General features: G+C 35.7%; 3 protein-coding genes across 6 annotated transcripts; 2 read left to right on the top strand and 1 right to left on the bottom strand.

The window, feature by feature from the left end:
* The first annotated feature begins 4,831 nt into the window (after positions 1 to 4,831).
* LOC121414812 (synaptotagmin-11-like) lies at positions 4,832 to 12,598 on the top strand. Its single transcript, XM_041607869.1, has 7 exons — positions 4,832 to 5,197; positions 5,893 to 6,092; positions 7,752 to 7,904; positions 8,808 to 8,954; positions 10,834 to 10,960; positions 11,341 to 11,495; positions 11,913 to 12,598. The coding sequence occupies exons 1-7, from the start codon at positions 4,894 to 4,896 to the stop codon at positions 12,063 to 12,065; spliced, it is 1,239 nt and encodes a 412-aa protein (XP_041463803.1). The 5' UTR covers positions 4,832 to 4,893; the 3' UTR covers positions 12,066 to 12,598.
* Positions 12,599 to 25,028: 12,430 nt separating this feature from the next.
* LOC121415706 lies at positions 25,029 to 45,222 on the top strand. 2 transcript variants are annotated; one of them, XM_041609016.1, is made up of 16 exons: positions 25,029 to 25,782; positions 32,614 to 32,848; positions 34,178 to 34,239; positions 34,599 to 34,706; positions 35,263 to 35,463; positions 36,723 to 36,842; positions 37,451 to 37,564; positions 38,216 to 38,332; positions 38,853 to 39,056; positions 39,504 to 39,602; positions 39,878 to 40,153; positions 40,497 to 40,745; positions 40,973 to 41,164; positions 42,181 to 42,678; positions 43,307 to 43,459; positions 43,893 to 45,222. In XM_041609016.1, the coding sequence occupies exons 1-16, from the start codon at positions 25,563 to 25,565 to the stop codon at positions 44,816 to 44,818; spliced, it is 3,774 nt and encodes a 1,257-aa protein (XP_041464950.1). In that variant the 5' UTR covers positions 25,029 to 25,562; the 3' UTR covers positions 44,819 to 45,222. The 2 variants fall into 2 exon arrangements, with proteins under 2 accessions (XP_041464950.1, XP_041464951.1); XM_041609017.1 differs by lacking the exon at positions 36,723 to 36,842 and having other exon boundaries at positions 25,032 to 25,782.
* Positions 45,223 to 48,769: 3,547 nt separating this feature from the next.
* LOC121415705 (golgin subfamily A member 2-like) lies at positions 48,770 to 58,876 on the bottom strand. Of its 3 annotated transcripts, none has more exons than XM_041609012.1 (10): positions 58,765 to 58,876; positions 58,569 to 58,675; positions 57,040 to 57,220; positions 55,419 to 55,434; positions 54,406 to 54,519; positions 53,741 to 53,822; positions 52,699 to 52,826; positions 50,531 to 50,670; positions 49,742 to 49,798; positions 48,770 to 48,928 (listed from the first exon to the last, which is right to left on the bottom strand). In XM_041609012.1, exons 3-10 carry the CDS (start codon positions 57,199 to 57,201, stop codon positions 48,782 to 48,784), a joined length of 846 nt encoding a protein of 281 aa, XP_041464946.1. In that variant the 5' UTR covers positions 57,202 to 57,220; positions 58,569 to 58,675; positions 58,765 to 58,876; the 3' UTR covers positions 48,770 to 48,781. The 3 variants fall into 3 exon arrangements, with proteins under 3 accessions (XP_041464946.1, XP_041464949.1, XP_041464947.1); XM_041609015.1 differs by having other exon boundaries at positions 58,569 to 58,669; XM_041609013.1 differs by lacking the exon at positions 58,569 to 58,675.
* Between the last annotated feature and the right edge of the window lie 13,213 nt (positions 58,877 to 72,089).

Genomic DNA, 72,089 nt, shown 5'->3' with positions numbered 1-72,089 from the left:
CCTTTTTTTACAATTCTCTACGCCTTTTCTGAGCCGATCGATTTCAAAGGAAACTCGAAGAGAACAAATACATCTATTCTCAATCCGATCTCATTGATTTCTCCCTTTCTTTTAGGTCCTTTGTTTCTGGGGTACCGTATTGCATCCGATGTTTTAATGCCCTCTTTAGAGATGGCACATTCTATATTTCTCGCGCATCCTTTTTTTTTAATATCGTTCTTTCAATTTATGTATTTTTATTTTCAACAGAAGAACAAAGTAATGTGATCAAAATAGTTAAAATGAACTTATACAGATAAAATAAGTACAGGCATATACAGTATAATTTATCTATAAGAAGAAGTAAAAAAGAAAAATATTATATATAAGCAAATATCATAACCATTATAAAATCAAATTCTGAGAAAATGGAGGGATCCACTAAAAAGCAGTGCTTGTATTGTGTGGACCCCTCTAAATAATTATTTTAAAATTGCCTACGAAGACAGACAAGGGGTAGTCTATAGGAATCGTGATGATGATGATGATAATAAGAAAACAATAATAATTTGATTTGATGTAACGCTTAATACATTGACACGACTTGACGTCTCTTTCTATTTAGCGCATTACATACACATGTAAATGATTGTAACTTAATTTTAATTTAATTTGAGTAAATGAAATAATATTTGACAACCAAAATTTTATTCAATCCGAAGCAGAACATAGTCACATAAATATTATTTACAGTGATACATGTATATTATTTTACACATTCCATGAGGCAAGAAACTATAACAACTTGGATCAGATAAGGTAAATATTAGTAATATTTCTTATGGATCAGTACAACGGAAGGGGTGGGATTGATAACATCACTCGTTCGGCCAATGCCTTGTTCATTCAATATGCAGGTCATTATATTGCATTTATAATCTAACAAGCCAGTTGGGTGTCATCAATACAGAGTCATTGATCACGATTTAATGGTGTCTTTTGATTAGGAGGGCGTGATGATATGAATGAGAGATAAGGTGAACTCACGCTACAGTCAGTAGCGGCAAGGGGCAATTGCCCCCAGTGATTATTTTTGAGCCCCAGTGAGCCCCCCGGAAAAAAATATAGAAGGGGAAAATTAAGAAAAGACTAAAGAGAGAAAAAAATAAAGCACTGAAAATAAATTTCTGGGGTTTTCACTAAATTTTACCGATAATATAACGTCGTATTTATATTGTCTTTGTGTTGTCTTGCCTTCCCAAACAAACCCGAAGAACTGAAATGGGGGAAAAGTACCACACAAAAAAAATCAAAAGCAACAAAATTTATTCACGGGAAACTGTATAGAATTTCTGTGTATGAATTGAGAGAAAAAAGGATGGCACGATGAGGTAGGATTCTGGTATTAAAAGAGTCAGAGAAGAAAAGGTAGAAAAGGAGACAGAGAAAAAGACGAGGAAAGCAAAGACAAAAACTAGGAGACGATGAAGGGAGATGAGAAAATGAACCATTTTCGCTTGCTGCCGGGCGAGTGGAAGTGGTGAACATTTTTTTTTTTGGGGGGGGGGGGGGAATCGAATCATCATATTATTGAGATGATGTTAATCATACAAACCTGTCGGTATTATGATAATTGCAGAAATCCACGATTCGGTTTCTTCCAGATAACAGAACAAAAACATGAAAATGATCATATTAAAAAAACATTATTTTAATCTTTCATTCAAGAATTAAAAAAAAAAAACGTTGTTGACGCAATAGTCGGTATATTACGAAATGATTGTTGACTCGTTTTATGAATTTTCTTCGTTCACGGACATTAATCTGGCCCAAGTTCGGTGCATGATAAAATCATCCTTGTTTAATTATGACTTGATTCAGTCGAATAGGTCAATTCTAATAACTCGACAGACAATGACAATGGTAGATTATTAAACGATGCTTAATCAGGGAAGATTTCTTTTGAGCCTATAGGTTTGTAACAGAATAGTGCAAGGTTGCGATGAAGAGCGTATAATTACACACTTCTGACGATCATGGAACTTATATATTGAATAATGAAATTTCTGGAGGGGCTTGGTAAGTAACATTGTCAGGTTATATTGAACACTTCATGATAATTTCATGAAAAAGAAACATGCTGCCTTTTTCATCTCCATCAACAGTAAAAAAAGGGTGGAATATTATTTATACAAACAAGTAATAGACTGTAGACTCTCTGCTCCACGCAAAATGCAGCCTACTTCCCCATGACCAATGGTATACGAATCCTTTTTGCTTTGATCTATGTTTTCATATCTGTACGTACTTGCCTGATTGTAGGTAAGTTTGTTTGAATATAGGTTCAAAGAAGAAATTATTGTGTTTTCGAGACGTTCACCTATTTCCTAATGGTACTCGTAAAACGAAAGAGTTTAGAAATGCTATTTAAGTAAATTGATAAATTATTCACGAAAAAAATTCAAAGATGTAGTGGGATAGCATGAACGTGAAGAGGATAAATCTTGATAACGACTCCCTCGCATCCTACAGCCTATTCTCCATTCGAGGGCAAACACGGTAAATTGAGACATCAAATTAAGAGATTGTGCTTCCATATGCTACCTAAACTACCTAAAGATCTTTCCGTTTCCCCTTCTTTATTATTTTCCTTCTCGACCCCTAAGAGATTCTATTCTAAGAAACATCCGTTAGCATATATTTGACCATGGGGAAGGAGGCACCGGGAGAAGAAATTCAAAAGTATATAAGAAAGATGCGGTCGCCGTGGCAACCGTTCTGAGGGGATGATGCAGACAGCATCTCTGTGCTGACGTCATGGTTACGCAAGTTGGTTGCCGAGAAGAATGAAATTTACGCGGGATTTGAGTCATTCCGCATCACAGCACCCAGCCCTCCGAATCAGGCACATTTTGGAACATGATTACCCTCCATTATCCCTCGCCTACCCTCTTCAATAAAATCTAATGTAACATCTCACATCACTTTTTATTTTGTTCCATTCTTTTTATTCCTTTAAAGTGCGGAAAGAAAGGAGACTTAAACTTAACTGCGAAAAGATTCGAAAGATTTAGTGTCCATATGTTTGGAATGGCGGCTGTTGTTATGATCGAAAGGTGCACAATAATATTGGTAATGTCTTCCGAATTCACGCCGTGGTCGGGCATCACACACACAGCGGTGAATTTGTTCATTCGGAATTTGTGCACATTCTCTGCATATATTTGATTATTGCATGCACTTTGCATCTTCATTGCCATACAGTATCTTCTTATATCTGGGGTGGGGTGTCTAGCACACTTGATGAAATGATAGCAATTGTCATCTGCCCTTTAGAAGACTGCCAATGATTAATGAAATAAATTGAGGACTTTCACAGCTCTAACATGTCTAAGATAGTATGACAGTATAGAAGCGGCGAAATGTGTGTAGAAGGTGACTAATTAATTAAAAGAAAGAGAGATAGAAAAAAGGGGGATGGAGAAAAAGAACAAAGCAAACTGTGTCATGTAATTATGAATATCTTGGTTTTTTTTTTATATCTGAGAAATATTTCAGTCACCTTGCTATTACTACCATATAGCACTGTCCATGTTAGGCCATTACCAAACCTTTTCAGGATAGGGAAAATTATTTTGAGGTATGAAGATCGGGGGAGGGGGTGATTCATAATTCTCAAGCTCATGTTATCACATCATAAATTGGTGCATTTTAAGAGGGCCAAATGAACTTAAAGACTGAATTGAAAGTTATGTTTCATTATATTAAAATATCAACCATAGAACTGAATTGGGTATATTTGCTATACTTATTTTCCATAGAAAGACAAGAATATAAAATGTCGAAGAAAATCAAGTACGACATCGCAGTAAACGACATTTAATTCCAATTTCAATTTGAGATAACATGGATAATGGAAGAATGGGGAATGGGTTACAGTGGAAATTGAGTTAATTGCAAAAAAAAGGAAAATGGACAAGTGTAAAAATTGTGTGTGTGTGTGTGTGTGTGTGTGTGTGTGTGTGTGGAGGGGGGGGGCAAATGATAGATTATAACCTGTAAAATCAAACTAATGACCCAAATAGATTCTGTGGTTCATCGAAAATCCATCTATATCATCCTTTGTTTCATAAAGACAGCTCGGGCGGATCCAGGAATAAAAAAAATGGGTTCATAAAATTCGATCGATTTTATTTAAAAGAATATATGGCAGGCAAAAAGGAAGGACGCTTATAATTATGGACTTAAATCGCGTCATCATGAGGCCACTTCTTAAAACAGGGAAGAATTAATTTGTGATGTTCCCCCCCCCCCGGGGGGAACGTCCCTGTGCTCCCTCCCCTTAAGCTGATGAAGATGATGAATGACATGATTAGCTTAGCGTTGATACTTAGTATTTCTCATTTGTCAAAGAATGTCTGAGCAGAGTGATCAGTCATACATTAATGAGAATTCCATAGGTACTTGATCTATCTTGATGGAAAACTATAGCGGAATGAAGATGAATTAGATATGTGCAATAACAACCAAATATTATTCACCATGCGTCTGATCACTATGATAAAAAAATCTTCAGTCTTCCTTTTTATTGACGGTTTTCCCGGACATATAGCAGCCATTATGTTGAGTTCGTGTTAAACATTAGTATTATCATGTTTATGATTTTTTATTCAGCCTGTTTCTTCTTTTTATGAAACATTAATCAGTGCAGTGAATCACAATTTCATTTTTTTTCTTCAAATTTGCTCATTTCATATTAAATAAGATGAATCACTTATAGAAGGTCAAGAATATAACACGTAACCCCCTCATATTTGAATTTGCATTTCGAATTAATATGCTCATCATATTTTTCCTCTCATTGCCATTTCTACAGTCTCGAAGTCAGCTATCGTGGGTGTATGTGCGGCCATCATGACCACCCTGGCCATCGTCGTCCTCACAGCGTGTCGGTGTATGCGTAGAAAGCCAGGTCGACCCTCCTTCCTGCTAACTCGAGACGTCGAGAAGGCACAACGTACTTTCTACACCCGTCCTACCGCAAAACCCATCAGTAGTCCCGAGTTATCGTCTCCCGAGACCGGCCCATCCCGGCACCTCCCACCCACCGGGAAGGGTTCGCCTCATCTCACTCCGACCAAGTGGGGATCGTCGGGATTCCCGTCCCCGACCCAGGGGGAGAAACGCCCTCCCATTAGCACATTCTTGGGGTCGACAGGTAAAGTCCATTCATATAATAGTGCCGTTTACTAGAACTTCCTATTTTTAATTGAGATTGGGCATTGTCACATGCCGATTTTGAAAAGTTACAAAATGAAGTTTTTCAGACAGATGGGGTCAGGAAAGTAGTGTAAATTCGTTTGTCTGAAACAGATAAGAATCACTCAATAAGCAAACATCTTTATGGGGAAAAAGAGAAATAAAAAGTAACAGGATAACCATGGTAAGTTCTATAGTACGATCCATGGTATAACACGATAGCAAACCCACGAAATGTACTAGATTTGGGAATTGTTAAATCAACTTTTCTTTAACGTAGAAAGCATGTCGACGCACTTCCTGTCTTTTTCACTTTCCTCTCTTAATTTTTCTTTCTTTTTTCTTTTCTTTCTTTCTTTCTTTATTTCTTCTTTCTTTCCCCTTTCCTTCTTTCCCCCTATTACACTTCTCGATATCGATATCGTTTACAAAAAAAGAGTCGGTCATGTTCACAGTCACAAATAAGTGGAGGAAACATTGATCAAATTTATGAAGAACGAAGAAACTCCTACGTAATCCGTCCTCATCTCTCTATCCGAGTTTCCTTAATTCCCTTTCATAAAGCAATTATAATTTCCCTTAAAATGTGATGATATTCTCCCACTTCATTAATACCTCTTGATACTTTAATCCCATCCCACATCTCGTCCTCAGGTAAACTCGACCCACAGACGTTACACAAAGACTCGTACTCGGATGGGAGCGACGAGAAGTGCGAGGCGGTTGATAATAAGACCCTGGAGAGTATGGAAGACCGTCCAAATGTCGGGGTGCTCAACTTCACGGTCGAATATAGAGTGGACAAGGCAGTGTTCATGGTCACTATACACCGAGCCAGCTATCTTCCTGCCAAGGTAGGCATATGCAAGTGACCGTCCCCAATTCATTGTAACGTCACGTCTTGTGCAGTTTTAACTTTCCCTTCTCATCTCATGTCAGTCCCAAACCAAACATACAATATAAATCATAAATGTGATATTTCAAATAGTTATGAGGCAGAAAATTAAAGAGATCACGGGTATTAAATAATAATTCAGCTTGCAATTATCCCGGCTCATTATGGGCTTTGTAACCCCGGCTTGCATCTTTAAAATTCGGCTGCGCAAGCATGGATTCGTTTACAAGTCGTTTGCATTGGCGTCATTTTCTTACCACCCCCAAAATCACTGTTACTTTAAAATCCCCGGAATTTTCATGATCCAACATTAGGCTAAAAATTAGAATGTGAAATGGAAACGAGATTAGAATTTACAGATTCCTGTAAATAGTTTCCACTGCCACAACCCCCCCCCCCCCCCACACGCGCGCGCATAATGGTTCGTTATGTCAGACATGTCAAGCTATAGCTATCAACGATATAAGTTCACAGCAACATTCGATCATGTATAGCATGCCATCATCTTAGCTACCAATAACCACGAAAACACAAGAGAAACAATGCCTCTACACAAGGCACACTTTGAACCATAGAACTATAGAACCAACGTTAGGTTTTTTTAAATGTCATAAAGTCAGGTTGTGATAGTGTTCCAGTGGTCGAGTACAGATTTGCATTTTTGTCCAAAACGCCGTCTCCGAAGCTACCGTGAACCGTGAGCTTCTTTCGACTCATTCGAAATTCAGACCGAGATCCCGATTTGCCCCCAATCTCATTTAGAATCTAAAGTGAAATATTTACCAGCTGAACCCTTGCGTCACCTCATTCTAGATGTTAGTTTTGCCTTATTAATGGCTAAGTGGCTTGAGGCTAGTGTTTCAAAGGTCTTTTACGTGACTCCTTTGCGGAAGATGACTCAAACACCTTGAAGTAAAGACAAGTCACTACTGAGGGTAGGGACACACTATAGGCCCCCAACTATATTTTACTATTGTCAGATTGTGCTCCGTTGTTATTGAAATATTGAAAGTATCACTCTCTTTGAACCCTCGTTTTCATTTTTTAAGGTAATTACTTCCATTATCTAATGAGGAAACTTGTAGTGGTGTATGTGTGTTCTGACCCCTTTCATTAATGAAACCCTGGATCCACTGATCGGTGGTATACACCTAAGACTATTAACCCAATGTCTACAGGGATATTGTTCATAGCCGAACGTTCGAAAATTCGCCGAACTGTACTGTTAGATTTCCTTTTCCATGTGTAAGTCGAAAATACTTGTAAACAAGTAATTCTTAAGCATTACATGGTCAAACAAAAATTTCAAATGATTTATTTCTTTTATCTCGTTTCAATGTTTTATTCCTAGGCCTATTTACAGCATTTGTTGTAGTTTACCGGACACACAAATTCAATCATATTTGCACTCCTTTGCTTGTTTGATTGTAATTTGTTGATTTAACTATATTGTGGTTAAACATTCACTGATATTGATTATCCACGCAAGCTGCATTAAGGAACGTTTCTTTTCAGAACGTCCGAAATCCATTTTATTAAACAATTCAATCAATTCAAGTTAACAATTCAATCATATTTATTGCGAGAACTTCTCTATATTCAATTATTTTAATACAAGGATCCCACGACAGGAGCATCGGACCCCTATGTCAAGCTGTGCCTGCTCCCCGAGAAGAAGCACAAGGTAAAGACGAGGGTCCTGAGGAAAACACTCAACCCCATCTACGAAGAAACATTTACCTTCTATGGATTGGCATACAACCAGTTACAGGTAGGTAGGGGGTGTAAACATGGGCGTGGCTATGGGCGTGGCATGGAGGTAGGGGCATTTCTCATCCGAATGAATCAACAGGGACCGTTTTTCTGGTAACTCTGCCGTTATGATAAATACCATGAAAACCCTGATTTTGAATGGTTGTTGACACCTGTGATCGTGGTAATTACCAAAATAACATCGTTAAAACTGTCATATGCCATTAATGAACTGGGCCACAGGTGTGGGAGGGTGGAATTATGAGAGGTAGCATGAGTCAATACAGAATATAGTCCTTTTTATAGGCATAATCTATTATTTTCACGTTTGCTTTCAAATTAGTTGACACAAGAGATCGCTAGCGGACAAGCATTTATATAACCATGATATTATTTATCGAATGCTTCAGCATGAAAATGAAACAAAACGAATGTCGACAAGCACATTGACTTTGATATCCGCTAGCAACATGAGCTATTCTCGGCTGCACTCTCCTGAATACATAGGGGTTTTAAGAAGTTAATTACGAATACATCCTGAGTTCGAAGTTTAAACTACCATTACTACCACGTCGGAGGGACAAGGGTCTTTTCACAAAGATTTAAGTGTGGTTAAAAGTCGCATTAGTTTCTATTTGCGCGCGGAATATCACCGCAGCATAATAAAGGTAAGCGCGCTAAGTGCGGGTGTCGTCACTAGTCTTAAGCACGAGTTTAAGTCGAACTTAATTGTTGATGGAATACCACCGGGTCTTGATGTTTTGCTTACCGCATCTTCACGACGATAACCGTTGTAATAGTTAATACGAAAAAAACTAAAAAATTTTTTTCCTTAATACAATATATTTGGATGTATACGGTTGCGAGACTTTTCACTAATAAAATCTTGTATTTGATGATTTCTTCATCTTTTTGTTTGTAGGGTGTAACGCTTCACTTTGTTGTGATGAGTTTCGATCGTTTCTCCAGAGATGAGGTAATTGGTGAGGTAGTGATGCCCCTGTCTAACGTTGATCTGAGTACCAGACCTGTCAATCTATGTCGAGATATCAAACCAAGAAATACACGAGTAAGTATACCATTCTGTTCACTCCCTTCTGTTTGTTTTTGGTTTTGTTTTGTTTCGTTTTGAATATAAACTTTGTTTTTCCTCTTCTACACTGCCGTTGCTCTGCCCCAGATTGTCAAATTCTTTTTCCCATCCGTTCTTTCTTTATTCCCCACTTCCTTTTTCTTTTGACATTTTTACCTTTCTTCTCCTTCATCATGTTCATAGCTTTCTCGTTTCAGCCACGTATAACGGTTTCACCTCTTTTGCTTCCTTTTTTTAAATCAATTCTTTTTCCTTTTTCATCTCCATCGGAAATGTTACCATTCATAGGCGTCGATCCTGGGGAGGGGGGGGGGGCGATCGCCCACCAATGAAACTATGGGGGGGGCAAACATATCGTTTTGCCCCCCCCCCCCAATAATTTCGGATGTGCAAAAATAAGATTGTAATGTTCAGCAAGCAAGATTGAGATACACAAATCGTTCTTTATTTCGAATCGTGCTCAAAATGTCCGCTTTCCAGATTCGAATATAAAAAATTTCAGCTCGCGTTCGCATCATTTCTGTAGCAAAATCCCATACCTTTCATGATTAATAGGTGAATAGAATGTCCCGTTTTCAGTTCTAAACCTTAAAAGAACTCCCGCTACGATTCGCAATAATCTTTAGTTGGATATATATCTTTTTTCTTCTTTTTTTTAATCAAAAAGTCCATTAAACTGTCATATTTTCAGATCGAAATAATTTTTTTTAGCTCGCACTTCGTGCTCGCATCTATTGTTCTTACCAATCTTAATCATTGGTACCAAAAATGCTTACAATATCACGCCTTCAGGTCAGAATTAAAAAAAAAAATCAGCTCGCTCTTGGCACTCGCATTAATTTTTTGGTGAGATATATACGTGTCTGTATCTCCTGAGTCATATATATATATATACCTATGTGTGTGAGGGTGGGTGTTTTGTACGATCGAGCGTCTTTGGAACGTTGATTCATGATTTTGCCCCCCGCAATCTAAAAAATGGATCGACGCCCTTGTTACCATTTATAGATCATTGGAGATTTATTTCTGTGCGGGATTATAAATCATATCAAGGGTTTTTTTCTCGCACATACACACATCTGTGTGGTAGGTAAGATGTAGATTGAGGATATAGGATATTGATCAAGCATAAAAAGCTGCCGTTACTCGCACCTCTTCCCCCCAAAATCTCTTCAATCATGCATTTACATTTAAAGGTCAAGTCCATCCCAGAAAAATGTTGATTTGAATAAATAGAGAAAAATCAAATTAGCATAACGCTGAAAATTTCATCAAAATCGGATGTAAAGTAAGAAAGTTGTGACATTTTAAAGTTTCGCTTATTTTTCACAAAACAGTGATATGCACAACTGAGTGACATGCAATTGAGACAGCTGATGATGTCCCTCACTCACGATTTCTTTTTTTGATTTATACAATATTTCATTTTTTTTACAGATGTAACAATAAGGACCGACTTGACTGAAACACAATTAAACAATGCTATTTCCACATGTTCAGGGAGGAATTAATCGCTTTTTCACCTAACAATAAATAGAAAATTAGAATATTTCTTATTTCGTATAATAAAATAAAATAAATAATGAGTGCATGACGTCATCAGTTTCCTCATTTGTATACCGACCAGGCTCTGCATAATTATAACCGTTTTGTGAATTTAAGTGAAACTTTAACATGTCATAACTTTTTTCATTTTACATCCGATTTTGATGAAATTTTAAGTGTTATGCTTGTTGGATTTTTCTCTCTTTATTTAAATCGACATTTTGTTGGGGTGGACTTGTCCTTTGACTGCTAGCCTATTTCTTTTTCTATGCCACAAAAATCACTTTTGCCTTCTCATATTTTCGGTAAGATCCCCAAGTCACAAGGCCGCGGTGAGTTGCTGACGTCATTGTGCTATCAACCGGCAGCTAACCGACTTACTGTGGTGGTCCTAAAGGCAAAGAATCTTCCCAAGATGGATGTCACTGGCCTCGCAGGTAAATACATCATAAAGCAAGGGTGTCACCATAAGGGGGGGGGGGGGTGGACGACGGCCCCCTTTGATTTTTTAAGAATGAGGAAACAATATTTAAAAAGAGGGATGATAGAATGTACGAAGAGAAAGATTATTATGAATTAGGAGGATTAGATGGCATTGAGCTATGTATAGAATATCATATTTTCTCATTGAGGAAAATGTGAAATTACATTTAATATTGTCACTCTCTATATATAAGGATAATGAGAAGAATTGTATAATTATGTCAATAATTGTTTGCATTTAACATGCATTAAGGTCTGTTTTAATTTGGGCATTCGATGTAGTTTCATAGTCAATCAAATGTTAGAAAGCCTTTCTATTTTTTTTTCATCGTAGACCCATACGTAAAGATTTACGTGATGTACCGCAACCAACGCCTAGCTAAGAAGAAGACCCGCCTCAAGAAACGGACCCTAAATCCCGTCTTCAACGAATCTTTCCTCTTCGACATACCTATGGAAGGATTGGAGTACCTTAAGATTGAATTCCAGGTAAGAGCTTGAACGATGCGAGTTGGGAGACAAATCGTTTATAATAGAAGCCGAACAAAGTTAATCAAAATTTAAACCAGTCTGAAATAATACTATTGTATCAGTCAATCTAAATAGTCATCGCAATTCTATGATAGTTTAGCCCTATCAAAGTATTTTTATGTCTATTGATATGATTGAATTATACTTACGAATTGTTTGAACGTCTTTAATCTTATAAAGAAATATATTAAATCATGAAAATATTGACACACGACTAAATTCAGTTTTATTGAAAAAATGATATTTGTTTGTCGGATTCCTGCATGAATGAGTTAATCTAAAAAATAAAAGAGCCTGGGTATTCAGGGACAAAATGGTATTGAGAGAACGAAACGCTCGAAAAAATGCAATTTTCATTTCAATTTTTTTAACCAGGTGCTGGATCACGATCGGGTGACGAAGAACGAAATTATCGGCCGATTAGTGATTGGACGAGATGAGGATGGAGAGGCCGAATCACAGCACTGGAAAGAGATCATGCAGAATCCAAGGAAACAAATCGCAGAATGGCATAAACTCACCGAATAAAATTTCGTCCATACAATCACAATTTCCGATTAAAAAAAAAAACGTTTGATCGAAAGTAAAGGAATAAATTGGTGAAATATATCTACATTATTTTGTTACCATCCCCTATTTTTATTACTGACAGTTTGGCGACATCTGCCTTTGTCTCAGTATTTACGTCAGACGTTGTTGAATGGCGGGAAATTCAAATTCAAACGTGTCTAGTTTGAAATGGTTATCACCGTTTGTCAACGTCTGACTATAATGTAAACCAATCAATTCATAGTTAATAAAAAAAAGTCCAGTAAAAGTTTTCGTGACTTCAATGAAGTCTCAATTCTGTTTTAATATTAGCACCGGGATAGGCACTATTTATTATGCAAGATACTTATCAATATACCCCGTTTGTTGCGTCTGAAAAAAGTGATTGATCAATTATTTGATGACTTCAGGATCAGATGAATTAAGTAATCTTTTCAATACAATTCAATTCAGTTCTTTATTCCATTATCATTTAAACATTTAAACATAAGACGAAGTAATATAAATCAAATATAATTTTACAGATGAAAATTCTTACTTCGTAAAAAAGTATAAAATTAAGTATAAATGGAAATGAGGGGGTCCACTAAAAGCAAAGCTTGTAAAGTGTGGATCCCCCTTGATTGTCAGAGCAATGAATGTAATATTTCAAACAGTATGTCCCATATAGGCCTACCCATTTGAATACAGTATTTCTTATCGTGACATTCATACGGGTGACTCAATTTTCGTTCGGTAAATTTGTCATGTTCAAAATTAATAAACCCTTGGTCAAGCTGTTATGACGCACCTTTCATGTTCCTATATGTTGTGCGATTCTAGCGAAAATTACTACTTTTCTAGTCAAAACTGAAGCAATTCTATTAAAATGAACATACTTTTTTTTAAAGCAGGCCGTTGTTTCAATCGAAATTGCTGCATTTCTAGTTAAACTTGCAACGATGATGACACTAATGAAAATACTGGTCATATTCGCTTCGTACAATAGCTTGTACCCTACAAATGATTTGATCAACTATCATAACTTTATGCGGCAAAAGATGTACAATTTACGTTAAGTACTCCTTAACATAAATTTTTCTGTCTATAACTGAATTTTAAGTACATGTAGAATTACTTGTATCATATACAAGAAGAATTATACTTACAACGTGATTCGTGAAATATCACATTCTCACCGCATCGCAAGCAATGTCCACTAACAAAAATGAATGATCGACGTGGTTCTATTTTATTCTGAGACACGGGTGTATAATAAGAACTTATTATTTTCATAAATCCACTATTTTTATTATAAGAAAAGCAAATATCATCAGCATTACTTGTAGAAATGTATATGGAACAGAGGTTCGTACATTCACTTTATCTGTTAAATAGCAAAGACGAGTGAAAAGAAAGAGAGCACACTGGCTATGTGGATACAATATATATAGTTTTACACAAATAAACAGAAGATTCGTTTATTTTTAATGAAACTCTAAAATAGGAAAAAGTAAACTTCTTCACAAAGTCTGGAATATAATTGAAATAAATCGTTATCAGAGAACACGCAAGTTCTTGGAATTTTGATATTTTTTGGGACAGGAGTATTTCATTACATCGAATTCGATTATTTTAAAAAATTAATATCAAAATTCATTTTGTACATCGATGTTACATGAAATTCATTGTAAATAATCACATTATATTTATGATAGGACCGTTCTGAGAGTTTTATTAAAACTAAATTATGGAAGTGTATGACACGATTCTACAAAAAAATATATACTTGCAGTACTAATATGAACAGATATATGAAATAAGTGTATGGATAATTAAAACATATTGACTTATGATACTGTAAATTGTAAAGTGACGATTTCAAAGATACTTAGGCCTGAATGATTTTTAAATTGTGTAAATTGGAAATATTTAAGCTCATAAATATCTTAGATGATGAAAATGTAAAAGTCCGTATTATTTTTAAGCTGTACATTTCACAATTACTTTTTGGATACTACAAATTGTATCTTTATTATCGGTGTCTTTTTTATTCACTCTTTTCCCTTCTCCTCTTTCTTGATTTTTTTTCTCCCCCATCTCATCCTGATATTAATTTCTTCTAATGTATGTTTTTCCCCTCTCTCTCGCATCTTTCCTGATTCTTTATTTAGTTCTTTCTTTATTTATTTATTTATTTTTCTTTATTTCTTTCTTTGCTTCTTCTTCTTCTTCTTTTTAATGTTATCTTATGGTCTAGTGGTAAACTCACTCGTATAAAAACAAGCATGTCTCACTTTCTCACTCTTACAACTATCTCCATCTCTTCATTTCTTTTTTTTTTCGTTCTTTCGTTCGTTCTTTCTTTCTTTCTTTCTCTTTTGTCATGTAATTGTTATCAATGATCATGTAAAATATAGTATTGTAACGGAAGGCTTAGATTTTGTTTTCATCCGTGTCACAAAATATGATTCCATACCTTACGAGAGGTTGTCGATTTTAAGTAGAAAAATATTCGTACTCGTAAATTTGAAGTTGCAAGAGGAAAAATCAAACTCCATGTGCAACTTTTTCTTTTCATTTTATGAAAACAATATGTGATGTATGATTTGTTTTATTCAAGAAAAGATTATTTTTTTATAGGCATGGGTAGTCATTTTATACGAAGCGAAATTGTAGCTACTTGGCAATTAATTGTTTAATTGGATCAAACGATAGTTATTTTTTCGAATCACCTTTTTTTTATTAATTATAGAGAACGGTTTTGTGTAAGTGATTTATATTCAGATTAAAAAGATAAGATTGATTGGTTGCTATGCTTATTAGCGTACGGATGCGTACGATAAAGAATAGTACCTTTTCGATTGATGAAAATGTATGTACATTATATTACAAGTGTTCTCTTGAAGCTTATTCCAATGTTTCACCTGGTGAAGAATAATATTATTTCCTTTTTTCCGAGGATCCTTATTTTTAAGCTTATTTGATTATACCTTTATTGAGATTATATTGATCGACAGTTTTTAAATAAAAAGGTAAACCAAATTATTGTGTTAATAGGTATCAGGGTGTACATATACTTTGTGGATGATATTCATATTGAGCTCAAGAAATAAAAGGTTTATAGTCGCGAGATTCAATGAAATTTGGTCTAATTCCCAGATCGTCTAACACCGCTTTGGCTAACCCTATTTTGTCTATAATCAGTTTGGTCTAATAACCGTTTGTGCCAATCATCATTTGACCAAACATCTTTTTTCTTAATGACCCCATCGCCTCTTGATTTCTCCTATTTCGTCTAATGTCAATGACGTTTATCAAAAGTTCATCTTATTTAGATGTAGACTATAAGAGATATTAGACGAATGGGATTAGACAAAATTGGCACACAGTAGCTGAAAAATGACGAACCATCGATTAGACTAAATTGATATTAGACGAACTTGTTGTAGACGGAATTGTATAAGACCATGCCGGAATGGACAAAACATGTAAAAGACAACCGGGGTTTAGACCAAGTGGCAATCATGAATTCACCATTTTTAATCATACTCGTCTCATATTAGGCCTGTATATAAACCCTGCATTCCTCTGCTTCTCTGTGCTTTGTAAATAGCCAAAAACGTTCAGAATTTATGTGTTACATGCTTGTATATTAAGCTTCTTTAAAGAGACTGATATCGTGTGAAAAAAGGAGAGAGGTATACAAAGAAAATAAATTGTGGAAAAGCGAAAGAAAAATATATGTATATAACGACAAGAGTATGTAATCCTATTTCGTGCTGTTGTGTTGACAAACGACCTGTGTAGTATAGGGCCCACCCGATTTTAACAAAAAGATATAGTACTGTGATAAAATAAAAGATATTTTATGATTATAGTTACATCATGATTTGTGAATGAGTTTTGATTTGTGTCTTTTAACCTGTATCATATTTTATAGGCACACTTCAACAGTGACACCACAGGGGAGGGGCCGAGGGGCATTTTGCCCCAAGCCGGTTAGAACAGATGCCCCCTTAGAAAATTCACGAAAAAAGGAACAGCAATTTGTAAACAAGTTACATCATATATAACAGCTGCCATTAACAGCTCAGTTAAGCTGTAAATATAATATTTTTTCCTCTCTTAAAACATGTAAAAACGTGAAATTTTCTGCAGCTCGATTTTGCGGTATAAGTGCGAATTTTCTTGTACATCTTGTCCTCCTATACTTTAGAAATCCTACCGTAACTGCCTATTTGTCGGTGATCTTATTTTTTTTCTGCATTCTATTTTCATTTTTGATTGACGATTCCCGTAACCATCACAATTTCAGCAAATACAGCTAGAATGTTTCATACACTGAAAATTAAACACGTTAAGTCTGTTAAGATGAAAATACCAAAGAAATTAACTTAAATTTATTTCCTAAAAATGAAAACCAACATGTATGTATTTATATTAAAGTATATAGCAAATTCAAACACACATATGAGAACCCAATTGATTAAGTGTCAAAATTGATATTTCTTACAATAGATTATTACATTATAGTATAGTAATGGTTTATTGGCAATATGCTTGGCAGCAGTGGCTGAAATATACATGTTTACAAAATATGAGAACATACAAAAATATTTTACAAAGAGTACATAATTAAAAAAAAAATGATCATTCAATCATTCAATTATATATGTTTTGGTAAAGTAAATGAACATTAATTTTAAAAGAAAAAAATGGATAAATTTCGAAATGGGGATGTTTGATGGTGTATTTTTAGGTGGTCTAATGCCAATCCGTATAATTAACAACTCGTCTACTATCATTTGATCTTCCATCAATTCGTCCACTATCCACATGGTCTAATTGCCATTTCGTCTAATTACCAGTTGGTCCAATAGCCATTTAGTCCATATACAATTTGGTATAATTGGGCTAAGTCTTAATTGAGCGAAATACGTGATATTAGACCAACTGGTTACGAGACGAAATGGTCATAGACGAACTGCCGATTAGACGAAATGATGGTTGGACCGATTGGATATTGGACCGAATGGTTCTTAGACGAAGAGTTGCCAGATATACTGACCTAATAGAGATATTTTAAGGACAGTGCCATTAAACGGATATGTATCTCACTGATCAAATAATGCGAGTGCGAAGCGTGAGCTGAAAATTTTCGATATTCAGACCTAAAAAGTGACATTATAAGCATTTTTTGTAATCATGATACGTACCTGCCTCGCTAAACAGACAATGCGAGTGCGAGCTGAAATTTATGTATATATTGATCTCAAAAGGACATTTTAAGGACTATATATTAGGAATCCATTAAAAGTAAACATACCTTACTATAGTCATCTAATGCGAGTGTCAAGCGTTGCTGATTTCGTTAAAATTTTAATAATGATTAACATACGAATCTCACTAATCAAATATTGCTAGCGCGAAGCTCGGCTGAAAATTTAGGAAATTCGGACATAAAGAGGGGCATTTAAAGGCTTGTTTCTAGGAATTCACGAAGGCCATACGTATTTCACTAACGAAATGATGCCAGCGCAAAGCGCGAGTTGAAACTTTTGTTTATATTGACCCCAAAGGAATCCATTAAAAGTATACAAATCTCACCATAGTCATCTACTGCGCGTGCCAAGCGCTTGCTAATTTCTTTTAGAATCACATCTTAACACATGAAGTACTTTTTTGTAGTCATTGTAATAATGATTATCATACGCATTTCAATAATTAGATATTGCGAGCGCGAAGCGCGAGCTGAACATTTAGGGAATTCAGACCCGAAAAAGGGCATTCTAAGGCTTGTTTGTAGGAATTCACTAAGATCATTTCACTAACAAAATGATGCGAGCGCGGAGTGCGAGCTTCAAAATTTTACATCAGATCATAAAAAGGGACATTTTGAGGACTGATTTTAGGAATTCATGAAGAGCAGACACATCTCACCAGTCCACCAATGCGAACGTAAGCACGACAGAAAATGTTTTATAATAAGACATTAAAATGGGGCAATCACTTTTAGTAGTCATGAAAAAGAAGAATATGTCCCTACATAAAACAATAATAACTCGAAGTGCGAGGAAATATATTTGGTGTATATATTGACTTTAAAACGGGAGGTTTTAGTACAACAGGATTATATATCTCGTTCAACAAATAATGCGGGCACGAGGAACAATGAAGACACAGGGCCTGAGCAAATTATGTTTCATAAAGATATGAAAAAAAATGTTTATTATATAATAATAACATATAATATAACAATGGACAATAATTTCTTCTTTTCCACTACGTTTCTCTTCTCTTCTCCCTCCTTTTCTCCTTTTCCCCATTTTTTCCCCAGCCGATGGGAGGGGGGGGCACATGCCCCCCGTAGTTACGCCACTGTTTGGAGCTGAAAGCAGCGTTATCATCCCATCATTTTATGCAAACAGCATACAATTAAGTCATTTATTAATATTAAGCAAATACAGCTAAAACATCGACAGCATGAGACGTGAACATTAAAACATCAAACGAATAACGAGACTTGGCTTTGAAGACCAATTGAACTGAATATTGAAAAAGCCCCCGTGCTCTAACAACGCCATCTATAGTTTCGAACGGATTTACACTACTTCAGAATCGATTTGGCAGATATGTGTTATGCTTAATTTTAATATCATGCTTTATTAAAAAACATTGATTATTTCATTGAAATTATTGGGATATTAAAAAAAACTGTAAAGAAAGTAACATTTTCCTCACTTTCGGCTTATTTTGATATATCATAATAATGGCAACTTGTTCTTTTTAATTTGGTTATTCCGATCGAAGAGTAAATTCGTCGTGTGATATTTACTACTGATTTAATTCGGCTCCAACAGATTCTACATTAGGGCCGCTGTGGAAAGTAATTTTGTAATCGAAAGTGCTAGCGTGTGTAAATAAATCTACAAATAAAATTTGGGGGTAACTAACCGACCATGTACACCGGTCAAGTTCATAACATTACATTACCACAGCAATGAGCTCTATTTACACTCCAAAGTGGACCAATTTCATTGAAAATTATTTATTGAGAGTACAGACTGGCCCTGATCACTGGCGTACCTAGGATTTTCCAAAGGGGGGGCAAATTTTGTGGAGGATATTTCATATTTCGTCTGCGAAAAAAAAATGACAAGCAAAAAAAAGTCTTCAACCAAAAATAAAAAATCAATTAATTGGGCTTCTCAAAAGGAGGGGGGGGGGGGGCGGCACGTTCTGGATCAGTTTTGAATCGTCAGGGGGGCAGGGATACGTCCCCTGCATGGGTTGTGACCCTGCCCCCCTCGTTAGGTACGTTATTGGCCCTGATAATATCACGAAGAAATATGTAATATCTGGAAGGGGGTTTTAAGTGGCTGCTCATTTTGATAACTCAGGGGTGTGTTCCAGCCAGCACGTATAGAATCATTTGCTGAGACGACACTAATCCGTATTTGGCATACCTGAGGTTTGTTGTTATTTTCTAGACCGTGTTTATTCACTGACCCTTCTAAAAGTCACAATTAATTGAATACGTATAGACTTTTATTTACTTCTATTTCATGGTAACGGCGCAAAAATTTTCTGCTTGTCATAGATAGGGTAAGATTTATTGTAACCATGGACCTATAATAGGTCCATGATGTTGTAACAGACCCAAATAATATTATTAGAAATGAAATGGTATGAAATGAACCCAGTAACTCTCTCCTGTCTCTGTCTGTTTATCCATGGACCTATAACGATGGTTTATCTTCCTTGCCCTCATTTCTCCTCCCCTTGCACGCCTCTCTCATAATGTCTCATTCTCTCTCCTCTCTCCCTCTTTCCCTTCCCTTTCTCCAATCCATGTATTCTATTCCTCTCCACCTCCCCTCTTCTCTATCTTTGAAAAATGCAATGAATTCGAAATCTATTTTCCTTACACACTGTGTTCTTTTCTTTTCTTTCTCATTTTCTACAGAATTTTATATCTCCATGTTTTCATAAAGGTTCGTTTTCTGTTTTGCGTTCCGCCCGCCATGTTTTCATACAAAAACGAGAAAAACAAAGTATTGATTTCACACAATCCCGAGTCGCGCAGGCTTGTACAATAAAATAGAATAAGTTACATGTTTCTCGTGCATTTCTGGATTGCACAACCCACACGATTGACTTAAAGGACAAGTCCACCCCAGCACATATTTGATTTAATAAAAAGAGAAATATCCAACAAGGATAACACTGAAAATTTCATCAAATTCGGATGTAAAATAAGAAGAAAAGGCGAAATTCACCACCAAGTTAAGACGAATTAAACAAGCATAACGCTATATCAGAATCAATTGGAAAGTAAGAAAAACAGTGATGTTTCATTATTATGGGAGGTATGAAAATGAGGAAGCTGATGACATCACACACTGACTATCATCGTATCTTATTACATAAAGTACTATTCTTTCTTCAAATTTTCATCCTAAAGGCGTCATACGAACATGTTCTTATGTTTTTTGAACTTGTGGAATTACCGTTATTTTGCCATCCAACTCAATCATGAGCTTCTTTTTTAAATTCATAAAAACGCAATAGAATAATCTTGTGTGTGATATCATCTGATCATTGGCTCTCCCATGCATTTTTGAATTCCAACATTGTTGTGCATAATTTAGTCTAAGTATACTGTAACTTTATTTTGTGGAATAACGCGAAAATTGAAAATTACATGGGACTTATTTATTTTAATCAAATATCAAGTTTTGATGTAATTTTCAATGTTTATCTCTTCGTAAATCTAAATTAACTTGCTGTTGGGATGGACTCTGGCTTTAATGATCCTTCTTATTCTGAAGAGAAGTTAGAAATAGAGAGACAGAGAGAGAGAGAGAAGAGAAACGAGATTATGACGTCACCCGACAGCTGTCAAGGTTGTCATGTGATTGACCTTTGACATCTCGACAATTCATCAAAGTCATTTTGTGGCGGTACAAAGCAATCTCTCTTTTATCAATAAAATCACGAAACGTCTGAAGTAAAAGCCATCCACCTCTTCTCACCCCCTTGACCTATGATAGGTAAGGGAAACCTGAGACAAGGATTGTGATGCATATAACACTTAATTATATGCTTACGAAGCATTCGATTATTTGAGAGAAATGACAAGATCACTTTTTTTTTAAAGAATACTTATTTCCAAAATTCGCAAGTGAGAAAAAACGATCTAGCAAGATAATACGATTATCTTTAACTGATGATTGAGTTTGCACTCCACGGTCCCACCCTCTCGATTTTAACATATATTTTTTTACGGTACTTAAATTATAGCCTATTATAACCCTTCTGTCAAACATAATTATATTCTTACTAGTTACTTTCGATTCACTTCATATTCTTTCTAACGATGCTATTGTTTAAATATGATAATGAAATCTATTGAGCCATATAAGAGAACGTTGGTTTACGTGCACAGTGTTGATTCAAAGGGACTTTTACTAACACTGTTAACCATGTATATATCTTAGGGTTAATTATCACGGTTATGAGAAAGAAAGATCGGCTACAAATACAAAGTACTTGGCATCATCAGTAAAATAATAAAATGGCATGCCATTTCATCTAATCGGGTGGAATCGATTAGCGATAACACGGCCACAGTGGCCGAGTGGTCTAAGGCGCCTGGCTATACATGGAAAGTCCGGAGTTCGATCCCCGGCCGCGGCACCTATATGCCCGTGAGCGAGGCATTTAATTTACAATGCTCTTTTATCCTGCTTCCAAATAAATGGAAATGCTAAATGCATTATTGGTAACTAGGTGTGCACTCGTTGGTTTTTTAAAAACATATATATATATATATATATATATATATATATATACATATGCTCTTTTATCCCGTTTTCAAATAAATGGAAATGCTATTATCATGATTATTGGTAACTTGGTGTGCACTTGTTTGAAAAATGTGTTTTTCATAAATTTATTTTGAATCATTTCATTGATACACAATAAACATTCCGTATGCAATTTAAATTAAAAAAAGTTTCCAGACAGTTTTGTAATGAAATATAACATACGAAAGACAAAGGATACAAAATATGTGACATTGTAATAAAACATGTATTATGATACAGAAATGTAAAAAAAATGTATATGAAATTGAAATCCACGTGAATCATTATTTTTCTAAAGATTCATTTGACATTACTATCTTTTTAATACATTTTCTTCTTCCATTTCAATATTGGCTTTCAATCTTAAATCAAGCAAAACTCGGGTGTTAATTTATATACTTTCTAGAGGTGGAAATAGGATCTAATAAATGGGTTATCAAAAATATCGTTAACACCAAAAATAAATTTAATAATCGATAACATATATCATGTATGGAGGTGCCGTGGCCGAGTGGTCTAAGGCGCCTGGCTATACATGGAAAAGTCCGGGGTTCGATTCCCGGCCGCGGCACCTATGCCCGTGAGCAAGGCATTCAATCTACAATGCTCTTTTATCCTGCTTTCAAATAAACGGAAATGCTATATGCATTATTGGTAACTCGGTGTGAACTTGTTTAAAACAAAAAAAAATGTATACGGAGGTGCCGTGGCCGAGTGGTCTGAGGCGCCTGGCTATGCATGGAAAGTCCGGGGTTCGATCCCCGGCCGCGGCACCTATGCCCGTGAGCAAGGCATTTAATCTACAATGCTACAAAGTAGAAATAAATAATGAAGAGGCAACAATTTCGAGAATTCAGAAGAAAAAATGGCGGACTGAAAACACCCCACACACTTTAGTCTTTCACAATAGTTCTGGTATATCGTATATCTCATAAACGCGGGTAGACCGAAAATAACCACAGTTCAATGCAAAATACAATTCCCCGATATAGAAAAGGATCGTAAAACTCATATTTCATGGAAATTGGTCACAATATACCGAAGCAATCAACCTGTTAAAAGTCAGTTTTCTAACTTGGTGACGGATAGACAAAACAGTTATTTTGTGCCATAGTTATACTCTAGATTCCAATATTGTTCTTTAAAAAATGTATTCTATTTATTCTGATCTGTATGAGACAACCCCCCACATGGGTCAGATTGATGAAATTTAGAACGTCCATTTCAGAAGAGTACGGTTACAGAAAACACGATCTTATACCGATTAGTTAATAAAAAGAAAACGACGCCAGTTTTTTTTATAACATCGGTCAAAGGGGAGTGGTTAACAAGTTGGGATAATAGACAAAGCCCTCTCTTTCTCTACACACTTCTCACCCCCCCCCCCTTATTCCCCTCCTGCCACGTATGTTAAAACTCTAAATAAGCACTAGAGTCAACCAAGGATTTGCTTGTAATTCCTTGGTTCAACCAAACTATTTCTAGAGAAAGAGCCGTGGTGTAGTGGTTCTGACTCTCGCCTTGTAAACAGAGGGTCGTGTGTTCGAATCTCACCGGGGTCTAGTTTCCTTTGGCAAGGCGTTAATCCACACTTTGCCACTCTCTACCCAGGTGCTAAATGGGTACATGGGTACCCGGTAGGATGCGAAAGATATTGTATGTTTGAATTTGTCAGCGCCATAATATGGCTGCAATGAATGCAAGGAATGTTCCAAAGGGAGTGGAAATTGTGCACTTTTCGTGCGGGATTGAAATGAATCCAATGACCGGGGTAATAATATGCTGTAAAGCGCTTTGAGACTAGAAAAAGCGCTATGTAAAAATTGACCAATGACCGGGGTAATAATATGCTGTAAAGCTCTTTGAGACTAGAAAAAGCGCTATGTAAAAATTTGCCATTATTGCTATAATTTCACATGTACATAGTAAATGAGAAAAACTAGACCTATCTTGAAATAAAAAGCCTTTCTTTCCAACGTTTTTTTTAAATAAAAATACTTAATTGGGTCTAGTATTCTACTACTTGTGAACCAAAGGAAGAAAATGCCTATAACATAACGAAGCCTTAAAATCTTAAAATTTAGAAAAGGGTCGTCAACATTTTCAATTTACTTTTCACAGGTAATGACATATGTTTTTTTTAAGTACAAAATCTATTGAGGTTCTTTCACCCACGTACATCTCGATATAAAATGTCTATATTGACAGAGTCTAAATTGATATTTTGCCGGCATATAGACAATGTGTGGTTATCTTTCCTCTTGCAGATGAAGTTGTGATCATAGTTAGGTGACCAAAGTTCTAAGTGACAATACTCCATAAAATATTGCTGGAATGATTTCAGGGTAAATCTCATGCAGGCACAATGTTGCTTCGACCCCGTGGACGTAAGGCGTAACATTCGGTAGGCATCGTCAATATATTCATCCAACAATAACAACAACTATTATAGTATTGTCACACGTAACATGAATTCTGTGTGATTTTAAAAATGTTTTACAAAGCAAGCCCAAATTATACTGCTTTAATCAATGCCTGCGACCTTCACACACACATACGCACAAAATCCGATTAACGTAAACCTGTTTTTAACCTCGAGGTCACTGTGCTCCTGCAATCATTTACCAAATTGATCTTTGATCTAAAGCCTCGTTTGCTTATCAATCATTTTTCACCACTCCACAAAAAAATAATCACAAGAAGAAGATGAAATGGAAAATGGATTACTCTCCTTGAAAATGGAAAAGGTTGGGACACTGGTATTCTATTCCCATGCATCTTCGATAAACTTCACTAAATTTTCAAGTTAGGCTTATTGACTAAATGATGATCGATTAATTTCCTCTTTTCCGAAAAAGCCCTCCCCGTAAACCCTTCCTCTCTCTTGCTGTGTTGGATAATGGTAATCTGCTTCCATTGTTAAAAAAGATGACGTCATTTGTAACGAGAGAAATTAGAGGAAGCGAGAAATGGTTGGCTATGACCCGAACCAGCCTACGATATGCGCCTTTAATCTTGGTATTCACATAGGCGGGGCGTTACATCTTGCAGAAGAACCGAAAGTTGGACTGTTCAAGCTATTGTTATTCATCGACGATCAAATACAATAGGAGCGCAGTATGACGGTTGACTGTCCCAACACGATGGGTATTCATTCGAAACCGTTTCCTTTTATGCATCCCAAAGACTTCGAAGGTCTAGAAAAAAAAACGTTGATGTAACAACACAACCTGGAAACAAATACAGTTTTCGGAATTCGGGGATGAATATGAATGTTTTAAGTCGAGATTTTTACACATGGAACAGATGATGGATTGAAGTGCATCAGAAAGAAGGATATTGGTTAGCTTTGACTTCTTAACGCCAACGGTAAAAACGCCAATTTTATGGGAGACACTTGTTGTTATTATGCAGAGCATTAGTCATCGGCGAACCACACCTAACTCTACGTAGAAACCAATACCGTCGCATCGCCCTGTGTACACACACTCGCTCGAAATACACACACGAATTCCTTTTCGCTCCTTCATTTCTCACCGTGCCGTCGAGGAGTAAGAACCGTTTTTTGGTGGAGGCACGTTTTTAAAAGGAATATCGGTTCTTATATGCATTTATTGACGGCACGATGGAACATCTCAACTATACATCACCTTTGATGAACATCATCGTGGCCTTTCTCTGTCTTGCCTTTTCTGTCAAATCAACCTCCTCATATCCTACAGGAGCACCTACGACGACATGTACATCTCTGACACCGGGACATGGATCCACCCCTCAAACTTCTCCCAGTCCTTTTCTTATTACCCCTCAGTTTCGGAATTACGGACCGAGTACGCCGATGCAAGGTGAGTTGCGAAGCACCTGTGCTGCAAATTTACGGCATATTTGACATTGTTGTCTACATCAGTCATGCAAAATGTGGCTTGCCATGTGCATCCCTGTGGATGTTCTATTACACCAATCCACCGTGTTGATATTTGGAAGAAACAGCATAAAAATGGAAAGTTTTTTGTTCAGTTCAAGCATGCTTACCCATCACATTATCATTGTGAAAATGAATTTACCACTCAGATCAGGTTAATGCATATAATATAGGCCTATACTTGCAGCTATACAGTTTGGCTGACATTCTGTTCTGTCAAAATGAAAAACCATATGCATGGGTGTATGATTCATTTCTTAGCTCTAAAAAATATTTCCCTGTGGTACTTAAAAAGACCATAAAAATGAAAAATGTCATTTCCATTCAGTACAGTAGCTCGAACTTTCCTTTCTATAAATCATCTTCAAGACTTCATTCTCAAGTGCTTCTATTGAAATGTTAAGAGCTGATCTCCGACATTGTTCAAATTGCATGCCTCTGCTCTCTGCTTTGAGAGTAATTCACTTTCACTTTCTTTTCCCTCTTCTCCCTTTCCCTTTTCTTCTTTGCTCTAAGCTTCCGTTATTTTATACATTGTCTTTTCTTGGCAATATTCAATCCTTTAGATATCTCGGAACATTAAATTTGATTGGTATGATGATGCGCCTTATAATGCACCAGTATTACAATCCATATTTCCATAACTTCAGTACTTGTGATGTCACAGCTACATGTAAGACCCGGATGTTAACTTGTAAACAATGATAACAACGATAAGCGAAGGAAGGAAGCGTTTTTCATTATTTTGTTCCAAATCAAAGAAGAAGAAGAACATAAATTTAGAAAGAAAATGGAAGAATTTATCACAGCTTTGGACTGACTTTGCCTGTTATCAAACACGACAGAGAATAAAGAACAGGGTTGGTCTATATACATGTAGGTCATTACTAAACATGTTCTTTTATCATAAGAAACTCATAAGGGAGATTCATTACTTGTATTTGTCGTAAAGATAAGGTGAACCTTGGGCTAAGTTCATGTTTACTCACTGCCTGAGTCAGTTCATTGATATCGGTTTAACGCGTGTGAAATGTTTACAAAAGAGAGTTCGCAACTGTTTGCTAGGAATTGATATGAAATGATTGAATTGTATTTTAAAGGAAATTTAAATAGGCGCCCTCCTCAATTTGCAGCACATGAAAAAAAAAGGTCACAAGTTTAGGTCCATTCTTATAAATAATGTCCACAATATACTGTCGGGATTAATAACAGTTACATTGTAATTGCTACCGAAGGGGGGGGGGGCGTTTCATGAAAGGACGTTTTATCCGACAAGTCCCATTTTGTCCGACAGTTACCATAGGAACAGTGCCTCACAGCCAATCAAAATCATGTAAAGATGTCAGATCTGACAACTTGTCGGATGAAAATATTGATGAAACGCTCCCCGGGTCAACACTGAATCAATCAATCAAACGATCCAATGAAACTCCTAAACATGTAGCCTAGCCATACCATGCTATCCGAGATGATGAATAAAAATAATCTTTGAACAAATTCCTCCGAAAAAGTATAAGAAACATTACAAACCTATAAATGTACATACAAATTATTTTTTTTGGGTAAATTTTTATCGTTTTTTTTCTGGGAGGCACTAACATGTACAGGGTCCAAAATAGGTGATTCAGAATCATTCATTCCATCACGTCATCTATCTGGTATATATACAACAACGGGTTCATTCTATTAAACTTACTAATAATACTGTTTGTCACTTCACCCATGGCTTAAATAACTCATACAAAAGTTTTGACTACAAAATGAACAAAATTGCGGATATATGTCTGACAGTGGGTTGATTGTCCTTCATATAGATTTTTATGGTCATGAAAATTACGTATTCTTTTCCCCTTCAAATTTCTTGTTAACATGATTATAAGGAAGGCATTATTTCGGTTTTCATGAATAATGAATGCTCCAAATAACGACAGTGCTGATGTTGTTACAAACTCTATACTAGGCCTATATTTCATGTCTGACAATTAAGACAATCGAACTAAATGACGTGACTATTCTTGGTTGCTCAAATTGATCAAATATGAAAATGAGCGCCGACTGTGTGAGATGTATGGCGTCCTTGTGAAATCAATAACCTTCATTAGTTAGCCGCTCGCAGTATCCCTCTGAAGTGTTAGATTTAATCAGACAAGTCAGATCTGATAACGTTTCAGAATGTAGCTCCTAACCATACACGAACGATTATTCGCACCCCTCCCTGAAGACCAAGATACATTATGTGCCATACAGGTGTACGTGTCCACCCCCTCCCCCTCTATTGACGCTTTTCCGCTGTGTTTAAATTGACACGGTGATTAAAAATGCGGACGAAGGACGAAACCATGCAGTCAAACACTTCCATTATTGTCTGAAAATGGTCATGGTGGATTTAAGAGTACACAAAAGATCCATGTCGTTGGTCAAATCGGGCCTATGCAAATGGTTATTTCCCAACAGTTGAACACAAACATGACCAAATTAATGTGAGGCCGGAGAAGCGTGATAGGCTTCAGAGGAATTTTACAGTCGCGATTTAAAGTTTGCTTTTTGATGTTCATCATAGATGGTGGGGGGGGGGGGGGGTCGCCCCTTGCTCTTTATTTGCCCCTCCCCCCATAAAGGGTTTTCAACATACATGTAGGTCGACTTATAGATTGGTGGGATAATTAAATTCTTACTGTTAAAATGCTACGCAGCATTTGGAGGTCAGATATTACTTTGGCAACATTAAATCGATATAAATGCCAGTTTTTAAATGTCACTTTCTTCAGTTATTACGTTGTGCATAATATATACTGACCACCTGATATTAATATTTGGAATGATTGGATAGGGTACAAGCAATCAAAGGTTCGAATCAAATTCACGTGATTTATTTAGGCCAATGTCATTAATCGCACATGGCGCTTCTACTCGAGATGAAATTACACTTTCATCTTTATGGGGCGATATTGTTACCATGGTAACACGTTTCCATTCCTCGGTATACCATTAGGTCAAAAGCGGCCTGCACATCGGCTAACTTCTGATGCGTACTTAATTCATCAAACGAGATCCGTGATTATGAAATGTGATTAGAATGTTCAATTTAAATGCACAGTATTATCAAACCGGGACATGATGTGAACACACTGGGAGACTCTTATAAGTCTCAAATTACATTTAAAAAATTGAACTATTCTGAAGAGTAAATTGAGTTGTCACAGAGAGGGTGGATAGGCTATACGTCCCCGGGACGTACATGTATACATCAGTTAATGAAAGAGAATAATAATAATAAACAAAGGGCGAATTATAGTGCAAACAAAAGCGAAATGAATTGTTAAGGTAAATTCCATGGAATGATTTATGGTGCAATTTTTTTTTCTTTTTGGAGCCGATAAAAGTGTAATATGGATAAACAAATCACTTTACGGTTTACGATGACTAATGGAATTTACCCTCCCTAAATATATGTATTCACATTTTCACAACCCTTATAATTTCAAGAAGCAGTGATTTATCATTCCCAAATGATCTACGTCATCAGATAAGAATTCACATTATGGTAGGCGTGTGAATCTGAATTCAATAAAGCTAAGCGTCTATTGTCCAATGCACAAGGGTAAATGGGTATACAGGCAAATGGGTTTGTGCATGCACAAAGGATTGTGATAATATTTACTGAAGCGGAAAAGTAATATGTTCTTTTCTTCACAAAAGTGATCCTTTTCACGAATAAAATGATGTCTGAAAGTGACTCTTACTCATCGTCAATATCTTATTTCTTTAAGTCCCAACCGGAAATGCTCTTCATTTTGTTTCCGGTGTTGAATATACAGTATATTTATTTTTTTGTGTTTTATAATCTATATTCATAAAAATAATCTTCTTACACTTGAACATTGACCTGTAAAGATTACACGTATAATGAATAGGTTCGAAAACAACGAAATGCTGTTGGCCTACATGTATGTTATTGCTAAAATATTAGACCGCATGGCACTTAATTCTATTTTTGATTTATAAATTTCGTTTATTTTGTTTACATTCAATACTAATAACTTTTGTTTTACTTTATTGCTATTATTGATTATCATTTTTTTTTATTCATTATCACTTTACATGTATGTTATTGTCAGTTTTTTAAAGGGGGGGGGGGGTGACGACGTGTTGTACCAGGATATTTTGATGACGGGGTGCAAGTTGAAATGAAAAGTAGTTGACCATTTCTTCATCTTAGATCACTTGTAAAAAGTAAGGAGGCGGTCTTGCCCCAGCCTTTCAGGCACTGACCCTATGGTGAAACTGTTAATAATTATTACAATTTCATTATAATTACCACCACGACCATTATAGTCACCTTGATCATTCATTACTATCATTCTGATAAATTGTTATGTTTTCTGCAATGAATGCTTAAAATACAACCCGTATATTTTAATCATGTTTTACATTTTAATTGGTACAGGTTTATTTTAACACGCATCAGTTACATTTTATTTTGTACCTCGAATTTACGTTGCTACTGGTTATTTTGACGTTCATTATGGTACGTTTTATTGCTTCGCCCAGGACTGTCGGCGGGGCCAAGACCTCCCTTAAAAGTAGCATTGTATAGCTTCACCATGCAGTGGTACACCAAGAAGTAATAGTATAGTAAATAAATAAATAAACAAACAAATATAAATGTGACCAGCAGCGTAATGAGCAAAAAACAAAACAAACAATGAGGGGGCAAAGCTTGGCTCGTTTGGCATAAAAATCATTGTAAAATGCCCAGAGTGAGCAAAGATATTGACCGTTTTGAAATGAAAATCTAATTTTATGAGAGATTATTGACATGTTAATCAGAAAACACGTCTACATGTGACCCACCTTTTCTTTTCATTTTATTTTCTTGATCGGGGGGATGGCCCCAAAGCCCCTCCCTCCCCACATCTTAACGCCAGTGGTGAGGGAGGGACAGAAACACGTATGACTATCCACGTGATTGCAATTTGCATCTCGAATGTCTTTAAGTCGATGTTCCAATTTCCACGAAAGTTCTCAATAATCAAGTCAATATGAAAAATGAGGTGATGCAGACTGCGTCCTCCAAAGTTATTTGAATCTCGTTCATGATTCTCCACTTTTAATACGTGGTTTGCTCAGCTCTTTCGCTGATTTTTTTTACATCGCTCATGTGACATTATGTTCTCTTTTATTCCATAAATGCAAATATGCAATGCAAATATGAAGTGACATACAGTGTATCAACCATTTTTTGTATAATGGTACCCATTTCTTAAAGTTATAAGCTATCAGTGGCGTAATGAGCCAAAAGTTCGAGGGGGGGGGGGGTGGCATGGCGTATCGGACAAAATTTATAAAAAGTTGCGAGCGATTAAATATTTTTAACATATGTCCATTCGTGTTACAAAAATCAAATTTTGTGATATATTTTGACACAATATTAGAAATAATACATTTCACCCTTCTCTCTTTCCTTTTATCTCTTCAATCTTGGTCATGAAAATATGGGAGAGGAGGGGGCATCTGTCTGGCATTGTATAAGCTAGAAGGCCCTACTTAGGTATCAGAGGGTAAATTTACACTTTGGCAGCATTCATAATATACAAAAATATAGGCCTAACTAAATTAATGTTTGGTTATTATTCATTTTTATTTTTTGCCTACCTGTATAGGCCTACATGTACATCGAAATTACATATCATCCGCATTCATGATGGGTAAAAAATCCTGATATACTGACTTTTTCTTGCTCAATGAACTGTTTCAGTCCCCCAGAGCAATATACCCCCGAAATGAAATAAACAGATAAAATAAGACACTCATTAATGCAATGAGCCAACATTTCACTACTCATCGCACAGTGGTATTTCAACTGAATATTTACATGTATGCAGCGCATAATTATTAACGACAACTACCTGCACTTTTTGTTACAAATCCATAATTCATATCTATTGACATTCCAAGATAATGGCTCATCGTACGTCTCGGGTCAAAGCGGTATGTGTGATTAATCCATCTTCGCAGTCAACTTCAAAGAAGTGGACTATTTTATGATGACCACAGGACTTTAACTTGAAGACATGTCCGTTTGTGGTTTACACGTTTATATAATTTTTCCCATATAAGCCTACTATACATGGTCCTGGACGCGGTCATGCATTAACGAAGAATATATATTTGATTTGCATAAATATTTTCCACTCGTGTTTTCATATGCATATACACCATACATGATAAACAAATAAAAATAAAAATCATATTTCATAATGATACATACATGATAAGCAAAGGATATTACATGGATTACAATATAAAGTAAAAAAAAAAAGGTAGACACCTAAAAAAAGTATTTAAAGTCTACGGCAATTAAGTTGAAAAAGAGGTTTCTGCCTCGTGTCTCTCTCCCGTGCAGTGGCATAGGAGGGACAAACCCTGACAGCCATTCTTACATGAAGGGGATGCAAAAAAAAATAATAATGGGGAGGAAAGTGATGAAGGAAATGATGGGGTGGGGTCGAGAGAAAATTGTGCAAGTTTAATTAAAGGAAGTTGGTAGGGCTGACAGTTTCAGCGCTTTTCCCGCTTTTTGCAAACTTTGGAAAGGGGACAAGTTTTGCGCTTGCAGCGGGGACCGCTTTTCCTGACACGCCACCGTTCCTAATTTCTTAGTTTTGTACTAATCGTCACTTTTTTATAAATATAGATCGTTGTGATCATTGTAATATATTCATTTAATGTCTCCCTTCTTTCATCCAAACAGTAAACCTGACGTCCACCAATGGGACCCCATTCAAGGGATTCATGGTTCAAGCCCGGGTAGTAGGCACACATACACCTGTTGGTATATTCAGCGATACATCATCGGTTGGTCAGCGGATAGATTGTTCCAGTACCTTTGCTAACACTCTCACTCATATCGACCGCAACCCAAAGACATTGGTGACCGCAGTCTGGACGGGACCCTCAAACGCCGACGGCGAGAACATTGAATTTGTGTAAGACATTTCTAGATTAATGAGCATGTAGTATGAAAGGGTTTGTTTTCACGAAAGTATGATTAAGCCATGACTTTGTGGACATCTATAAAATTTGACATAATTAACAATGGGATTTCCAAGAAGCTTGACTTTACGACCAATTTCAAGAAAGGGAACAATAATTGTAAAACTATATCAACATGATCAACACAATCGGTCTATAGTAAAACTTTTCATGTTAAATGCTTTTTTTCCTAACCAGCATTTGGTCAGTTCATACATATCTTTCCTACATGTACTTTATGTATTTTTGGGTTTGACTAAAAAAAAATCTGAAAGTTTATAAAGTACAGAAGAAAAGTATGCATGAGGAAATAACAGCGTATGCGTCGGGGGAGGGAGCATTCGCACCCCAAAATAAAATATTTCGATAGGGCAAAATGGGTTCCCCCCATGTGCCCCTTAAAAGATAATCAACTATTGATTTTAAACACGAAATTAGATAATAAAGGTACATTCCTTGTCCAAAAAATAGTTTTATAACTGATAATTAGAAATTCTCACTCTTAATGGGGTCCTCACGCTGATAAGTTTATTTAGTATACAGATGGTACTCTTGACTCTCTCGTCCTTCGACGAGTATGCCCAATGCCCCGTGAAACATACCAGTAAACCCTTTGATTTTCCTTCTAAGTTTTCTAGCAAAGTAAAACCGCATATTATAAGTCAATGTTTCTGAAAGGATTAAGGAATGGAAAATACGACTATCTGCAGGGTATTTAGCATTGATAGTTTTAAAAAGTAATGCGAAGTTTAGACTTCGACAACACCGTCATGAAATGGCAGCAAGGAAAAAGTGCTAAAAGGCCAAAAAGAAAGAGAGTAAACCTACAAGTATGCCAAAACTGGGGGCGGCAATCGGAGGGGGGGGGGGGGCACACTGCCTCAACTTTGGAAGCATTAAAGTACCCCTTTTTACCCGAGAAAAAATGATGCCTTTAATACAGACATGTTTAGCATACGTGTCCCTTCCATCTTAGAAGGAATCGTTTGCGAGTGTCACTTTGCCTTGTTATAAGTGCCCATTCTCATATCAGATGAGTTGCCCTTCTTCAACTCGCTCTATTCATTTCCGATCAGCGTCCGCTTTCATTATTTACCTTTTCTGTAACCTGTTGCAAAAGCATCTTTTGATTAAATAATCTTTTCAAAGTTTGTAAGTGTATTTAACTATACTTGGATTATCAGTATTGTAACTGCAACATACATGATTAATACAGAGATTCATGGCCACCTTGATGGAATAATAACTTTTCAATGCTGTTTTCATTTTGTGTGACTTTCCAGAGGGACATTCGTTCAGGATCTGAATACTTACTGGACGTTCATAAGGTCAAGCGTATTGACAGGTCAGTACCACTTTTTAAACGATAATGTATACATATCATATTGCATCCTCCCTGAAAAAGAGGATTACAAAAAATCTGTCCATCAAACACACAAAAACCTACAAATATAAACAACGAAAAATCGTCATAAACACGCTTACCTTCAAGATCACAGTTGTGTGTTGCCATATATTCGTGTACTAATGCGTGTTGAAACGCAATATACTGAGAGGGTCATCTGCTCCTGCCCAATCGCTCCTTGGAGATAAAGAAGCAAAATAAATACATTAGACCCTAATGAATAAATTAATAAGTACGCTAGCAAAAAGATAAATGTATGAAAACACTAATAGACAAATATTCTGTTAATCTCTTTACAGATGCTTGTTTGCCATCACCTTGCCAGAATGGGGGTACATGCTACCGATCAGGTACAGAGGGTTACCTTTGCAGCTGTCCGGCAGGTTTCACTGGTAAAAACTGCACAGGTAAACAAAGCACCAGGTTCTTTTCTAAGCACGAATTGAGGAGGAACAACAATTTAAAATCTATTTCTAATCAACATCGGTTATTGTTGTAAGCGCCTTTTTGATGGGTTTTCTAAACTGTTTAAGAATCCGAATCCGTATATGGAGTGCTAAGGTATTCAACTTTTACTCATCACTTAAAATTCGGCATAATCGGTAGAGGTATTTAGTAGATTCTAAGATCTCATTTAAGGTTCATTATTCTGCAATAGGCCTATGTTATTTTTTTCTAGTGCGTACGATATTTGATGTTGATCTTTTTAGTTATTTCAGGGACCCGAAGCAAAAGAGATGAAATAGATTAATATGAAACGGTTCTTTGCTAGTATTTGGGGTAAAATATTATATTTAATTTTAGTTATGTTTCCTTGTGCATATATTGCTCAACTGGGTATTTTGAATTATCATAACCAAACAACGAATCAAGGCCCACTTAAAGCTTCAAATTATTGATAATGTGAATGACTTTGAGATGAAACAATTTTAAAGATTCCTTTATTAATTTTCCTCCGAAAAGAACTGTCACCATGCGTAGACAAGGTCGCAACCTGCGGAACGCAACACAAGCACTGCTATGTCAGTAATACGGGGAATGGAAATAATTTCGTTTGTGTGTGTTTGGACGATACATTTTCATACGATGCACCGTGTGATGAAATGACCACAATGCCTCCTACCACGGCCATTCCGACAACATTACCAACAACTACAGAAATTGGTAAGTAAAAGCTAATGATTGCGGAAAGGTTACCCTTTCCACTTCCAAGTGTCAAAGACAATTTAAATCATTTACGTATTGCAAAATAACAATATTGCAATAACAATGATAGTATATTCAAAAGTTTTTTTTTTACTCTTGCTGGTAAACTGCAAACCTTCTTTTCAGTTCGGAGTGATTCGATACTCAAAGATATATTTTACTTTTTTGTTGAATTTAAACATGAATTAAATTCGCGTTCATTTATAGTTAAGGTTGCTGTGGGGTCATTATGATAAGGATCGATTTCATCTTGGTAATAGGGTATTTATCAGTCACAATTTAAACTTTATTATTAAGAACTTTGGTTTCCAAGTTTTACATGTTTGAATGCTCATGATTGCTTTTTATAATCCCCCTTTTCAGGGGCGGCGCCACGGGGAGAGGGCACGCCCCTTTGATATTTCAAGAAGTGAACAAATTAAAGAAAACGAAAGAAAAGAGGAAGAAAAGGGAAGAAGAGTATTAAAAATATGACGGCATATCTAAGTATTCTTTTCCCACTGAATCATATAAACATAAAAAAGGTTTAAACTCCTTAAATAAGATTATCGAAGTATATGGGTTTGAACCAATATTCATTATTATACGCAGGTGGTTCTTTTTCAGGTAAAACTTTTTTTTCGAGATTTTTTTTTTATAATAATTTGTGATTTTCATTAAACCCCTTTTCAGTGATATTCACTAATGGGCTATTCCACATCCGATCCCTTATAATGTTGGACATTCGTAAATCTACTTGTCTCTGTTTTAATTTCATAGGGAAAGTACTAATGTTTATAATGTTCTTGTGTAATTCAAAGTAAACTTTAGAAAATGAGGGTCGATCGGCACTAAAAATGTTGATTATTTTATTTCATTTCAAAAGTTCTCTATTATTAGAAGCTCCACATTCTCGCGTATTTGTGAGCGAAAATCACCAACAGTACTCTAACATATTTGTATTTATATGTTATCAAATGCAGGAGTGTATTATATTTACTGTACGTTGAAGACTAACATACACATGATACATGTGCATATTACTCGGTGCAGTAATGGTAATTGTTCTACTTAATTATCCACTTTCTTTATGATTTACTTTATATTCATGTACTTTTCTCCATTGCACCTGTTATACCCGTGTTCATTAACCACATTCTCCTTCCACTATCTTTCCATACCACTCTGCACCCCACCTATACCCATTTTCACCCCTTCATTAAACCCATCCTAAACAGTTCACCCATGTTACTCTAGCCCATGTCAAAATGGCGGGATATGTCATCTTAACTCTGCTGACGATGTTCAGTGTTTCTGCTCGGGTGGATATACTGGTACTAGGTGTGAAATAGAGCCAGGTAAATAAAGATACAGGGTCAGAGTAGGAATCCCTGGGGAACACTTCTCTCGAAATTCCTTTGAGTATTTGAAAATCAATTGGTTCTTAACCAAAACGAATAGATCGAAATCATAAATACCAGTGAATTTTCGACAATATCCTACTTTTTTTAACATCCGATTTAGCATGGCCTAAATTTTCTATTTGGCGGTAAGGCTATGTAACTTGAAACATTTTCAAATTTTAGGAAATGCTTGTCTTAATGTATTCTAATAAGTTCATTATCACACTTCTTTTCATTTGATTTATAACTCATGAATACTAAATGGTACTCTTTTCTGCTTGTATGGCACAATTTTCGCAGATCAAATAGTTCTGCTTGGGCCCAGATAATAATTGATTTAAAAGTTAATTGAATAACTAATGATCACCTTTCACATTGTTTTACATGTATACACAGTTTTCTGCTTTACGTTGGGGAAAAACAAACAAATGTAAACTAATTTTCACAAATGATTTGAAACATTTTATTGAAAATGAGGTGCTTTGCTTTATTTGTAAGTGAATGTAAAAATCCTTAAGATATTCAAATATGTATGTTTTTTAAAAAACTGTTTTCTTTATCAGATCCGTGTCGATCACAACCTTGCGAAAATGGTGGCGTTTGTACCAAAACTGGACCATTTTCATACCAATGTGAATGTCAGACCATATACACCGGACCACAGTGCCAGTATGAAGGTAATGGAAGATAGAGATATACAGCTACCGCATGGACTTTGTCAAAGTAAAAAAAAAGGGTGATTTTAGCAGAAAAATTGGCAATTATATTCTTCTGTGAATCCCTTACAGGGGGAATCGTGTAAGTTCTAAACAATAACAACCAACGCAGTTTTTCATATCAGTTATCAAACCAACAGGAATTTCCAGGTAATTAAAACCAAAGGATTCACACAAATTGTCATTTAATAACAACTTGAAACAATTACATGTAGTTGTTTTTAAGTAATTGATATTTAGAATTATGTAAAACATATAAATGAGGCATGTTTCTTGTTGACTTTTGTATTATTTTTTTTTCAAACATGCAAATAAAATTTGATAGGTTCAATATCATGAGCTCAATTATGCTGGAAATGTTTAAGAAAATGGAATAACAACATTCCGAATTCAGGATGATTGTTATCACTTTCCTCCAGGGGATTCACTTCATTAATGATAGAGTAACTTGGAGAACGTTTAACTTTGTACCATTTTTCCAAAATAATAACATATCATAAACTGATAACCATGGTGAAGATATTTACCAAAGCCAAGATCAGATTAAAAAAAATGTTATATACATGTACCTCATACTAACCCTATCCTCTTTGTTTTATTTATTATCTTCAGTTGGCTGTGCCTCCTTTCCATGTCAAAACAATGGTCAGTGTACCAGTTCAGGGATCTATGGCCAGGATTACCAGTGCTCGTGTCCTCCCATGTACTCTGGTACCAACTGCGAAACAGGTGAGCTATCAATCCATACTCCCCCCCTTCAATTTTGCTCAACTATATTCCCCTTTTCTTTATCTTCCCCTTCTCCTTACAAATTTTAAAACTCATTTATTAGTAACTAAATCTTAATAACATAAATTTCTTTCCTTGAATCTTCTTGTTTTGTTTATCTCGTACTATTAGATGTTTTTGTTTATCAACTCAATAGAAATAAAAACAGACCAGATCGTTGAAAGAAGAGTTGAATCAAATTGACATTAACTTTATTTTGCTAAAAATCTCATTTGCTTTTCTGGAAAAAAAATGAGATAATAAAGTTTTTGCAGATCTTAATATGACACTTTCAGTGTTTCTATTTCATTCAAACAATCTCAAAACAATTATTGACTTGTAGTGCAAATTGTAGTCCAGCCTTACTAACAATTAATGTGGATTTTTTGTGATTGCCATGATAGAAATCTTCCCTTCCAAATTTTGTTATGTATTTTGACTGTTCAAACTATTATGCCACCACCATCAATATCTGTTTTAGAAATAGACCCATGCCAATCTGCTCCTTGTATGAATGGAGGATCTTGTAACAGACGTGGTGACATCATGGGTTTCAGATGCAACTGTTATAATGGATACACAGGCCTCACGTGCGAGATTCCGCCTCCACCTACAACTCAGCCACCACCTACAACACCACCACAGTCTACTACAACCCCACAACCAGTGGACTCCACTACACAAAGTGAGAATAAATTCTCATCTTTCATTCCATCAGGGTTTTTCCAATATTTTTTTAATTTCTGTTCTCATCTGGTGTTTCTCTCTCTTTCTCTCTTTTGTCCATTTGTCTCTTTCTTTTCCTATACATTCCTCATCCTAAATTATTTGTGTAATGAGGTACATGTAGCACTGAAAATTTTACTTTTTGCATAGAAATAATCTCTCCTTTTATTTCTGTTTTTTCTTTTGTTCTCTCCCTCCTCACTTCATTTTGGAAAGAAATTTCTGAGTTATACTACATCCAATGTTTTATCAATGTGTTGCTTTGTTTTCAATTTGTTTTACCCATTTATAGTGAAAGAATTATAAGTGATGGTGTGACTACATAGATGCAATGTCCTCACTCCCATATGTTGTAAGATGTAATTTAGTATTCTTATGAAAATAAGTTTCAATCTCATTTCTACAGCTTCTGAAGAATGTCTTCCAAGCTGTTTGAATGGAGGAAGCTGCATGTCTGGTACCTGTGAATGTATGCCTGGATTCAGTGGACCTCGTTGTGAACAAGGTAGGACTGGACACATAAATTCTTGATTCTAAAGTTAGATCCCTCAGAGACACACAAGCTATATATTACCTCCCTTATTATCACGTTATGATTTATCGATTCAGGGCCTCTTTTGGGTGATTGTGGGTTGGCAGTAAGTTTCCAGAGATAAAAGAAGAGACCAGTTTCTAGTGGACAATACAAAGTATAGGAGACATATAATGGAAAATATCTTGCACAACTACATTGTAGATTACATATTTCAATCTCTCCTTTATATTGTTGCCTCCCATTAGATGGTCGACCATTCTTCATCAACTGCCCAGAAGGCGAGACATTGACCTATGACTTGGATGAAGGAACCAACGTAGCAACACTTGATATGGATCCCATTACTGCCACAAACTTCAACCAGGATGACCTGGAAGTGGTCTTCATCATTGGACCGGACCTGAACACCATCACCAGCTTGGAGTTCTCTGAGGAGTATGCCGAAGGACAGGTGGTGGTGGCCCAGGCTGTGGATGATCAGAATGGCAACAGGAACTGCAGCTTTGTGATCAGGCTACAAGGTAAAAAGCTTTGCGACATTGGGGTTTCTTCTTTGCATAATACTCCACATTGTTTATAAAGTTGATTATGTAATGCAAGGCAACATGAACCCCAGAAATAAAAAATCCTCCAAAATTCACTTTGGTCAATCATGTGCCCAGCAACCAATGAGCAGCGCAAGATCAATTTAGCTCCAAGTTTAAGTCCTAAAACTTAAAGTACCACTACTCTGCGATAATTGGCCAATAGATCCTTTCTATTAAGGACTACTTTCCATTGTATCTGAACCTTATTTAAAAGTAAGACAATGGATAATCACAGGTCATATAAAGGTTAAGAAAATACAATTTTCTTCTATTTCAGACAATCAGAAACCAGTGATCACCTGCCCGCAGGACATCATAGAGATCAGTACATCCTCAAGTCGACAGATCACTTGGCCAGATGCTGAGGTAGATGACAACGCTGACCCTTCACCTGAAGTGACTTATCTACCTCCTCGAGGGTCACTCTTTGATGCTACAGGAGAAACAGTGTCTGTTATTGCAAGGGCAACAGACTCCTCATCCAACTACAAGGAGTGCTTGTTTAGAGTTACAGTATACCAGAGAGGTAGGAAACTAATATCAAAACAAAAAGTAAATAACAGAAAAGTCAAACCAAAGTATTTCTTGTGCATCTCAACACAAATTCAAGTAATGAACGTCTTCATTTTGCTTGACAAGTTCCACACCTGATTTGCAAATTATGCACCTTTAACCCTAAATAGACGCCTAAGATATACACTTCTTGTCATCATAACATATCCTCATTATCTTTCAATGTCTTCTTAATTCCAGACTTTGACTGTGACCCATTCCCAGCCATAGAGAATGCCATAGTATCCTGTGATAATGATGCCAGTGGACGAGAATGCCAGATCGAGTGCAATCCAGGGTTCCTGAAGACAGTATCTAATGATGTCAGGTATAATTGTATAGCTGACAGCAGGGGTGCTTTCTGGGACCCTTCACCTTCAAGTACTTGTGCAAGTAAGTCATTTTATATTTTGTCTTACTTCCGTTTTTGACCCACCTCATGAGCTCTCAGTTTTTGTCTCGAGGTATTTGTGCTGCTTTTCCTATATACAGGCTTTGTTCTCCCCCTTCTTGGACCTACACCATTCTTGAGATTCCACCCAGAAAGGTGCAAGATACATTGTCCAGTATCTATTATGATCTCTTCTCTGCTTCCTTATAGAAGTCATATCTCCCATTAAATGAATAATAGCGTCTTACTTTCATGTATTGTGGTAAATCAATAATCATTAAAATCCGATCCTAATAAGCCAGTTAGTAGTTCCTTTCTGCGCATGATCAGAGGAAGGTCATTTGTACGAAAGTGACTTGGTGGTTTAAAATCTAATGAGATAAGCACCATTTTTGATGTCTTGATTATTCATGTATTCTTTTGAATAGTGGTTTTCATCTACATCCACAAAAGACAACAATGCGTCCACGAACGACTGGTATTTCAGTTTACCAAGTACATTGTGCAACATGCTATGATATGCATTTAAAGTATGAATGCAACAAATACCTTCATAAAGTGTTCATTGGTGTGCTATTCCAGTCACCTGGTCTATTCAATTTCTTCATCCTGCTATGTAAGGCAAGCTTACGTAATATCTTGCTTTGAAATCTGCCTATCATAATGAAAGAAATGAAAGGTCATTTGAAATGAAAGGTCATTTGACCAAAATTGTCCATAAAGTAACTACGAACTGGTCTATTGTTATTTACCAAATGAATACATGCATCTATCATCATCCTGCTTCTGGCTCTTTACCTCATAACATGCCTAGATCAAGGAAATGTACTTTTATTATTTTTTTTTATTATTGATAGCTTGCTCTTTTGAGGACTAAGTAATTCAATTAATAAATGATGAAATCAGTTCTGATTTAATCATCTCTAATCTCTGGTCAAACCCTCTCTGGTTTATCACATGAACAGCTGTAAAATTAGATTTATTAACAAGCACTTTGTATTTGATTTATCATCTCCAGGAGCCGAAACTGGGAATGGACTCACCAAGACAACCAGTATATCCTTCCCCCTCCAGTCAGTCATCTGTCCCCAACAAACCCCAAACTTCAAATCCTCAATTGCAACCAACATCACCAACACGCTTAACACGTACAACCTCTGCAACCTAGGGTCAGCATCGGCTTGCAGGGAAGGCAGTGTCGACACAGGATGTACTACAAACACAGCAAAGCGCAGGAGACGCAGCGATATCATCCTTTCACGGTTCAGAAGAGACAATAGCGTCCTGATGGTAGATATTGATGTACATTCCCCGGTAAATAGCAACTCAGATCAGGGGGCAATAGAGGAAGATATCGACCAGTTGGTGGATGGTGTCGTGGATGTCGCAAATAACGAAGGATTTGAGCTGACGGTTGGTGGTGATGTTGTCAACAATGTTCAGTCAGGAACAAGAGTTCCACAGGCATTCCAGTGGTCGTGTGGCAGTGGTATGGTGTCTTCAAGTTCAGGATGTGGTGAGTGTTTACATAATTCATGTAAAAACAAACTATTTGTGCTCTTTTTGTATCAGATTTAGAACCATATGCATTTTTTAAACAATTAGGTATACCATAAAGTAATGTAAAACTAATTGGAAAACTACACATTCATTTTAAGTCATGTTTTACAAAACAGGCTCTGCTATACTTGCTTGACAATAGTAGCTTGACTTGCTTTATACTTTGTACAGATTGTTTTCAAACAACTTTTCAACAGATAACTTAAGATTGATTATCATAAGACAATGTTTGAGAAAACCAACCACTCAATTGGTAATTATTGAAAATAAACCTTATGATACAATATTATTATGTTACAAGGCTTTGAAAATATTTTTTGTGAATGAAAACAATCAAGGGACATATAGTTCAATTTCCATTCAATATCAGAAAAAAATCAAAAACTAAAAATCAATATTATATTGTTCGAAATGAAATCTGAAAATAGAAATACTCTGAAAATTCTGATATGACTATAACATGATTTGACAGCTTATTTGACTATAATTTCCCCAAAACAACTCTTTTGGGACAATTGATGTCTGTAAGCTACTTATAAGACAAAGTGGTTTCAAAAACTTTTATCTTTGACTCTCTTCCACAGTACCATGTCAACCAGGAACCTACTACGATGAGAGGGACAATGTCTGCATCTTTTGTTCCAGTGGAACCTATCAGGATCAAACTAGACAGATCTCCTGTAACACCTGTCCTGGAGATTCAATTACAGATGCTACAGGATCTTTGTTAGCTGACTGTAAGTATCCACCTTTAACCATTAGTAAATCTGTAGTACATTAATCCCACTTCTGCATAGAGGAGAGGGACAAGAAGGGGGGGATGCCTGTAGTTCAGGGACAGGTATTTGCAAGTTGTAATGCCTTCTATTCATAAGAACTACTGGTAGCTGCAGGGAATTTCCTATACCCAAAAATATTTTGGTCAAAGTATTGTTGGGACCAGTGTCTTACTTATCATGAGGCCTGTCATTTATGATGTAATTCATAATTCTGCTATTCATAGTGTGAGCTGATAGAGCTCACTAATTGTAATGTATGGTGATTGACAAATTAAAATGTTGCTATACCTCTGCACATTCAATATCAATTAGTACTTGCACTCTTTAAAAACTATTGTTTCATGTACTGCCCTTTGCTCTATTGAGACTTATATGTTCTCGTTCCTTACAGGTTACGATCCTTCAGGTTTCGAATTGACATCAACACAATGGATCCTTGTCTACATCGGGTGTGGTCTAGCCGGGGCATTCATCCTTCTCCTACTCATCACGATCATCATCTGTTGTTGCCGTAGCAACAGTGAGACACCAAGAAAGGGCAAAGATGCTACGGATCACCTCACCTACCTCAACAGAGCATTTGAAGACGAGCATCCCAATGAGATGCATTACACCAATACATTGTCGCGAAACGGGTCGACCCTACCTATGAATGGCCATCGGAACAATGGTAACATCCCCAATGATAACAGATTGATCGAGATTCCAAGCGATCCAGCCGTCCTGTATGCAGAAGTACCTGTAACATCATTCAATGCTAAAGGATACAATGACTTCAACAGCAGGTCATCAATGAATGGGCGCGCTAATGGACATATTGATACCGTGTCAGCAAGTGTTGATATGGATACCATTCCCCGACCTCCATCGCTAGGTGCCCCTCCTCCACCCCCTCCACCTCCTCCAATGGAAGAGAAACCTACACGTATCCCAACAGAAGATGAACTTCCGCCCCCGCCACCAAACAAGCATCAGTTCAGTGGTATCTCTGGGGATTCGTTTCCTGCAGCTCCCCCTCCCCAACCCCCACAGGTGCCCGGTGGCCCTCCTCCACCGCCAAAGGTTCCTGGTAACCATGCTCCATCCCCCAAACTTCCTGGAGGCCGCTCTCCACCACCTAAACTTCCAGGCAACTCTACGCTACCACCCAAGGTCCCAGGTGGAGTTCCTGCTCCCCCTCCTCCACCCCCCATTCCGGGAGCTCCACCCCCTCCCCCTCTCCCGGGGATGAATAGCAACAACAACTCACACACCACCTCACCATCTGGTAGCATGACAAGTTTACAGAGCGATAAGAGGGGCAGGTTCTTGCTCTGAGCTGGTATGGCCCGAGGAAAATAAAAAAGAAATGACTTTGAAATGCAATGCATGATGAATTACTCCAAGCTTTCATTTGTTCAGTCTTGCAAGGAAAGATAACCAAAGTTACAAAGTGATTCATCTGAATTGAATACTTTATCCTATTCTGCTGTATTTTCAGGGAGAAACAGCAGTAGCTAGTATTATTAGAGATTAAAACCGCTGTCCTGAATGTTCAAATGAATACCTCATAGTGTGCTTTTGTTTTTTTTTTAGTTTATTTTTTTAATGCTAGCAATTGTGAAATACACAAAGATGGAAGAAATGCCTGAATGCCATTATGTTATTAAGTGCTATTACACACATTCTTGTCTTTTGTACATCCTATCTAAGTTTATGTGTTACCCCCCCCCCTTTTTTTACAGGATCTATGGCCTTTCAGTTTGTAGCCTATTTACACACAATGTTTGTGCTCAGCTCTAGGTATGCTTACATTTTGTAGGTGCTAAAACATAATTTGTACTCCTATTTATATGCTTTTGTATTAGGTGATGGGATTTCAGTCATTTGCATATGTATTTGAATTTATATCCTCTATGTTATATACAACCTGGGGCCTGTTTCATAAAGGAGTTTGTCATTAAGGCAGCTACCATGGAAACCTTGATTATGATTGGCTGCTGAGCCCTGTTACCATGGTAGTTGCCATTATGGTAAATTTACAACAGTTGCAAGTCCTTTATGAAAGGGGCCCAAGATCCGTAAATCATGTAAATTATATATCAGATATTAACTCAAATTAATGTAATAAGACAAAGCAGATGAAGAAGTGATATCTTTTTTCATCTTAAAAGAAAAGCATTTAATGAAATTACAGTATGCATTCTATTTCTGATGATTATAAGGGCATCATTTATATGCAATATAACTTATATTATTTGTAAGGGTCAGTAAAGATTATGATAGAGGGAGAATATTTTTTATTCTTTTGAAATTCATCCATAGAAGCTTTGGATAATTTCTTTTGTTCGGTAAATTTTTTATTCCATTCATTTTAAAACCTTTTTTCCCCCCTGATAAGATTTGGTAATTAAAGGGGAAGTCTAGCTGCCCTGAAGTAGGTTGGTTTTAATGAAAGCAAAATAAATAGAGACCCATATTCATGAAGGTTTGATTATCCATCAAAGAATAAGAGATTTATGATTTGTCAAAGTTTAATTTAAGAAATCCCCAAAGTCATGTAAGTTGCTCTCAAACTAGCCAGTTAACTGTCACCTTTTCCAAGTTTTACAACGCTAATGTTCTAATAGACGGGTTAAAACAATATTTTGTTTATTCATTGTTTTTTTTTTATTTACATTTGGCATCATTATACTTTCTTGTCTAAGTTCTGTTCAACCTTCTCAGACAGTCTTTCAAATCCTTAGTTAATATGCATCTCATAGATTTTCAAATTATCTTATATTATCTTATATTACTACTATTAGCTTGAGAATATAATATTTTGAATTTGTATGGTAATTTCTGTAAATTTATTGAGTTTTTTTTAAATTGTAAAACAGCTGTCATTTCAGCTTTTAAGCTGCCATCACATGTCTTTGATAAATCTTGAATCACATTTCCATTTTTTCAAAAACTAGAAAGTGATATTTTTTTAATTGATATATCATCAGACAAATCATATCAAATCCCTTCTATGAGAAAAAAAAAATGGAAGTCATCATATTCCATTAATAAAATTGAATTTATAGAATTTATGTATGGGGAAGCTGCTCGCATTGGAAAATCACAAATATAAAAAAGGAAAATGTTATAAGAATTATCCTCAAAACTTCAAATATTTTTCTTTGTTTCTGTTTTTATTGAAACCAACTCATCTTCAGGGTGAACACCCCCTTTAATGAATTAACACAAAAAAAATCTATTCTACAATTGTGTGCTTTTATGACAGTTTCAATAATGTATTCAGTTTTAGATCTTAAATCTAAAATTTAGATTTTAGCAAATACAAAGAATTTACATTTTAATTTCTCCTGGCAGTTGGTAGGAAACAAACTCTTTTGTTGTTATAAGATGGATCTAGGTATCTAGTTTTGAGCTGGGCTCGGAAATATATCATGTAATCATGTATATGTAATAGTTACTACTCCATTAAATTTTTGGAATTAAAATCAATAAACAATTACAGTTATATGCATTACATTTAGGTTTGCATAATAGATGCCAAAAATTGTTTTCCCATTTACCAAACTCTATGTGACTGCTGGTTAGTTTCCGTAAATATTTGAATGAAGTATTAGCCATGTAAATATATAACGAATATATTCACATTATGGTGCAAGTATTGTGTTTTCTGTACAAATATATGGTACTAGGTAGCAACACCTTGTTTTTCACTACTGCAAACATGCTGATGCATGGGAAATGTACATATTTCTTTTGTCTACAGTTTGTATATTTTGGAAAATGTATCTAATCATCACTCTTTCACATCCTGTACACGTCTTTCATGAATTAGAATATGCCTCACTGTCTTTTTTGTTATAAAATAATGTAATAGAATTGAACTAGTCTTGGACAGAAGTTATGACATAACAATTTTAAATAATCATTAAATGATTATTAAGGACTGAAAACCTCGTATTTAAATGTTTCATTGTGAAAAATAATGCACATTCACGGATTTAATGTCTTTGTATGTAGTTATAATGAGTGATGTCATTAACAGATATGATACATACATTTGATACATATTTGCCTTTATCTATGGGCTGAATAAGGAAACTTATTTTTTGAAGAATAAGATGTGTTTTGCTATTATTCTTTACACAGTAAAGGGATATTAATTTTGAAAAAAAAAAGGAAGTCAGTTTTTATTTGCAGTGAAATTAATAATGAACTGCAGAAACTGACAAACCCAAATTTGGCATTATCAAAAAACTTATTGTACAAAACTTTTCTTTAGATATGTCTCAACAGAATCATATTCATAAAGAAAATATGGACATATACAATATCATTACTTTCTCTTTTAGACTTATTATGCATCTTAAACTATGCCAATATTTTTTGTTTCATATTTGATGTATTCAGTTTTACAATTTTGTATTCATCTTTTGATTTATTTTTGTTGCACTTGTATTTTGTAGCGATTTTGATACAAATTCTATGTATTTTGCTATTGCTAGTAAGCTTAGTATGTATGGCACAGATAAAAGAAATGATGGAATGGCCAACAGTTCTTTGTGGATTACAGAATACAACTGTTTGATAATGATGTCAAACAAAATATTGTTTATATTGATATTTATTAATAAAAGGTAAACACCAAAGTAAGAACTGTGTGAAATACGTCTTTATTTTTTTTTTAGCTTCAGTCAAATAGCGCTATATCAAAACTGAATTCAGCCCAGGGGTCTTTAAGTGATATATCTCACACTTTAGTTCACAGCTGTGTGTGATGTATGAAAAATTAAAGCATTGGTCAGACAATGCTCTGAGCATGCATGATAGCTCCATATAGGTTTTCCTCATTGAGACTATACATGAAGTATAATATGCATCAATTTTTATTGGTTCTTAAGCATGATTTACTTAAAGTCTTTCTTAACTTTTCATAAAATGGGCTCCTGATCATGCAAATATGGGTTATTGAACAGACAAATGTTTAAAACCTTGGCAGAGTAATCTGTACTCCGAATAACATACAGTCTTGATATAACAGAACAATCTCTATGTCCTTTGGAAGTGCATAGGGATGTTATATCATAATAGTCCCTATCTTAACCCCAAAAGTAAAAAGAAGAAAAAGAGAAAAGGTGAGATAACATCCAAAGTCATTCATTTAAGATATTTTTAATGATATAGTTATGTTTCATTACCCTTGGCTGCCTCGTAATTCTAAAAGAGACCAGCTTCTCTTCCCGAGCTAGCTTTCCTTTTTCATATGTCTAGTCTTGTCATGCTTTGTTTCAATCCTTTTCAGTTCTGGGTCATGGATGATTCATTCTTTTTCAGGAGTTCCAGTTGAGCTTCTAGCTGCTCTGATTCTTGGCCCCATTGCCAGTTCCTCAGCTGTGCTTCTTTAAGTTGGCATTTCAGACGTGTCAACTGCGCCTTGTTGCGCTTCTGAAAAAAATAAAAGGATGAGTTGAACATCATTATTATCCAATACACACGTTTAAGATTCAAAGAAATGAGAAATTTAATGACATTTGATTGATCTGATAATATATCATTGAGATCTGTACAAACTATATTAATCAAAATTCTGAATACCACCTTAGATAGGGATTCAGGAGGTAGCCAACTACTTTTGAAATCTTATAACATGACATAATGTTGAATGCCTTACCCTACTATATCATTGTAAAAATGTATATGATTATCATATCCTTATAACCAACCTCACATGTGATATTGATATTAGAATTTAAAGAGATAAGATTTCACGAGATCTGACTTGTCTTCAGGCAGCTTCTAAATACAATTTTAATAGTGAGCTACAGTAGTGCATCACCCCTGATTTGTCTGGAGCCAAGAACTGAAAAGCTTGATCTCACTTTGTTCCAACTGAACATATCTATGATGGTGTAGTTTATATTAGGGAGAAAACTGTCCTCCGATCTTTGAATGGAGCCTTTTGACAGCTATTCTCAATGACAGTTGCTATAAGTTTGGAACTGAAATCCTGGCATCTGACTGGCTAAGGACAAATTGAGCAGTGTAGATCACTGACAAACAAGATATTCAATTATACTCTGTGGAAGTCCTGCATTCTACCGTGCAAACTTAATGCATATATCAAAAGAGAAACTCACAACATGGTTCTTTAGTCTTTGCTTGATGGGGCACGTAGATCAGATTTTTAGAAAAGAAAATATGGTTAAAAAGCAACCAGACTTTGGACAATAAAATGTGGTTTAAAGATGTTTTGATTACCTGCAATACATCAATGTCCTGTTGAATTCCAGCTTGCTTGGAATTTTCCTTGGTAATCTATCAAATACAAACAAAAATAAAAGTATCCTATCAGTGATATGGTATTTATCAAGATACAGTTACAATATTTACAGTTGTTTGTTGTCCTACAGTTTGCCACACTCATACTTATTGCCCAGAATGAATGAGTTTCATTCTCAGATCAGTCTAAGATTGCCAATACTCTAAGCTAGCCTTCCTACTAATAACTCTTAATTGATCATCAAATATGCATTATTTCAAAATAATAAATAAAACTGACTTTATAAGCACAACATAACATTTCAAATCCCATATGCAAATAATATCTTCAAGCATTTCTATAGACTTTGAGTCACTGTTATTCCTACATTATCATAAATCTGCTAAACATCATTATTATTTTCCAAATAAGTCTCCAATCCTCACTGCTTACCCACCATTGATCTTATTCTAGTGTAATATTAAGTTCTGAGTAGGTTAACAAATGCATTCTAAGATGGACTGAAATATCATTAATGTTTTTTAAACAAAAAAAATCTTAACAGTCATGCTCTTGTTATCTTTTAAAAAGTTGAGAAATACCTCTTCATAATCATTTTCTGTGCAGTACTTTAAGAATGTCATCAAGTGAAACATGTATCGAGATATTAGCAATCTCAAATAAAAGTTCATGTATCTTCATTCATAAATTGAAAACAGATCAATAATCATTCTCTGTCATCCTTGGTTAATTGTTCATCATACAGCGTAATGATGATACTAACTTACCTCCTGTTTGAGTTGATTAAGTTTCTGTTGTTGATCAGCTTTGGTAATTTGTAGTTGATGTAATTCATCCTCCAGTCTACGTTTGGCTAACAGCTCCCCACTCTCTTCATCCATTTCCACCTCAGCTTTTAATTCTGCTCCTGCAAAATTGGTGAAATTTTTGCAATCAATATTGGCTCATCCAGTGCATCACTGCATGAATATAAGATGAATTTATTGACTTGATGTGGGCCAAGATTATCCATTTATTAATGAGTGGAGGTTTGGTTCTTGATTTCAAATGGATAAAAAAGATAAATTGCTATTAAGATTCCCCCAGCTCTGACTCTGTCATAAGTGAAAGTTTGTTTTGAACTGTGCATCTTAATGACTTTTCTTTACCTATGCAGAACAAATAATAATAGCATTGATAATAATAAAACATCATTAAAGTTATTTTCATTAAAATGAAAAATGTGTGTTACAGACATAAATTGATTGAGTGGGGTATTTTAGGATGTTCTGAGTAAAGGTATGCAGTTCAAAATGGGGCTTCAACACTTAGTCATGTTGGATAATCATGGTCAATATGTGTGTAAATGGAATTTCAATTTTTGGTTATCAGAAGTGTACTGTCTGCAACTCAATTTTAGAAAAGAAGACATTGTTGCACTGCCCTCTTTTAGTTATATGCAGCCAACATGATCTCTCTCTTCTCATCAAGCATGAATCACTCCTCCAGTGGAGATCAAGGAATATAAAACTTTATCAAATTTCGCCATATGGTCTTCCAGACCTACTGATTAGTCGTAATATCATCCAATGATCTCCTCACTACACCAAGGACTCATTTCATTTAAAAGGGGGACTGTACTCCAATTGAGGTTAGATGCACAGTACGAGTGGGGGGGGGGGGTGATTCTCAAATAGATTATTGTATGAACAGCAGATTAATCTTGATACTTAATATCTCTGGATGAAATATTAGACATGGAATATGAATTTTCATATTAATTATTTATAAAGCATTTGATGTTTATGAAAAAACCCTAAGAATATGGTATTTTGTGATCCTTGTATTCTTTGGTAACATATTTATGATTGTTATTCAATCGAGTACAAGACTACATTGATGGAAATGCATTATTGGTAAGGAAACAGGGATTGTTTGAGCATTTAAGGAACTCAGGAACGTACTTGAGATGATGCTATTCAATGGAGTATACATGTCTTTACAGTGAATATCATGCTCTAACCTTGTGTGCAGTGCAATGTACTCTGTGTTTATATGAATGTTGAGAGGCTAATCGTACAGTGAGGGCAATATAAAGTCATATAAAAGAGGGATAAACAAAGTTTGAAGAAATATTCAGAATATGTTTGTTTCTATTTTGTTTTTATTTATGAATACATCCTAAAATGACTCCTCAAGGTTGTCTCTTTTTTTATTTATTTTTCTATTGATAGATATAGTCCACTTTGGAAATACCTTATTGAGAATTCAAGTTTGTGTTCTGTGTATCCATAATTGCATTGAACTTCTGACCATTATTTTTCCATATCAGATTTGAGATTTCCCTTGGTTCTTATTGGTAAACAAGCATTATCATCTAGGTTATCAGGGCTATTGTCATGGGGGGGGGGGAATGTGTAAATCTAAAAAAAAGAACAAAAGTTTGAAGAAAAAATAAAAAAGTAGTACAACTGCGTAAGGTCACGGGTAACTTACACAGATTTTAAGAAACACATAATGGTTATAAAAAAAAGCACTCGAAAGGGTTTGGATAAATCAGTCATCTACATGTAGACTTTAGAGGGATTTAGCCACCTTGTTACATACAACTCAGGCACTATGATAGTTTACTATATTTTTCTGTTGGAATAAATTGTAATTGAAAGAATCTTTAAAAAAAAATAATGAGCTATCAAAATCATTGAAATCATTACATTTTCTTAAATTAATGACATTTTCAACTTTTGCATGTTTTAACTAAATTTTATCTGAGATGGCCTTTTATCATGAGCTGTATGTTTAGGGGAAGACAAAGTTTTGAAAAAAAAATACTAATAATAATGATTTTTAATTAAACTTGTTGTTTTGGGGGATTTACATGTATCTGGGGTACATAAAAGTTAAACTTAACCACAAGAAAAAATCAATGACTAAATTGGATTGGTCTGTAACTTGCTTTTCTTTTCCATGTCTTCACAGATCTTTTTCTGTTTGGCAAGCTCCCGATGATCAGGAGAGTTGGCTTCCATCTCTAAAACCGCTTGTTTATACTTGTCCATCTTTTCACCATACTCCTTGTACATTCTATAGGATTGTAGCAAGCAAAGTGGCAAACAAAGAAATTCAACCCTTTTTCTCAAATATTTGACATTTTATGATTATTATTATCATGTACATAATCAGCCAGTCAAGTGACACTGCGGCTTTCTCTCTATCTCCCTCCAGCCCAATGAAACCTCAATACTTAGTGCTCTGTGTCCTCAAAGCTACAGTATGATGAGTTGGAGACAATTCAATTTTCTTACAGCAGTTATAAATTCCCTTAAGTTTGCCCTAGTACAAGCTTTCTTGAACAATCATATAGAAGAAAGATCACCACTACCTCCCCAAAGAAGGAAAACACATACATAGCCAGATAAAATATCATCCATGTTTTTTACACTTTGACATTAATGGTAACAATGAAATCTCTGAAAGACCAAATACTAGTCATCAGAATCTATATAAGTTACACAGAAACTGTTGTTTGAATCTACATTCACACTCTTTAACAACTTTTATTCTTTGAATTTCATTGATTAAAAAAAAAACTTCATTACAATGATTCTCCCAAATTGTTCTGATTTCATTAAAATCAACTTGGAGCAAGGATGAAATGTTCATGTGGAAACAGGAGTTTAAAAATAATGTTAAAAAGTATTTCCCTTAAAATCCCTGTATCTAACATATGCATGCACTTTTTCTGTGTCCTCTCAATAAGTTGGATCCTAGATCTGTTCCAATATGTGACAGCAGGGTACGTGGATCAAGGATTTCTCAAAATGAGGAGGTTTTCGTTCAGAAAAAAAATGACAAGCAAGAAAAAAAAAGAGGTCTTCACTTGCGTATGCATAACATTTTCAAATAATTTGTTTTCATTGCTCTCAAAAATGGGGGCACAGGCCAGATGTGCTCATACATGGATCTGCCGCTGTGTGATATCATTCTGATTTACTGACCTGTCTTCTCTTATCCTATCTGCTTCTGTCCTTTTTATCATCTGCTTTAGACTGACATTCTCAAGAACTGTAGCATCAATAGCTGGCAAGATGATGTCCACATAGGATTAAAAAAAAAAAATTATTAGGTGTAAATTTATTTTACCAAAGTAATGAAGTCAAATCAGAAATTTGTTAAAAAGAATTTCAAAAATCATATTCTATACAATGTAGCAAACAAAAGAAAAAGTCACAGAAAATGATTACATAACCATCTTCACCTTTACCTGACAAAGGGCAGATCAAATCTTGAATTTAATTTACTTGGAATTTTGGGTTGTACCACTGGACCAAAAACTGACATAAAAATAAGCCAGGGAACTATGTCTCATTTCTGAAACTTGGAAATACATGATTAGGGCTGTGCCTAAGGAATCTACATACCTTGATAAAATGTTAATCTACCTTTATACCACTACAAAAAGGTGGTCTAAATTTAAAACTGGCAAGAATTCAATATCCTAAACTGCTAAAGCATCATTAATTGCCAGTGTCTATTTTTTTCTTCATTTGAATAAATTAAGATGAACAGCTTTAATTTCACAGACAACCAGCTCTTCATGATTATGTGAAAACAAAAGAATATAATTTGACTTCAATAATTTTATGAAAATTAGAACCCTCACCTTCCTGTAATTCTTGAGCGTGTGTCTTCCCTTTAGAGTGGTTTTCTTGGGCAAGGCAAATCTTCCTTAAACACTCCCTCAGCTCTTCTTTTAGAGAAACTAAATGCTTTTGTGCTGAAAAAAAAGCAAGGATATTTGCATGCTTATCAAACAAGCTACATTCATAGCTGATGGTGTGATAAAAGGAAAAGGAAATAAAAACTTTCATAACAGTACATGTCAAATCTTTAATCTAAGTATGAATAATGCCTTAAATAAAATTAATGCTACATTTTACTTCAAAAAGAACAATTACACTTTAAGTGGCCTTTCCATCATAACATATTTTCATAACCTCTACACTTTCCTTTTAAATTCTACAAAGGTTTTTGCTTAATTCCTCATACATTACAAGAAAATCCTAAATATTGGGTAACAAACAGAACAAAATTAACTTTTTATACTCCCAAAGTAAAAAATCATTGGCATATTTTGAATGGAAGAGCCCAGCTTGAAATATCAGACTTTTCTTTGATTATAACAAAGTGCAGGATTTTTCAAAAACCTGGCAGTATGCCATGAATAAAACAGAAGTGACTGACTACATGTACATGATCCCAACATAATTCTATCTTGAGGCAAACCAATGCTGCTTGAATTTTGTTTTAATTATTATATGGCATTCACCTCATTGTAGTGAGCAGCCATATTATTTTTTGGTACATAAAGCTAGGCAGTACAATAGTGAAAAGCAAAAAAGGAAGTTACTGACGAGGGTAAAATTTTGTTTAAAAGAAAAAATGTGTAAGCCATAACCATTGACAAGAAGTAAAGAAAAAATCTCTAAAGGTATATGGTTTTATTTGTTTGCAGTTCTGTTTCAAATTTGGCACAGAAAGATTATAGTGCATTTCATTATGCAAATTATTAAAAGGTCAATAACTCAAAATGAAGTTTACACATGTATCTATGACCATGTGATTTGCTTCCTTTTGCCACTGTTGTGAACTATAGGATACTGTCTTTAAACTCACCCTGAAGCAACTCCTCCTACGCATCCAGGTGGAATACATGTGGAGAGAGTGGGAGAGAGGGGGAAGAGAGAGGACAAGAGAGAGAGAGGGAGATTATGAGAGAAAGAAAGAGGAAATGTGAAATAGGGAAGAGAAAGGGGTGGTGTGGATTAAAAGAGGGTAAATGAGAGAGATTGTTTGGGATAAATAGGCACAGAGGATGAGAAACAGAAAGAGGGTGTATGAGAACCACTGATAAGATAAATTTAGTAAAAGAGAGGAGTACTGAAAGTGAATGTGAGAAAAAAGTTAAATCTTGAATGGCAATATCAAAGCTGAATTCAGATGTGTATTTTCAATAGAGAAAATATAATATTACAAAACAAATTGCAAACATAGTTATTACTTGATTCATTTTTTAAAATGATGGAAACAAAATGACATTTTACAATAGATTTGACCTCAGTCTTTTCACTTACATGGAATTGTACTCAAAGTGGACTGAATTTGTTCAGGAAGGACCTACATGTATTATTTTAAGTGCTATTCCACTTTAAGGGTAATACACAACATTTTGCTCACAGAACTGGGTGATCATGGTACAAAACCTATGTGAGATACAGAATTCAGTAAAGTTGAGACAAATAACATTCTTAGAAATCTCAAATCGATCTGTCATTGTACCTATCCAAGGAATTCCCCTTTTGAGGCAAAAGACGAGTTTGTTAAAAAGGACGAATCCATGAGTTTTACATAACTGGTGCTAGGTATTTTAATTCTCATCACAAATCACTAATCCACCTTTCTTTCGAGGATTTTGGAAGGTTGTACAATGAAGGAAATTCTTTATAAATGTTCTATTAAAGTCAACAAAAATATCACATTATGCATATGCAGTGTTTGAGCATTTTGTTGTCATGGTCGTGATCATGCATGACAGACTCCTATGTAATATTTAAAAGAGTCATGATGAATTTGGCTCGCAGTAAAAATTCCTGTAATGTTTTCAGATAACAGAATACCTAGTCTCTCATCCAGTCGACAAATTTAGAAAATATTTGTCCCTGTCGAGAGCAAAATTCCTTCTTTACTGTTTTTATTTAAAATTAAATACATTGCACTTGCCAGAATTCCTTATTTGTTGGAACTTCCAAGGAAAGAATGTTGCAAAGTATCAACACCTTTTATGCATGTTGTATGTATTTTTGAATTGTTAGTTGGGCAATACCCTCAGAAAATTAATTTAGGTTGTACTGCATTTTACAAAAGCCTCCGACGTTCCTAAAAGAGATGAATTACTTGAGCCACTGGTAACACTAATAAAGTTATGAGCCCTATTCACTGCACCCATGGCTTTGTCATATTTGAAGAAACTTGTGTTTAACCATAAAACAAGAATTACTAGGAATTGAGCAGGGCTCAAAATAGGCTTGAATTAACCCAAGACCTTGAACTCCGATTCCCTCAGAAAGGTCTGGATGCCTCTCCCAATATTTATTGACTTAAGGCCCAAATAAGTACAATCAAATTATGCCCGAAATCTTGGTGCCCATTGTAATCCAGCGTAATTTGAACCCTGATTTAGAATAAATTTTCCAAACAAAAAATAATTAAAAAAAAATTGTATTCACTGAAACAGTACCTGTAGGGTGGCCAAGAGTTGTTGGTGTTGCTGGATCTCACTTGCTTGCTGCTTCTGGGCCTTGGACACGCTCTCTACAGCCTCTGGTAAGCTGTCTGGTTGGTAACAGTCAGAGTCATCAATTGCAATACCAGCATTAGATTGATAAACATTGTCCATCATGTCCAAGTCTATGAATGTGCTAAGTGCAGAAGGATTGAAATTCTGGGATTAAGTTTTGAAATTTTATTCAGCAGGTTCAGTATTAAAGTAAAAAATCTAAGAGGGAATAATTAAACTTTGAATGCAACGTTTCTGGACAGGAAACCATATGTTCAGGCAATTATTTTGTGGTGTTCCTCATCTAAATAAACATGAATAAATATATCTTGTACTAGCAAGCTTTTAACACTAAAATGAACTAATAACAAAACTTCTAACTCAGATCATGATTATCAATACAGAATAAAAATGCAGCAAACGTCATACATAGACCAAAAGCTATAGTCACCATAGGCTGTTTGTAATTCATTGAAACTATGTCTGGCTCCGAATGTGACTGTGTATGGATAAACATGAAAAACAAAATGATTTTTTTTTTACTTCTCAAAACAGACAATTTTTATTGTGTACCACTGCCATACTAGTTATAGTGATGTCTTACTCAGAGACAGGAATTGAAATAAACGTCTTTATTAAACAATTTAAATTTCTGACAAGAAGTGTAGCCAATCACGCAATGTATGTAGTTCAGTGGGACAACCGGATAGCAGAGAATCAAGCTTTTTCGTCTGACAAAAAAAGCTACCTATACCACACCACTTTCATCAGTACCTGCTGGTAGTATTAACAAGCATATTGTCATCGATGGTACCAGATTGTTTAAAGTAATCATTACCAGTAATCATTGAGGGCTAAGTTACAGTAGATATCTAGATCTACACTGAACTTATAATTAGACCCATAATGTTAGGCTAGAGTATGTTGTTTCCCCTAATATATCTAAGCAAGTTAAGACTAAGTTTAATACTGTCATGAAGCATATCAATGTTCTCATTAATATATCCTCTTCTGTTTTTTATGCTGATATTTTGCATCAGTTGTTGATATTTATGACAAAACAGATAGATATCATTATCAACGCACATGAAAATTTTTGCCCCAATAGTACATGAAAATTTTGGCATATTTCTCATTTAAAAAAAAATATTAACCGGACTGTCCAGAAAACGATTGCAACAAATTTCTACTAGGCCTATCTAAATCATTGTGAAATGCATATTTATTTAATATTTTTCCAATGATTGTGCAGAAATATGAAAATAATTGATTTTCATGACAAATCCAAGAATAGATAGCCGACCAAAATGGGTCCTCTGAGTCTAGCCTGGGCCTAGTTTCGTACAGGATATGACCCGGCAGCAACACATTTTCTTGACCACTGATACCATGCCAACATGTTGGGACCATCAAGCCCCAGCCCCCAGTCTACTCAATCTCAGCTCTAACGCCGGTACCGGGCAATGTTAACGTCGTTGGATCTACGTTACCTCGACTCCCTCGAGCGAAGTTCGTGCAGGCTCCACTTCACTACCGCTACACTTCTCTCCACCTACCCGAACTTCGGGACCGTCAACTCGTTCGAACACTCCTATACCTAGAGGCAAAGGTGGGATAAAAAAGTTATTTATTGTAAAAATTATAGAAAAAAATATAACGAGAAATAAAAATAGCTTAATTTCTTACTCTACTCCCGTATTTCACTTCGTGTACATCCTCCAGTCATCTTCAAAATCGGTGATTTTGGGCCAGTATCTAATAATTCCTCACACGTATTGGCCGATTTCAAAACATCGCATGCGATCGGTCGCACTAGGTCAAACAGCATTAATATAAATATTTGTATTATATTGGATGGCTCAGAAAATACCAGAAATATTCTAAGAGTTCGGAAAAATATTCCACAATTCAGTGGAATATTTTTCCAAATTCTCAGAATATTTTTGATGTTTTCAAATCCTTCCAACATAATATAAATATTTATGCTGTTTAATTTGACCTGCGACCGATCACATGCGATGTTTTGAAATCGGCCGTTATTAATACGTGTGAGGAATTAGATACTGGCCCAAAATCACCTATTTTGAGGATAACCGGAGGATGGACAGAGTGAAATACGGGTGTAGAGTAAGAAATTAAGCTTTTTTTCTTTCTCGTTATATTGTTTCTATAATTTTTTTTTATAATAAATAACCTTTTTTATCCCACCTTTGCCTCTAGACTAGTATCCGAAAGAGTTCACGGTCCCGAAATTCGGGTACCGGTACGGTACCGTAGGTGGAGCGGTGCGGTAGTGAAGTGGAGTGGAGCCTGCACGAACTTCGTCTTCGCTCGAGGTAGATCTACGTTAGATATGTAACTACTCTATCAAAACAATGGTAAGTGTATTAGGTTACCTTTTCCGAAATCGATGCGATACTTTTCAATGAGTCGGTGTGACTATCAGAAATGTGATTTCTTACTTAACATACCTGGAATTTCTAGTCTAGTGGAAACGTGAATGAAGGGATTCACTCATTCAGAAGTGGATGCATGAATAATGTCACGTGACTGATCACCTGATAGACCATAGATTTATTACAATACAACATATAAAAGGCGTTGTAAATTGTATCGATGTTTGACATGTTGATGAGAAATATTAGTAAAGAAACAAATAAAAAAAACTTCGGTCAGTTAAAAGGCCTAGCCGTGGTAGGGCTGACCATGAAAAAAAATCACAATCAGGTGGTAATTGTACGTTTTCTGCATGTTGGGGGGGATGCCCCCAGCCCCTTATAATAAACACCCGATATCATATATTACAAGGATAAAGACAATATAAACAATGTAATAAATCAGATAAATAATTCAATGCCCTGTCAAAGAATTATTCAATTCAATTTTCAATTCAAGGTTTATTAAAAACATGAGTCGCAGCAAAATGGCTGAATTGGTCATGTATACAAAGTAAAAACAAGATTCATTACATATTTCAAATATTAAAAAGCAGTAACCTTTGTAAAAAAAAAACTGACATGAGAAATATGTGTATATAGGAAAGAATACTTGGGCAGTGAAAATTTATGTACATGAGAACATGAGGAAAAAAGGTAAATTAAGAATAACAAAAACAAAATAAGTAAGCTGTAAAAGATCAATATAAATATATGGATATTAAATAAAAGAGTTGATTTCCTCATTCATGAGAAAACTTAATATTGCAAGTAGGCTGGTATTGCTTTCAAATGAGCAATGTGTTTATCGATTGGGCATGTCTTTATATTCTTTGAAATATGGCATGGGGCTATTGCAAAATCGATTTGTCTTACATTTGTATTGCTAATATCTAGGAGTATGTCGGAGATTGATGGTTAAGTTTTTTGGAGGAGGTAACCAGGTACTGAATGTCAGATGTTTGGTTAAAGACATTGCGAAATCCAGACTGAGTTTCTCCCTTCTGTATTCCAGAGTAGGAATGTTACATGAAAGCCCTAAATAAATACATATCAATAGAAACAGAAATCCCCAAGAAACATCTAGTAACAGAATAAATCATGTTTTTAAAGTTTTTTTCTCTTCTTTTGTTACCTTTTTTTTTTACAACCGGGCCATGAGGAGACCTACATTATTATTTTTTTTTGTCTAGTATACCAGCATGCTTTTTATCTCACTGTAATTGCTCTTTCTCCTTCCTTTTACCGCCATGATCCTTTTGATTCATATTCCAGTCGCAAAAGATGAAGGGGATTGAGCCAGTGAAAAATGATAATGAAAATATTCCTCTTTTAGTGTAGGGACGGGTCAATTAAAATTAAGTTCAATAACCCTATATTTCCATGAAAATCTGTTTCATTGTCTACTGGAATAGCCATTAGAGAGTCATTGGCCCCTACTGGGAATCAAAATCATTCTTTTTATTTTCATCTTCCGTATTCATCTTCCCAGTCTAATTTTCTCTCTTCCTTTCTGCTAAGATATTGCATGTTAGTAAGTGAAATGGAAACCCGGCGCTACGGGATCGTGACTGAAGGGCTTATCCTTAGACGTTCTCCTCAAAGATGCCGCCCATTTTGAGTAGATCCTGTTATAAGGGTTTAATCATTTCATGCTCCTGACCCTTCTCATTCTCTTCATTACCTTGTATTTTGCATTTAGAGACAAATTTATCCTTTTTATAACGTTTCATGTACCATAGCTGTAGTCGAACTAATTTTATTCTCCTTTAACGTTTTCTCGTTTCATACACGATCCCCGCTTCCAGTTAAGCCCCCCCCCCCCTTTTCACTTTCTCTCTAACTAGTTGCGATGGCTTGGGGTCATGCGGTTCATGTTCTACAAAAAAGTTCCACGACGAATTAAAAAGGATGAAAAAAAATGTAAAAGGAAACTGAAAAAAATGCAATTTTTTTCTGAATATTATATAATAATCTTTATCACAAAAATTACATTTTCATTTTAAAGCGTAATATTATGTGCTCAGTCGCTCAGACGCTTTGTTATGCCTCCTTCATTTTCTTTTTACTCATTTTGCCTCTGTCTCCTCTCCTAGCTCATTCTTTCTTTTTTCTCTCCTAACTTCATCGCGTTCATTTCAGAATCCCACCTTTCATACCTTTGGCCCTTTGGTTTATCAACGTGCACACATTATAAAAACTTTTAAAACTAACATGAAACATTAATATAATTATTACAACGTAATAGCATATATGAATTATATGCGTGGTGATCCCGGATGTGGGGGAGATCTCTTAAATCTAAAATCTTCTACAACGGTCTACACTTCAAAAACTCCGGTGTTTAACACCAGCCCGGAATCTATATATGTCCACACCAGAGAAGTATTGAAACAAAACCGGTTAGGAATCAAACCGATGATGTTTTAATACAAATTGTGCTATATAAACACCTATCTGGTGTTGGACCAAAACGAAACTGGTGTTGTTTAACACTTCTCAGGTGTGGACATAGATTCCGGGCTGGTGTTAAATCAACACCGGAGTTTTTAAGGGTCAGCTCACCTCGTAATACTCGTAACAGTATAATAACAATAATAAGATTATAGATATGAAATATTGGAATATATCTCGAGTTTACTGGAAGTATAATTTGGTACATATCCTACTAATTGCATGCAACGATGGCGGGTATAGGCCTACACTGCAAAAATTCGGTGTTGATTTAGCATCAGCCCGGAATCTATATATGTCCACGCAAGAGAAGTGTTAAACAACACCAGTTTCGTTTTTGTCTATTAGTGTTGTATAAACACCTTTCTGGTGTTAAACATCAGAAAGGTGTTTATACAACACCAATTAGTATTAAAACAGCCTCGGTTTGATTCCAATCTGGTGTTGTTTCTATATTTCTCTGGTGTGGACATATATAGATTCCGGGTTGGTGTTAAATCAACACCGGAGCTTTTGAAGTGTAAATAAAGAAAAAAAAACATCCCTACAGGAGATATTGATCACCTTGCGAATAGATATGAAGGCCTATATAGGATTGAAGAGAGACTGCATGATGGAGTCTTTAATTTAACCTTATATCGGTTTTAATTTGCTACTTATCAAAGGACACTGGGGACGATTCTTTTTGTTTACTGGAGGTGCTGACGCAAATTTGAAAAGAAAAATAAAATATTTCACTACCAAATGGGGGATCAATCTGGTCCCAAGAAATATGAAAAGCAAAAAAAAAAAGAAAAAAAGAAAGGTTTTCACAGCAAGATGGAGGTCAAATCCGTCCCGAGTAATTTGAAGAGAGAGAAAAGGGTCGTTTTCGCTACTAACTGCACATATGGAGGTCTAATTGTTCCTCAGAAATTTGATAAGCAAAAAAAAAAAATTCAATAAATAAATGGGTATTCACTTGTAAATGAAGGTCATTTTGGTAACATTTTACCATTTTTACAAATCTTCCAGATTTATACCTGGGATGCTGCCTATATAGGGAAAACAATACACACATCAACCCCAAGGGAATTTTGGGGGTGCTTCAGCATCCCCAGCACCCCGCTTTTCGTTCAAAAAAATTACAGTGTAAAAGATCTTGGGTCCAAGCCTGGGTAGTGCTATTAACTTTGACTATTTTATTATTTTTTTCTAACTATGCATATACAGGGAAAGGTTCCGCCATTTTGGCACGTAAATCCAAGATACCGTCATAGGTTTTCTAATGTGGGATGTTATGTTTGCTCTCAATGTTTGAATGGTAAAATTATCCGTTTATGGAGTAAAATTTTAACTAAAATCATGGCGTAGTACTGTAGTTGTATATATTTGGTAGGTGTTTCGTAAAACTGTTCGTAAGTTAAGAGCGACTTAAAGAATGACTGGTAATCCTTTCTTACGCGCTTAATAATCATCAATGACAATGAACTTGGAGGAGAATCCCATGTATTGCCCTATAAAGAAATAAATCCCGGAATACACCACTGAAGTTCTGTGCTATCATCCAGGCTATTAATATCAACCATGCACTATTGTTTCAGAAAATTTATTAATATGTTAACAAATAAAGGCTTAATAAAAAAAAAATCTTTCCCAAAAAATATATATCACGGAATGTGTCTCTTAGAGTATTGTCCGTTCTGTTAATCCCCTCTCCCCTCCTCATAATCCTCGAGATTATCATAATTTCTATCCCTCTTGTTTCCCGACCTTTCCCCTCATGGTCTCCCTCCTATAAAACATGAACCTATAATTTGCTGTATCCACCTCCCCCCCATTCTTTCCACACGTTAAGGAATGAATGACGTGAGCGAAAGTTTATTGAATTCAGCAACAAATTCAGGCTTTTTATATAACTTAAAAGCCGATACGTGTTATGATGAAAAAATACCATATTTTCATAGAAATACAGTTCAACAACAGTGCAGCAACCGAACATTTTCTTCTCTTAAGCTGTCAGGATATGAATTTCTCCAACGCTGTCGGGGATAAATAATCAATATAGATTCGTACATGACCATGAAAAAAGTAGGTAAGGTTCATCGATTCCTGTTCCATTCTGAATAATCCTGGAGGTACATGCGACACCGTATTATGATAACATGAGCAATGATTCCTCCTTCGCTTGAACAGATTTGGTCAAATTTCAAAGCATAGTATACCAAGCTAGACACTTGCTATACTATTCAGAGTTTTCAAAAGGAAAGTGATTTGAGATTGCCAGAAGATATCTTTTCTGAATTATCGTGTTTTTAGAGTTTTCATTAATTCCTGCAAGAAAAAAAATATCACTGCGCCATGCCGGATATGAAATTTTGATTTAAAGTCAGTTTATGAATCCATGAATATATACAAATTTGTTTGTTCAACATACTTTTTTCTCTCAATGTTCGACCTTTGAAAAGGTAAAAGTTTAAAAGTGCGCTCCCTATAAAGTCAAGATAGGCGCACCAGTTACCCCCAAATCCCAATTCATATCCATGGACCAGTAGGTCCATGTTTTAACCAAGAATTGGTAGGTACATGGTTCATTATCCAATGGCGCAATGAGCCTATTTATCTTCTTTTTTTTTGGGGGGGGGGAGGGCGGCTCAACATGGCGTATGTGTCAAATTTTCTAAAAAGTCATAAGAGCAAAGCGAGAGAGCAAATATTTTGACCTTTTTTTTAAATATAAAACTGGTTTTGTGCCGATTTTTGACATAGTTTTTAACTCATGAGTTTACATTTCGCTCCTTTTCCCCTTTTTTCTTGGACCTGGAGCATTTTTGGGACGAAATCCCTAAGATGGTCCCATCTACACGCCAGTGACGTTCATCATTTTAACATGACTAACTTTTTCTGAAAACATGACTTATAGGTCTAGATAAGAAAAATGTAAGACGAAAGCAAAGAAACGGAAAATGAGAGAGGAGGAGACAGAGGATATTTACTTGGAAAAGATTTGTATCTCATGAAAACGTGTTATATAAATGAAATGTATCATTATTTCAATATTTTACAGGTAAGTATTATTAAATGTTTAGATGTTTAGAAAGATAGAAAGATTGGGACTCAGGGCGGAGATGTGCGAGCTAGTTTATGTAACGCTTGGTGGTTGCGTTAAAAAAAAAAACGATCTGATATTTTGGATAAAACTTAAAGAGACATGGGCACCGTAACTCATTGATTAACGATCAATCGCTAAATGTACTGACCAATCAAGATAATTGTTACACGCACATTTAGTTCAAAATACTGATAGTTTAACAAAATATAAAAGCCTTACATTCATTGGAAAATCTCTTTTTAAGTTCACGTTCTTCCCACTCAAATCTAAAATTTTGTGTAAGTTCGAGTAGTGTCCGGGAGGAGTGCCTTTAAGAATACCTGGTCATGCCCATTTCATTGTCTGGACCCCTTTAGCACTACCACCGCTTGTCTCCAATTATAAAATGTAAAAAAGAGTCACCATATAAGCATCCGGCCAAACCTCGTAAGATTCAAAGTCGCCTCACGTAATCGAATAGAATAAGAAAACAGATCGCCTCCCTGAGACGGCATCGATCGGTAGGCGTGACATTCTCGTAGAAAACCTCGTTTGCGATGACTCTTATGACGATACACGATAGATAAACGATTCCTCCAAAATGTGTCATTCTTCAGCCACGCCTGAGGCGAAAATCTGTCGGTTTTTTTTTTTTTAAGTATTCTCAGACGAGGTTTTGGGGGAGGATGTCAATCAGTTATTTGGGAGATAATGCACTTAAAATCAAATATTAGGAATACAGGCAAAGAATGATGCATATTCGTCAATACGTTTTCTCGGGGATGGAGGAGGAGGACTTCTAGCTTCCGAAGAATAACTTGCCTTATCATTTTTCATATGATGTATACAAAAATGTCTACAACCATATTGTATGAAGTGCTTCAGATCTTACTTGCCAAAAAGAATTTTAGAACTATTATGGTTCCTATCTGGTGGTTTCTGCTATTGACAATGGGATGATGGGGCAGTTCCATACTATAATGCCATAATGTGTGCATAAACTACATACGATACTCGTTGAAATTCAATACACATATCTATTTTTTATCTTGGTGACTCTGTGATTATTTTTACATAAGTGTAGACATTTTTGTTTATATAAAAGTGAAGGGGCGAACAGGAGCCAGTGCCGGGAAATACTTGAGTTTAGAAATGTAATACTATTGGGAGTGTTTTATGATGACTGAGGTATATTCAACTCATGAATGACAAAGTGGCTACGTTTTGTGTTTTGACGTCAGAACATTGATATGCAGGGCTCCGAAATTACACAAAAAGTATCAAGAAGGGGGGGGGGGGAGTAAAACGGAATTATCACTGAAATCCTTGATAATCCGTAAATTAGCATTGCGATATCAACCTATACCAATCACTGTTTCCACAAGCTACTTAACAAAATCATAGCTTGTGAAGACATTTTCTATTTTTCTTGTTCAATGCAAAGATGTATAAGAAGTGATGCCAATTTGCAGAATAGGTGACAGTATGAAAGAGAATCCAAATAATTTCTTTTTTTAAATTATGTTTTTATTGTTAACATCCAAATGATTTGTTTGTTTAAAGGTCAAGACCACCTCAGAAAAATGTTGATTTCAATCAATAGAGAAAATCAGACAAGAACACTGCTGAAAATTTCATCAAAATCGGATGTAAAATAAGAAAGTTATGATATTTCAAAGTTTCGCTTATTTTCAACAAAATAGTTATACGAACGAGCCAGTTACACCCAAATGAGAGAGTCGATGATGTCACTCACTCACTATTTCTTTTGTTTTTTATTGTTTGAATCATACAACATTTCAATTTTTACGAATTTGACGATCAGGACCTCCTTGCCTGAAGCACAAAATGTTAAAATAATGGAATTCCACATGTTCAGGGAGGATTGAAACTTCATTTCATATGACAAAGACGAGAAAATAAAAAATATTTCATATAATAAAACACAAAAGAAATAGTGAGTGAGTGATGTCATCAACTCTCTCATTTGGATGTTACTGGCTCGTTCATATACTATCTTGTTGAAAATAAGCGAAACTTTATTATTTTACATCCGATTTTGATGAAATTTTTAGTGTTATGCTTTTTGAATTTTTCTCTTTTTATTTGAATGAAGTTTTTGTTGGGGTGGACTTGTCCTTTAAATGAGTAAAGATAAAGTGATATGATATTGCTTTCGGGCCTTTAGAAAATAATATTGACTGCAATATTGTTGATATCATTTTTTTATTCATTTTATTATTCATCTTTTGATTTACTTGGTTAATTTATTTTTTTACTTCCTTTTTTTTTGGGGATGGTGGGGTACAATACAAAGTTAGGAGCGATTCATGGAAATTTAAGCAATCCTAGCTGAGTAATGCTATATTTAACACAAATTCGCTCTTTCATCAAGCGAATTCTCAAATGTAACTATAGCATGTACAGACACTATTTCTCAGTCACTTCTGTCAATTTGAAGAATAAAAGGGGATTAAAATAATTCTATGTTTCCATGGAGTTAAGATCAACTGACAAGGTGATGCTCGTTACTTAGAAAGCTATCTTATGTAGATATGAATAGAGGATAGCGTAACTATTATCATGAATATTATAAATATTGTTATTACTACTATTATTTTTCTTTAATTATTATTGTTACTATCATTACTATAATTGTTATTATCATTATTATCATTGTTATTATTATTATAATTATTATTATTATTTGAATGATTTATATTATTACTTATTATTGTTATTGTCATTGTTGTTTTTTATTCATTCATTTTTTGGGGGGTGGACTCAGACTTCAATAGCAATTCATGGAAACTTAGGAAACCTTATAGTCAGCAATGCAATCGCTTTTTGTCAATCTCTACTCTTCTTATAAATCAAACAATAATATTAAAATCTACTAATATTACTTATTCAAGAGTAAAAGCTGAATAAACAGGAATCCAAATTATTCCTTTAGCCAATAGAGTTGAGATTATGCGACTTGATGATTATTTTGGACTTAAATGTTTTTTTTAATATATCTACAGTAAAATTAATGTAGGGCAGTGTGACCATTCGGATGAGGCAAAGACGATTCATGGACATTTATCGTGCTATCTGGTGAAATTGTTTCGCCTTTTGTGCGCTAAATTAAATCCGGAAATCGATTTACCCGAGAGTTGGTGCCCATCGTCTGTCAAATGCCTCGTGAGCATGTTTAGTGCTGAGCTTTTTTAAATAAAAATCAATGAAATCGAGGCGCATTCCACAATGATGGAGGAGACTAAAATAGAATATCTAGAGCTGTCATCAAAATAATACTAACACCCTTAAACCTGACCGAGGTGAGATACAATGAAGACGAGATTATACTGTGTACCAAACTGAAGAGACAAGATACGACTTCTTACGCTTTCTTTTCAGTTTTCAAAGGATCTCAATCAGTAACAAAACAAACACGACCAGGGAAACAGACCCCGTTAACACAGGAAAACCAGGAACTTTCTTTTCAAACACCTCGGGTTTTTTTTTTTATCAAACTCACAATCATTTCGAGAAGGCCCGGCGACAAGGCAGGTTTTCACTGTTTTTTTTTAACTATATGCGACTTTGAGAGATAACATGGATTGATAAAGACTATACACACTAAACTTATGATGTTCTCTTCTCAACATGTCTATGGTGATATTGAAGAAGAAAAAAAATCCCCACAATGACCTTTGAAAGCAATATTGGTTAAAACCCCTGATAAAATTAACAGCAGCTTTTATTTTGTCTGCAACATCTTTAAATTTATTCATAAAACCTTACCATGCTAACCACAAGAGATGGGATTAAATGAACAGGGAATGGCGTTTTCATAGCTAATATATCACAAATGAGGCATTTTCTTTTTGTATTTAGTCGCATGAATAGTATGGAGATCTGATTGCGGTGGGGATTTCTTACACACAGGGGAGAGCTGTGGACAGACAAGGGATGCATATAAGGTGCAATCGAAGATATTGGGGTTACCTTGGGTCACTGACTATCGATACACTATGACGTTATTCCAACGATACATGGGATTTCGCTTTATCAAAATGCAATGCAAAGAATGAAAGCATAAGATCTCCTGGAGTGATGATTAGGATAAAACCGCCAAGGGATTGTTACGCATGCAGAGAACTGGAAAGTTTATGTTTCCTTCAATTTTATGATATGCAAGGCGATGATAGCGGTGATGATGGTGGTAGTGGTGGTGATGATGGTAATGATAGTAGAGTTGTCGATGATGATGATGACGCTGGTGATGATAAATATGATGATGATGGGAGTGAATTATGAAGTTGACAATGACGGTGATGGTGGTGCTTCTGGTGAATATCGTAACGATACGATGTTGATGATGATGATTGTGATTATGATGACAATGATGATGGTGATTATGATAATGGAGATGATGATGATGATAAGGATGATGGTGGTGATTATAATGATAATGAAGATGGTGATGATGACGAGGAGGGTGATGGTGCTGTAGATGAATATGTTGATGATGATGAAGATACTTATGATGGTGATTATGGTAAGGATGAAGATGGTGATGTGGATGAGGATGAGAATGGTAATGGTGGGGCTAGAAGTAGGGTAAAGGTAATATGTTGATGGTAATAATGATGATTGTGATGACGTTTTGTGGTACGATGTGAAGATGATGGTGTTGACGATAATGATGATATTGATGATTGCAGAAACAGCACACCACTAAATGTAGTACTATACTAATCTTAAGAATAACCTATCATCGTCACCACCAACACCCACCAACATCATCATCACCATCATCACCATCATCTTTATCCTTTTCCTTATCATCACTAGCACCATCATCACTACTATCAACATCACTATCCTCATGATCATTCATCACCAGTTTACACTAAGACCGACAACTTGTGTATGAAGGGAGAGAGCGTTACTCAATTTGCTTTCATCCCCGCTCCCGGATAATTTCTTTTCGTACTTTTTTCTGTGCATCTGTTCGCTTAGTAGATCGCTTCCTTCTTTCAATGCATCATCCTGATGGCCACACGTTCTCTTTCATTCATTCCGTATTGAAAGTGACAACTTTCCACCAGCTTTTCATTTGAGTCGTTGTATCCATCGCCAACAAGATCATAATTGCACTTTGAATTGATTTTCGGCAGCTCACATTTGATTCGAATAGCGACAAAGTAATAATTGATTTAAAAGAAAAGTTGACTGCTCTCTTGAAATTTACGTGTCTCTAGGTTGCTGGGTTCAAAACTGTCTATTACACTTTTGAACCTGAGCAAAACACCTTTACATCGCTCCCTCAGCATTTGTGACTTACGTATTTTATTGAGTGATTTGATAAAGAGCAGTTTGTGTAGACAGGTGTAATTGCCGGGGGGGGGGGGTGTTCACTAATCTCTTAGAATTGAGGGGTGGCATGAACATTGGGGAATTCATCTTCCTCACTACTCGGCACATTCCATCCTCAGTGTATGGAGTGCAGTAGCCTTCGAGCATGCGCAGAATGACTTTTCGACTGGTTTGGTTTGACTTTTCATTGTTTTCAGGTACTGGGCCTACTGCAGGAAGAGTTTCGTTTTGAAAAAGAACAAAATCATGAGCAATACCTCACTGTGTGCTTCTCTCTAAATGCAAAATAACTAATCTAGTCCCTTGTCACACTCCTCTTGGAGTGATACTACGAACTAGTCTCCTTGGAGTTAAATGTACATCCTTTCAGAATGCATTATGACTCCTCGTAATGAAAGAACATGTGCCTCTTCTGGCATTTCACTCCATGAGGAATCACAGTGCACTCTCAAAGGTGTACAGTTCACTCCAATGGGATCGGTCCGTTGTATCACTCAAAGAGTAGTGTGATTATAGGTATACTGCATTTAGAGAGTTCTGATTTGTTGAAAATCTAACTAGAATTTGAAATTTGGGAATTGCATATGATTGCAAAGATTTGGCAAAGGACACCTTTTATGAAGAACCTTTCGTGCCATTTACCTAATAATGACGACGCATCCACTTGTTTACATCTGACTAACATCATGAAGGAACCACTAGATGTCGGTAGGGACTGATTTCTCTTCATACTGGGCTTATCCTTCGATTCGCAAGCCTTATTTTCCTTCACTCTTCTTCGGATTAATGAAGTTGAAACAATCATTGTTTCTAAAGAACTAGGTTGATTGATACGATTGTAATGTAGAGCCCTCCTCCCTATTAACCCCATTTCAGCTTCTCATCTTTCAAACTCATCGCCCTCTTCCAGCCGGTGGTCCTCCGGCACGTAACATCATGTTACCGCAGCATTCAGCGGTTGACAATTAATGCTGAATCCGGCGGCCATCAACCATCATGAATGAAGGAGAGGATCAGATGTGGTCTTTTACGTCTGGTCATCGATTGGCCTGTCTGAAGCCCCAGTCACACCAGCGAAACGGACTCCAAACCGACCGATGGTAAGCCATTGGTAATAATGTAATGGCTGTAATCGGTCTGGAGTCGGCTACGCCGGAGTGACTGCGGCATTTGATAGTGACGAGCGAAGAGGGTAATAAGGGGGGGGGGGGGTAAGGAAAGAGGGCTCTTAAGTGACGTAATGACATGCTAAGATGAAAAACAACTAGAAATGTGTTGGATGTCGATGATTAATACGCAGACATCTGTTTCTATTTCTATTGTGGTCACACAATGCCAACCCTGGCATTCAATATACCGTTAATATGAATCAAACGTAATCCGTGGATGTATAAGCCTTTAAGACGATAACGTTATAAAAAGGTACATGGGAATCTGCTTTTTGTGCCTACTCAAATTATTATTTGACTAAAGTAGGCCGACATCCATCGAAACCATTACGTGCGCATTCATCATTCCTTGCGTCCGATTCCCACCACGATTTAGATTTGCATCATGCTCCATCGGCGAGATATGATACCCATGCACAATGCTTACACCCTAAAAAAATGTATTTAAAAAAAAATCAATTATCACTACAGGGCTAACGGGGCCGAATTCGATATGAGAAGGTACATGAATCTCGT

Source organism: Lytechinus variegatus, chromosome 5, assembly GCF_018143015.1.
Source record: "Lytechinus variegatus isolate NC3 chromosome 5, Lvar_3.0, whole genome shotgun sequence".
NCBI classification, from domain to species: Eukaryota; Metazoa; Echinodermata; class Echinoidea; order Temnopleuroida; family Toxopneustidae; genus Lytechinus; species Lytechinus variegatus.
This window is presented reverse-complemented; position numbering and strand designations above follow the sequence as displayed.

Coding starts and splice junctions, on each gene's coding strand:
- LOC121414812 (XM_041607869.1), top strand. CDS start 4,894: ATGACCACCCTGGCCATCGTCGTCCTCACAGCGTGTCGGTGTATGCGT. Junction 8,955..10,833: donor TCAAACCAAGAAATACACGA/GTAAGTATACCA, acceptor ATTTTCGGTAAG/ATCCCCAAGTCACAAGGCCG. Junction 11,496..11,912: donor ACCTTAAGATTGAATTCCAG/GTAAGAGCTTGA, acceptor TTTTTTAACCAG/GTGCTGGATCACGATCGGGT.
- LOC121415706 (XM_041609016.1), top strand. CDS start 25,563: ATGGAACATCTCAACTATACATCACCTTTGATGAACATCATCGTGGCC. Junction 38,333..38,852: donor TGGTACCAACTGCGAAACAG/GTGAGCTATCAA, acceptor TATCTGTTTTAG/AAATAGACCCATGCCAATCT. Junction 43,460..43,892: donor AGGATCTTTGTTAGCTGACT/GTAAGTATCCAC, acceptor CGTTCCTTACAG/GTTACGATCCTTCAGGTTTC.
- LOC121415705 (XM_041609012.1), bottom strand. CDS start 57,201: ATGATGGACAATGTTTATCAATCTAATGCTGGTATTGCAATTGATGAC. Junction 50,671..52,698: donor TGAAGACATGGAAAAGAAAA/GCAAGTTACAGA, acceptor CCAATTTTGCAG/GAGCAGAATTAAAAGCTGAG. Junction 49,799..50,530: donor TTAATCAACTCAAACAGGAG/GTAAGTTAGTAT, acceptor TGTATTTGATAG/ATTACCAAGGAAAATTCCAA.